Source organism: Glycine max, chromosome 9 (assembly GCF_000004515.6).
Source record: "Glycine max cultivar Williams 82 chromosome 9, Glycine_max_v4.0, whole genome shotgun sequence".
Lineage (NCBI taxonomy): Eukaryota > Viridiplantae > Streptophyta > Magnoliopsida > Fabales > Fabaceae > Glycine > Glycine max.
In genome coordinates, this window is record NC_038245.2 from 38,546,047 (window position 1) to 38,618,135 (window position 72,089).

The 72,089-nt window shown below is 32.3% G+C and overlaps 5 protein-coding genes and 1 pseudogene across 5 annotated transcripts in view; 5 read left to right on the top strand and 1 right to left on the bottom strand.

Annotated features, from left to right (window-relative positions):
* The window catches only part of LOC100814072 (65-kDa microtubule-associated protein 3-like), a 6,934-nt pseudogene extending 5,654 nt beyond the window's left edge, over window positions 1-1,280 (top strand).
* A 479-nt stretch (window positions 1,281-1,759) lies between these two features.
* Window positions 1,760-8,378, top strand: LOC102667678 (AT-hook motif nuclear-localized protein 6). The gene is made up of 5 exons (XM_006587320.4): window positions 1,760-3,392; window positions 5,193-5,260; window positions 5,788-5,919; window positions 7,023-7,184; window positions 7,645-8,378. Exons 1-5 carry the CDS (start codon window positions 3,011-3,013, stop codon window positions 7,933-7,935), a joined length of 1,035 nt encoding a protein of 344 aa, XP_006587383.1. The 5' UTR covers window positions 1,760-3,010; the 3' UTR covers window positions 7,936-8,378.
* Window positions 8,379-11,606: 3,228 nt separating this feature from the next.
* On the bottom strand, window positions 11,607-12,649 carry LOC100803387 (nucleolin). The gene has a single exon (XM_003533994.5). The coding sequence runs from the start codon at window positions 12,563-12,565 to the stop codon at window positions 12,098-12,100; it is 468 nt and encodes a 155-aa protein (XP_003534042.1). The 5' UTR covers window positions 12,566-12,649; the 3' UTR covers window positions 11,607-12,097.
* Window positions 12,650-26,911: 14,262 nt separating this feature from the next.
* On the top strand, window positions 26,912-31,250 carry LOC100803925 (enolase). Its single transcript, XM_003533995.5, has 17 exons — window positions 26,912-27,252; window positions 27,764-27,827; window positions 28,089-28,153; window positions 28,248-28,295; window positions 28,395-28,481; window positions 28,596-28,676; window positions 28,760-28,861; window positions 28,945-29,025; window positions 29,110-29,184; window positions 29,421-29,483; window positions 29,558-29,638; window positions 29,750-29,944; window positions 30,028-30,078; window positions 30,218-30,306; window positions 30,378-30,429; window positions 30,595-30,651; window positions 30,903-31,250. Exons 1-17 carry the CDS (start codon window positions 27,187-27,189, stop codon window positions 30,981-30,983), a joined length of 1,338 nt encoding a protein of 445 aa, XP_003534043.1. The 5' UTR covers window positions 26,912-27,186; the 3' UTR covers window positions 30,984-31,250.
* Window positions 31,251-40,293: 9,043 nt separating this feature from the next.
* Window positions 40,294-46,892, top strand: LOC100804454 (uncharacterized). Its single transcript, NM_001255359.2, is given in 12 exon segments — window positions 40,294-40,636; window positions 41,983-42,048; window positions 42,142-42,208; window positions 42,362-42,430; window positions 42,757-42,897; window positions 43,524-43,652; window positions 43,766-43,852; window positions 44,420-44,494; window positions 44,579-44,656; window positions 44,779-44,856; window positions 46,480-46,542; window positions 46,632-46,892. Coding segments are annotated over 12 exon segments (1,104 nt in total). The 5' UTR covers window positions 40,294-40,466; the 3' UTR covers window positions 46,713-46,892.
* A 24,349-nt stretch (window positions 46,893-71,241) lies between these two features.
* LOC100814598 (uncharacterized) overlaps window positions 71,242-72,089 on the top strand; it is a 2,779-nt gene continuing 1,931 nt past the window's right edge. The window contains exon 1 of the mRNA XM_014762192.3: window positions 71,242-72,089. This exon is cut by the window's right edge and continues 1,931 nt beyond it. Coding sequence (XP_014617678.1) covers window positions 71,410-72,089 — 680 coding nt within the window. The 5' untranslated portion in view covers window positions 71,242-71,409.

The window sequence follows — 72,089 nt, forward strand, 5'->3', positions numbered from 1 at the left end:
CCTGCCTGTTTGATTGAAAGGAAAGAACAGGAACAAATTCAAAATCTCTTACGAATTTGCTTCCCTTAATTTTGGCTAAAATGGTAAGGGGGATGTTTGGAACGTGGTAGGTTCTCTATAGGTCCAGATCCTGCTAAACAAAAATATAAATATTGGTAAAGCCAAATTTTCTGTCTTGGTTTTTTTTTTCCTTTCATTCATTTATGGAAGCAGGAAATTTTATTAATGTTAGATTCCATTAGCAATTAGCATGGCATTTTTCTTTCTGTTATTTTTCTTCTCAAAATGAATGACTTGAGCGACCTCCATCAATGTAGTTATGTGCCAACTTGCCATCTAAACATAATAGATTTTGGATACCTGTTTATGTTTTCTTTTGTTTTAGAAGAAGATTCTCCACCGGATTCTCCCAACTACTCTTCTTGATGGCTTTTTGATAAGGCTGTATGTGGCACCAAGGAATGGTTTAGACATTTTTATTTGTTTGATGTTGAAGGTGGAGGCCAAAGCCACATCTCAGCTGCTTGATTTTCCCCTAATTTCTAGCCGGTATATCAAGTATTCCTTTGATGTCTGTGTTTCATATAATCTGCACAAACAGCATATATGTGAATGGTTTATACAGATGATTTTTTTCTTGTCACATTCATGCATTTAGAACTCTTAACTTATTTTTGTTTTTCTCATGTTATAGCCAGAAGAGGACTTGATATTGCTGGTGTTCCTTTGAGAAAATACTCTACCGGTGCTGGAAGTGTTCTTGACATGGTATCTCCTTTGACACGACAACCTTTTTCTCCCATCTCTTTAACATTATCATCGAAAGCCAATGTCGCAAATGCTGCAAATGATACACAGAATGAGAAGTTGCAGAAAACATTAGTAGTTAGGCAATTTTCCATCTATCACTACCTCAAAGACAACCACAGTGGCCAATGAAGAGAACAAAACTCCAAAGGCAGTACCTATTCCTGACCCCACTACACCTTTGAAATTGTTGAATCCTATGAATATGTCCATGACTCCAGGTCCTGCATCAGTTCCTTATGGAGTCTCGGCTCAAGAGATTGAATATTCCTTTGAGGAAAGAAGGCTCGGTTTTGTGTTAGCATAATTTGTTTGTTTGGTTTTCCAGATTACATAGTTACATTGTTATAGTAGTTACCTGTGATGATGATCACAAGTCAAATGTAATTGTTTTTCCAGATGTACATAGTCAGAGAAATGGATGTGAACTATGGTGTGGAAAGAGCGTCTTAATGCAAAATTTTGCAATCTAATGTAATGTTTTTTTTTCTTCACAAATAGAAGTTTAATCTCAAAACTGTTTTACCTGGCCTATATTTCCCAGCAGTACTCTTCTATTGCTGGTTTGATCTCCACTTTAAATATAAAAAAAAGTTATATTAAGAGTAATAATGAGTCACACGTGTGACTCAGTACCTACATACAACCAAATCTATGTTTGTTTAGCTTTCTCACCAGTAGATTGTGGGAGATCTCATGCACCTCAATCCTACCGAAAACAAAGTCAACTTGTTTTAGTTAGCAAAAGAAAAATTCTTTATTTGCTTTATAGCTACCAATACTGACAACTGTCTACAGCTTGTAGTGTCAAGTCAACAACTAGCAAAAAAAAAAGTTTATTTTTTAATACACAATTTAGCTGTGAAATAATATTGCTCTATTTGGATTTGTTCCCTTTTCCTTATGTTCATCAGTTAAGTTTCCACGTTTGGGAAGTTGCTGCAAAAAAAAATAGCACTGTATCTTCTTAGTCTCCAAGCCTAATAGTATCTGTGTATGGATACCCTATTAAAATAGCACTGTATCTATTAAGTGACTAGTAGCCCCTTCTGATTACGAGATTTTTCTGTGTTTAATTTTTTGTCCTTTTTTCTTCTCAAAGAAGAAAAGGTTTTAAGAAATGGCCCCTTTAGTCAACACAAGCTGTGAAAGAGAAGAAAGGGAAAAAGAGAGAATAGAAGGTCAAAAATAATGGGAGAAAAGATAGAAGAGCAGTGCATGCGTTCTAATGACATCTTAGAGTAGATTCACCAAACCAATAGGACATTTCAATTAATTAATTTTCTTTTTGCTTGTGAAAACATCCATTTATTATGTGTCTTAGTCAACTTTAATTTAACTTAGAAGACAAAGAACTTGTCAGTAAGGAAATGGAATGGCTCCAAACTTTGCTTTACAGCTTCGAATTAAATTTTTTTCTCTTGTTTTCAAAAAGCAGTAAATAAATAAATGCCAATTTTTATAAAAGGTTTTTTTTCTCCTTCTTTTCCAAAAACAACACCTATTTTTTTATGCATTCAAATTAATAAGTATCTGTATCCAGAGTCATTTATTAAATCACCTTTATTAAATTTCCAAGACGGACGTGAACCAATTTCTTAACCAAAATTCATACTTTGAGTTTTGAAATTAAAATATTAATTAATAATTAAATTCCCATTATTTAATTACTTTATTACTTTATCATTTTACATTTTGATATATTTTCCCCATTTTTTCAACTTTATTTATTTACTCCTCCTTTTCCTGCAAAACCCTAATTTCATATTTCACTCTGGAGAATTTGTGAACCAGAATTTTTGTTTTTCTCTGTAATTGTAGAATTTTTATTTTCAAAAATTTTGTGTTATTATTTTTTTTTGAAGCTCTTTCCGCTCTCTGCAATGGTGGAGATTTGAGTTACTGTGTCGCGTCTTTCTCGGAGTTCAAAATTCTGCTTCTGGGTTTTCGTCATTTCAGACAAAAGTTTCTATTTTTGAAGTTTTTTCTGTGCAGTTACAACTTTTTCTGTGCTCAAACATCACTGTACTGTTTCTGGGTACGTCAGTTCTGCATTCAAGTACATTTGTCTCCACTGAGTTAAAAAAAAATCAATATTTTCCGCTGTTTTTGAGTTTGTTAATGCTTGAATCTTCAATGGGTAGGGTTTAAGCGAGTTTTAAGGTTTTGGGGTGTCCTAATTTTTCTTTGATTCGCACAAAAAATGGAGGAAAGAGAGATTTTTAGTTCTGGGCATGCTGTTAAGGTTGTTGAGGCCCCCCAGAGCTTCCACGTAGCACTAAACTCCGTGCAGTTTTCCGGGCCCACAGTGGAGTCACCGGTGCCTTCTCCAGTTCCGGCATCGGCACCGGCACCGGCGCCGGTGAGTGCTTCGGTGATGAATTCAGGTAGTACGGAAGGGAAGAAGAAGAGGGGCAGGCCTAGGAAGTATGGACCGGACGGCAAGGTGGCGCTGTCGCCGATGCCGATATCGGCGTCGATTCCGTTGACCGGAGACTTCTCAGCCTGGAAAAGGGGAAGAGGGAAGCCACTTGAATCAATCAAGAAGTCTTTTAAGTTTTATGAAGCTGGAGGTGCAGGACCAGGTAGCAAAAGGATTGGTCATTGATTCCTACGTTTTTTAGCCTTTAATCTTTTATTAGTTACTGCTTGTATGTTTTTATGTTTTACTGTTGCATTAGCAGTAAATAACAGTAGATTTTTTTTTCCCTTTCAAATTGAGTAGGGTTCTTATTTGCTATGTAAATTGTAAACTATGGATTTTTTTTTTTTTTGAGTTGTATTTGATTTAAACTTTTGGTTTTCAATATGTGTGTTTTGTTTTGTGGATTTGATTTATGTTTTTGAAGTGGATTTTATATGTGGTGGTACAAGTGGACCCTTGTCTGAGATTCCCTTCAGATCTGGAAATGAAGATTTGTGGTCAAAGTGAGGTGAGGTCGGTTTTCAGTTAAGGTAGCATATGATACTCCTTTTTTTTTCTTTATGAGGGGAAGGTGACATAATCTGACCACAGAAACTCAGTTGGAATAACTGAAGGCACCGCACCAGCATATTCAATAGGTTTAGTCCAGTACTTATTAGGCTGATGTGACAAGGCTTGGAATGGTCTAAAGTCTATACTATTGATTTGGACTTTGGACCATGCCATGCTGCAAAATAGGAACTTAAAATTGAATAATCTGACAAGTTGATTGTTGAAGTTGCATATTTGAAAAATGGGTAGTGTTTACGGGAAAATAGACTGGAAAATTTTGTAGAAGATTTTAAGATGAATTCTTCCATGTAGCATGTTAATAGTGGCTTCATAAAGTGATAGTTTTAATTTATTAGCCATTCAAATTTAATTAAGTCTCTCAATGTGCGTTTTTCCACATCATGAAGAGGTTGGAATGGACGTGGAAATTGATTTTAACCCCCTTTTTTTAAAATGCAGCTCATGCTTAGGCTACAATAGTTGTGAGTGTAACATGCATACTTTTATATCTGAAGATATTCCTGGTTCATAACATTTTTTTATATGAGATTTAGCTCTAGGCCTTTTGAAAGTTCTGGAGGAGGTTCTGGAACAGATGAAGCATAGCATAGCTGTTTCATTACATTATGCATTTGATTAATGATTGATGAAGCAGGGTAAATCTGGTTTACTGATGTATTTGGAATCAGGCTAACAACGTATTTTTTGTGGCTCTAATTGCACCAAGTGTCAATTTGTAAACGAGACCTTGAAATAATTTTCTGTGAAAACAAGTTTTATCAATGAAATTGTTGAATCATGTTATTTTATCGTGATGATTATATTCATGTATATCAAATTTTAGGCTAGTTATGACATGTATGGTTTAGCTTTTGGAACTACAACTATGTTTTTGGTAAAAGCTAGACCTAATGTGTTCTTAAGACATTTGTAAAAGTGTAACCTAATGATAGATATTTACATATATTTTAAGTAGCACATTGTCTGTAAAAATAAAGTGGTGCAATGAAATCTATTAGTTTTTAAATTGCATGAACATCTGTAGATTTTTTCTACTTTACAGTTGATCTTGTCACACAGACAAACACAAACACATACATATGTACAGATAGGATATGATTTAAAGGATGTAGCTCCTGTTGCAGCTTACAATGTCAAAACCCCTTTCGCTGTTGAATTCTCTTGAAAATGATCTATTGGTCAATATAGTTTATTTCACTGAACGTATATCATGTCTGGTTAAAAGTGGTTCTAATTAAATTATTTATTTCATGGATTGCTTTTCAATGGAATGAAAGTGGATTTTTTTTTTTTTTGTGTGAATTAGATAGTAACTTTCACTTTGAACTTTATGTTCTCTTCTCTTACTATGTCTATCAATTAATCTACCTGCCTACTTATTTTATAGGTGATGGAATTGCATACTCAGTTGGTGCCAATTTCACACCTCACATCCTTACAGTAAATGAAGGCGAGGTATTCTGTTCATTTCCTTTTAAGTCTATATTTTAAAAATAGTCAGATTATATTTAGCCAACTTGTGTGATGCCTTATTCAGAAGAAATGTGAAGGCCATTCATTTTGTCTATTTGTTGAAATTCCATACATTTCTTTTAAATGTAATAGTATCTTACCTCTTAAATTTCTTAATTCCTTTTAGCATGTATCATATTTTACTTTCTTTATTTGGTTTAGTAATCACTCTTTATGCTTTTAATAAAGTAATATTGGTGTATATAATCAAATACCTAAAATATTTGTTTAATTATGCTTGTGTTATCCCAACTCTCAAAGTTGTGAGCATTACCCATGTGTACTAACCTCAGGATTGGTGGTTCTTAGGAAATTGAACAAAATTTGAAATTAGCTTTCTGGAATCCATTTGTTTCTGAACAGGTTTATAATTTGAGAAGTCAGAAAGTTGTAGAAGCTTTTAGTCAAGAGGAGGAGAATAGATGAACTGATTTGTGAATGTATTTGTGATTTTCTGTGCCCTGTTTCAGGATGTTACTATGAAGATTATGTCCTTCTCTCAACAAGGATGTCAAGCAATTTGCATTCTGTCTGCAAATGGCACAATTTCAAATGTTACACTACGCCAACCAACTTCTTCTGGTGGTACTTTAACATATGAGGTTAGTTCAGTCTTCAGTCCTAAATTTCTCTATCAGCTGATGTATATGTAACATTAACCTGGCTTCTAATTCCTGATTTATCTCAGCACTATCTGTCTACAGTCTACCATTTAAGGCATCAAGTACCAAATGTCGTTTTTTTTTCTGTTTTTTTTAGAGGGGGGTGTTGCTGTGTTGGTAAATCAAGTGTTTGTTTTTTTAATATGTTATCAAGTATATGATATTAAGTGAAGAATGGATGCATCTACACTAAACTGTTAGCAAAAATAAGGGTCTTCATTTAGAGTTTTTTAAAAGTTGATTCTGGCAATTGGGTGAGAATAGTTATCTTTGTTATGTGATTGGCTTCTCTTGCAATATTTTCTCTGACTGTATCAGCAGATGTTGGTAGTTGCACTAATTAGGTCATCAACTAAGATGATATTAATGTTGATAATTATGCATTAAGCCTTTGATTCGGACATGTAGAAAAAGTTGGTTCTTATCCACAAATTCAAGATCTAATATGCTTTCTTCCTTTCTTGTGTTCATAATTTTGTGTTGAATATTCTCAGTGAAAACTGAGAACTATCCCCATTGCTCGGTTTTAATAGTGTTCAGTATCTTTTAGTTTTGAACACTATAAGTGAATATCCCTTTGCTTTTCACACTTTCCACCGTTGCCTCTCATAGATGTCTTATTGTGACCTTGTTTTGTGCTTTTTGACAGTTCATGTCTTCTTGCATTCCAAATTTCTTTGGAAACTAAATATACTATCACAATAAAAAAATTTCATGTATGGAATTAGAAATTTTATAGCCATTTAATTCACCTTAACATCACATGGAATTGATTCACATTTCACAGTTATCTTTCTATAGAGAAATGCAATCAACACTCCTTTGACACTCAAATGAAATCCCACATTGGTTCCACTAATGATGGTGGACCCAAGTTATTGAGCGGGTCCGGCATGGGATTTTATCCAAATCAGTGTTAGAAAGAGATTTTCAAATATTGTGTTGTTGCTAGCGTTCCTACCTTTATATATTGCACTTGGTTACAGCACTAGATAAATACATAAAAAATAAATATGCTGGCACTTATTTTGGTGTTTCTACAGGGGCGGTTTGAAATTCTCTCCTTGTCTGGTTCATATATAACAACTGAGAATGGATTAACAAAGAGCAGATCTGGTGGGATGAGCATCTCTTTGGCCGCTCCAGATGGTCGAGTAATGGGGGGTGGATTGGCTGGTTTGCTGGTAGCTGCAGGTCCTGTGCAGGTAATTTCTGCTATAGAGGAGGATATTTGATAGGGTTTAAAAAAGAAAAAGAAATACCTTGTAAAATTGTTTATCAAGATTTTTTAACCTTTATTAAATAGGAAACAAGAGTAAATAGTCTATCAGTTGACAGGGTAATGGCAATGAATTTTTACAGTCATCTAATCACAAACCGTCAGGTATGATGAGTTTGTTAACTTTTACAATAAATTACCTTAAAAGTTATAACAATGATTCTTTTATTGGTTGACTGTGTAAAAAAATTGCATAGAAAGTGAACTTATAGGATACTATTGGTCCAAATGATGGTTGTCCAAATTACTCTCATCATAAAGCAATTGTATTAAATTATAAACATTTTAGGCTACTCAAATAAGAGTTATGATGGACTTTCTTGTTTAATATCAACTACTTAAAAGAAAAATGAAGAAGCTCCTTCTCATGCCATCTTCTGCATCAGGTTGTTGTGGCTAGTTTTGTTCCTGGTCATCAGCTGGAGCAACAGAAACCAAAGAAGCCGAGAGTGGAGCATATATCAATGGCTGCTCCGACGTATGTCAACCCTACTTCTGCTGAAGAAATAAGAATTGGTCTTGGTGGAGTAAAGCCAATCATGACACCGGCTGCTTTTCAAGTGCACCACATTTTTGGCAATGGTCAAAGCTCTGGGAACTCAGCTTCTGATGATTCAGCTCCTTTCCCTGAAAACGAGTCCAACCCTAGCCATGCAGATGCTGGAGTTGCATGCTAAACATTGTTTCCTGTCAAGTATTTGGTGTTCTACAGAGTCAAACCCCATTTAGGCTCATGCTTGACTGATGCTGACAATTAACATGACAAATGTCTTATAGTGGGATGGATGAGTATCAGGTTGGTTTTGACTTGAGAAATTGTTCTCTTTGGTGCTAGGTATTATTAGTGTTAGGAAATCTACTTTTTAGCTTTCCATGTTTCTCTTTGGTGTTATCTAATATTGTTTATTGAGTTGTAGCAGTTAGATGTAGGATATATGTTATGCCACGTTCTTATTAGATTTTATAGATTGTTTGAAATGAGTGCATGTGGGTGCTTTCTAAACTGTAACCTAACGATATTATTTCTTGTGAAGGAGGAAATTGCATTTTAGCACTTATTTGTTATTTTCTCCTTATTTTCCGTTACCTAAATACAATGATATCTGGTTGATTTTAGTAATGTTTATTGGAGAGCCATTTTATATTTTATGCCCGATGGCCAAATTATGCTTTTGAGCATTTTTTACATGTTATCCATCAAGAATCTATCAGGAGTAATTGAGTAAATATGGTTGTACACTTTTACATGTGTCAACACTTGCAATGGCTACTAGTATTAAGAGTGGAAGTGGACTTTGTAGAAATCAATCTCTGGGAATTCATTTGCAAGTCACTGCAATTGCTCAAGGTCACCTAGAATTGCTTTGAATTAACTGTATGCAGAGAAATTTTCTGGCGAAGACATTTATACGAGCCACTTAGAATTGCTTTGAATTAACTACACAGTTAAAGCATCAGTTTGTTAATTTCTCAAGGTAAATCTGAAGCAAAAGCCTTTAAAGCCATGCCAGATTAAAGGTGATATAGACTTGAAACCCAAGATATTTGGAGTTTTTTGGCTCAATTTATTTGATTTCCTTCTTATGTTTTGATGTTTTTTTTAATCTACCCTTTAAGTAAAAGCTTTTTTTTCTTTTATGTATTGTTGGTATACAAAATTTTTACATTGTTAAAGAATCAGGAATCATTTTAGTATGGCTGTTAAGAACTAAGATGATTATTTTTAAATTTAACAAACTAATTATGTATAAAGGTTTGTAAGTAAATTTTATACTATCAACATATACACTATTTACTCTAAATGAATAATAGACAATCAATTAGGTTAATTGTCATATTTTCATCAACCCTATTAATGGACAAAGGTCCTATGGTGTTATGGTTATAAAGTGACTTGTATATAAAAGGGGAGACAAAAACAATGTTGTTAAAGGGCTTGTTGAATTTTTATTTGGTCTCTTAACTTTGTTTCTTTTTAATTGAGTCCCTACCTATGCCTAACAACCACATAACTAGTGAGTTGTGAGTGACCACAACCATAATTCCAACACAAATTGCCACCAATTTATCTGTAGAAAGGGGAGGCAGATCAGAAGCAAAAGGATATGGACTCAAATGTGAATGGTAGCACTGTGGGAAGCAATGGTGATTGAGAAGGTGGTGTTGGAGTTTGTGGTGGTTCAACAATTTGTGTCATTGGTAGCATAGGTTGGTGAATGGTGGTGATGCTAGAAGTTAGGGGGGCTAGAGTTAAGGATAAGAAAGTAAACAAGAAAGGGACTAAATAAAAAAATATTCAATTTCTTTATTTCTTTTTTACTTAATTATTTTTTAAAGAAAAATATATATTTTTATTTATCTGTTTGTTTACGTGTTTAAAGTGATATTAGTTATTAACTCTTTAATCATTTTCTTTTTTTTTTACTTAATTTTGAAGTGTTTTACAGACTTATCATAAATAATAAAAAATAATAATAAAAGTCATATTAGAGAATTAAAAAAATATAAAAACAAGATAATTACATTTTTTTAAACTTATATGTTAACTTTTAAAATGGATAAAAAAAAACTAATCAACCAAATTAAAATATTACCAATTCTGAAGTGGTGTCTGTCTTCATTGCATCCCTTTACCCAATTAAGCCACTGAATCGCCATGTCAACATCAACATTCGGTAAACTATTATTATCATGACAGAATGCATTGATTAATCATTTTTTACTTAACGAACATTGAAAAAAAACATGCAACCAAATTTAAAGTAAAAATTGAGTAAGATTAGTAGGGGCAGGGTCACCGAATGAGGAAGTAACAACAAGGATACTTCACACTCTAATTTACATTATCAAAGACTATCAAATTAAGATTTTTTTACTGCAAAGAGAAATGACACAAGATAAAATTTTACATAGAAGAGAAGAGGAAAATAAAAAGGTAGGAATTGAGTAGCAAAGCTATTTTAAAAGGTTAATCAAACATGTCTTAATCGGTTAGAAATTTCGTTTGGAATTTGCTTTTGAGCTTTTTCCATAATCTTACCGTCGTTGTTTCATCAAGAACCTCAAACAGGACCTCATTAGGCAAACTCAAAAAAATCAAACTATTTGCCTTATCTAAAATCTCCTTGTTCTCCAGCTTCAATTTTGGAGGTAGTATATCTTTTCGTTTAAGTTGTCTTGCAACTTTTCCATTAACAAAATTTAAGACATATCAACAGATTTAATGTGTGTGCCGCCAAAGGCAACTTTCTACAAAGGGAGAATGAACAAACTTGAATAGCAGGCTCATTGGAGTAGTAATTACACACATACACCATCATACTAACCTTTTTTTTATATAAATATCATACTAACCTTGGTTAGCCAACAAATGTTTTCTATGAATAATCTATCCATATACAGTAAAATAGGATCTTCATTTTATTGAGGGAGATTTTTGTTGCACCTTTTAAATAAAATGTAGAATTCATCATTATTTAGCATCTTTCATATTTCAAAATTATTAATGACTTTCAATTTTTTTACGTTAATCCTTTTCCATCTTAAATTCTATTTATTTATATTCTCAAATTAATTTCTTTATGTCTTTTACTTTATAATTGTTACAATTCCTTTCATTGTCATAGTCGTTTTTGTTGTGTATTTTTTTAGTACCAAGAAAAAAAGAAGCAACTAGGCGAAAACAAAACCAGCCAATCAGCAAGCAATAAATAAAGTGCAAGAATTCTTGTTCTGTGAATTTGAGAAATATATTTGTATATAATTTTTCTGATATAAATAAACTTTACACTTTTTAATTTTATAAAAATTGATGGAATTACTACATAATAAACTCTCACATGTGTGGATCTTACACAAAAATAACCGGTTGTTCCTATATTACAAAGTAATGTAAAATGTAATGACAAAATAAAGTACACGAATCATTTCAGTTAATTAGGCATAAAGTGATGGGTGACACAAAAATCTAAAATTATTGATTTTTTAAACTATTATAATTAGAGTATTTGATTTCTCATAACACTTCAAAATATACCTACAAGTTAGTTTTTTAAGTCAATTATGAGAATCTTCTTAATCATATTTCCTCTTTTCTTAAATATTATGTTTTGTGAGAATTGAAGTCAGTTTTGCGACATAAGCCATATTTTTTCCATATCTACAATTTTGCCACATCTTTCAGTGTACAATCCATCTTGGGCTTTAGGATGTTGCCTTAATTACACTCCACAACCCTTTTGCTGTGCTTCATCTCAATTCCCAGAAAGAAAATATGCTATGTTTCATCCCAATTCCCAAAAAGAAAAAATAGATGTCCTTTCGTGGCTAGTGCCTAGAGCATCCAATATGAGCAAAAAGAAAAGGAATATATAAATAAAGAAATTCCCACAAAATGTTTCTTTACAAGAAAAGAAAAGAAGAGAAAAAAAGAAGAAAGGAATCCCTACATATGCTGCTTCCAAGCATGCTCTTTATGCACATAACTTTTTCCCCTTATCCATGTGATGTGAGCAATTAGAATAAAGTTCTATACATTGAAAATTCTTATCTTCTATTCTATCTTTCAGGGAAACTGACTCAATCACTCAACTTTCATTCATTTTCTGGTTTGATTTACCAAGGCACTATGGTTGACGTGTTGGAACAATTGCATCCAAAACACAAGCAAGAGGAATTGATTTCTATTCCGAACCAAAGAGATTTTATGTATGCACATATAAACAACTATTTCTATATTATTTTCTTGAATGCTACAATACAACAAAATTCAACACAAGACTCAAATGTTTCAAGCCTGAGTTTAATAACCCAAAGTTAAGGCCTAACTTTCCTTATCATTTATTTGAGTCCTATGCATGTGCTCAACAGTTCTTCCTTCCACCCTTTGTTAACTTTCTCTATAAACTCTTCCACTCTTCTCTTCAGCTCATCCTCATCGTTGTCGTCGTCGTCGTCGTTGTTGTCGTCGTCGTCATCCTCCTCTTCCACTTTTTCCTCATCTTCGTTGTTGCAATAATCATTGCCTTCAATTCCAATGCTCTCAACTGTTTCTGCTTCCTGATCATGTGACACTTCCACTGCTTGTGGCAATGATGCTGTCTCTTTTTCCACAAGAGAATTAGAGTATTTTGCTTTTTGTTTCTCATTCTCGTCACCTTTGGAAGGAGGGATTTCACTTTCTTGATGAATGCTGAGGCTAGGCTTCAAGTCCACTAGGATAATGACTATGATCAAATTGCAGAAGCAGAAAATGAATGTTGAGCTGGAAGCAGCTTGAGTGATGAACTCCAACACAGAATCCAACATAGCTGGGAACAATTAGGAAACAAACACAAAGAGAGAGTGAGATAGGGTGGAAACAAGAGAGCAACTGTATATGCAATTTTGAGGACTTTTAAGGCATATTTAAAGCCCTTTTGAGATATAGATGCAAACGTGGAAAGAGTCCTTTATTATAATATTATTATAGGATGCAATCGCGTGGAAAGAGTTTGAAGAGAAAGAGAACAAAATAAATAAATAAAAATGAGATGTGACTTATATTTTTATATTCTATTTTAATTTTAAATTTTTATCTCAATTTATTTTTATTTTATTTCTTTCTACTCTGTTGAATGGATCCTTTAAGGAGATGTTGGTGCTTGTGCTGTTGTGAAAGCTATCATGGGAATGTAGCAAATATAATATACATTCGTGTATGTGAAAGCTAAGGAATATAACAATATAATACACATTTGTATAATAATAATAATTGATCGATTCATGTATTGATATAATGTGTGTGGGAAGGTTCCAACTGTATGTGGGGCGTATTTTATTTCATTGATTAATCAAAAGTCTTTTGAACTATACAAGGAACATCACATGGAGCTTTCTTGGCTAGCACAGCCCTATGTCATAACTCGACATCACCCACCAAAACTTTTTACGAGTGTTTGGTTTCTCTGTTTATTATTTTCTCTACCCCTTGTTGTTTCTCGGTTTAATTTTATAATCATGGGCAATTAAGTAAACTAAAAAAACAATAAATGGATTAAGATTTTGTATGTGTTGTTGAAGATCTTGGGATTTTTGACTATGACTAAGTGAAAATGACCATTGACCTAACTCTCTGTAACCAAACACTGTTGAATGTTAGAAAAATGTGTTGATATTAAGCTTTGAAAATGTCACCCCCGATGTTCACAGCTCATCCCTCAATAGATATTTTATTGAATGTGACCCAAACAGAGGAACAGGGCCTAGAATTTCTGAGAGCGAAATTTATATTCCAAATTTAATTTAATATAACTGGTTAGTTCTCAGTTTCTTCTTATAAATATTTTTTTGATAATTTTATCTAAATTGTATTAAAGTTGTTTCTCCCTGCAGTAATAGCATATTGTCATGTACTTTACTATTTAAAGAGTGTAGACACCCTTATTCCTTTTTTAATATGATGCTGAAATTCAAACAAAAAGATTTTGCCCAGCTAAGCCACTGATAAATATAGGAAAATGTCTATGATTTGTAATTCAAAATTCTGGACGACAGAATACAGTAGCATATACTATTAAATAATCATATTCATTATTCTCTCCATATATAAATTTTATGCTCCTCACTTGTTATCTTTGTCATAGTTTTCTCTTCAAATTAATTAATTTTGATGGATTGCTTACTCGTCCATTGAGGGTTGAGAAAATAGTTCAGGTTCAAAGTTCTAATGTTATATATATAGTATATGTGTGTGTGGACGAATCAACTAAGAAAATCAGTGAACGATCAATGTATTGAAGTTTCTTAAAATAAAATAAAAAAAATTAAAGTTGGTGCAAGTTCCTGTTGTTTTCCCTAATTATTATTACAACAGAAACGGTAAAGTCATCCCGTTTTAAAGTTGATAATTGAAGCACATCCATCAACAATTATTGTTTATTTACCTTGGTTGACTTTCAATTCCATTAGATTTAAGAGTCAAACTGTTCTTTTGATTGCTTTCCCACTGCTTCTTGGCTCTTTGTTTATAGTTTTCCAATCGGTTTCATTAAAATAATTTTCAGTTGACATATATGAATTAAGCATAGAGTCAGTCAATATTATTCATGTATTTCAATTTTGATGGTTTATTCTATAAAAATTGTTCAATGCACTTCTATGTAGTTATTAGTATATCATATAGCACTTCTAAAAAAATATTATATAGCAAGTTAAGAAAGGTTTAAACCTAATAAATTGTTATTTGCTAGTTTTTTTTTTTACAAGTATGTTTTCATACGTTCAAAGTATTTAAACTCATTTTGTATAAAGCAACTAGGAACAATGTTAAGGATGGAAAGGGAATTATGACCAAGCCAACATTAGGCTTAAGTCAAAGTATAGGACTATTTAGTAAATATAAGTCAAGATATTTTTTAAAGGATTTAAAAAAAAATGTTAAACTTTGGGTCACTTGAAAAGTTTTTCAAACCTAACATGTGAGTTTGTTTTAGTAAATAATAATGATAACAATAATAATATTAATAATAATAAGAAATTTTAATTTTTATATATACTATAAGAATAAGGATTTTTATATTGTCAAATTATCGGATCATATATATATATATATATATATATATATATATATATATATATATATATATATATATATATATATATATATATAAAAGTAATTATTATAAAAATAAAAATTGTATTATATATAATAATTTATTATTAGATGATAATGTAAAAAAAATCATTATGTAGGCCTATATTATTATTGTATTAGGATTATAATATTATGATTTAAGATTAATTATTTGTTCTATTTAAAGGCTTAAACTGGCCATCAACTTATATATTAGTTGAGTTGAGGTCCATTAGTGTATATATAGGTAGTTTTTTTTATATTATTTCAAAGTTGATTTTTATTTAAGTTTTCAGGACATATCAAGTCTCAATTAAAAAATGGATCATATTAAGTAAACACGTCAATTTCAAATCTTATATCCAAGAATCAAGTTAGTTTCAAGTCTTACAAAACCTAATCTAACTCAGCCTATGACAATCGCTAAATAGTGCATTCCTATAGTGGTTTGATATTATGGTACATGCAGCAATTATTTACCTCAACAATAGAAATGACGTACACACTCCTTTTCATGTTTAATTTAAGATTAAGAAAATTTCAAGCTTAAAAGTTATTTTCAAGTTTAAAATTTTCTGTGTTTCTTGAATTTTGAGGTTTTAATTTCAAAAGAGAAGGAAAATAGAAGACAAAAACTCTTAAAATTAGCCTTTTATTTCTTTTGTTTAATTAAGAATTACTTTTTAAAAACATTCTTTTCAAAATTTAAGTTATTTTCTTCTTCTAAGAAATAAATATTAATTTCCTATAAAAAAATAAATATTAAATAAGTTAAATCAAATACTACTTTTAGTACTTTAAGTTATGAAATAACCTATAGATAAAAAAAATGTCAATATATAACATTCGCATAAAGCTAAATATAATATAACGATATGAAAAAGAGTGAAATTTCTCTTCACGTTCGTTAAACATGTAAATTCCAAACCAAGAATATTAATTGTTGACAAATTAGCCCAGTGGAGCACATGGGTATCTGGTTTCAATTTGAGTATTAAGATTTATATTACCTATAAGTAAGTAGGTAACTCCTAGCCCATTATGACGAGATCATATGCCTAATAACATATTATTAGTGGATTGGAAATCTTTTTATGGAAAACAATCTTTCCCGGTTAGAGATCACGGAAGTAAATGCCATCGATCATCATCACAAATTCATAATAGCAAACCACATCCTAGTCATCCATTTCGCTTGCTTCTCTCACACTTACTAATATCATACTCTTGTAAATAAATAACAAAAAATAAAGTAATATTCCAAGGATCAAAATTCATGGTATTAGAGAATATTTGAATAATACCTAATACACGTGAAGGTTACATTACATTAAAACTTTGTCTTTATTCGAAAACCAATTACATGAAAGGAGATTTATGACAAAGTGGCTATATAGGAGATTTATGGCCCAAGACAAAGTTTCTCCTTTTTTTTTTAATAGTAAGAAAAAAGTTTCTGATTACAACAATAATCACCACCCTCTTAAGTCTTAATGTTGCTGAAGAAGCTAACCAAAACAATATGATACGTACGGAAGCCAATTCAGGAAGTCATAATAAAGAAAATATGGCTGGAAGCTCAAAAAACTCAGTGCCTCTTGTGTTGTATGTATGGGATAGTAATCTCAGCTTCTTACAAGTAAAAAATTTACTTTGAAAGAAAGTACATGATATATTTTTGCACGTATATATAAGTTCAATTTGCATTATTAACCAAGCGGATCCTACGTTACATTAGTGGTGCATTAAAGGGAAAACCATGATGAATAATCTTCCAAAGAGAGAGGATAAAAAACTATTGTTTTAGAAATTTAAGAAAACTAAGCATGCTACTAAAATTCCTATAAATCCACAACTAACTTATGAAAGACTCTCAAGCAAGAACAATGGTATTGGAAGGAATTAGATAGACCCAAGATTAAACAACAAATCCACACCATCAACCAGCCATTTCTAGAATATACATATATGTATACCAGAAATTAGCGGAAAGGGACCAAACGGACAAATAGGAAGTAAGAATGCAATGATAAATGAAACTCGAAATGTAAACTTTTAAAAACAGGTATCAAGGGCACCTCAAACTCGCTACCTGACTACCTTACCCGTGAATTCTTACAGAAAAGCGGTAATGCCTCCTAAGGCATCGGGAGTCTCCCTGCGAGGAGGTCGAGGTACAGGAAAAGTATCTAGGTTGGCTCTTCCAGAGTTGTCCACTAAAAAATCATCCTCAGCTTCTTCTGGGTCACCAACCTAGGCTGGGTCATCTACCCAGAAAACCAATTTAAAAGGGTCATCGACCCAGATTATCTCAATCAAACCTGAGCCATCCACTCAGGAATCTCCCAAACCGGCAACCGCCAAACAAACATCGGCCGACTATGTCTGACCAATTGAAACCCTTCAGGCCCTCTAAGACATGAGTCTAACCAAATTTCCAAAAATAATCAAAAAATCTTGGACATATATTGCCTCAGAATCTAACGATGATTCTGAATCAAATTTACAAACAATGATCCAAAATGCATCAATGATCAAAACAACTACCAATCCTAAAGGGAAACTACCACTAGCCAAAGTACAAACACCACCTACCAAACAAACTAACAATCATATTTATAAAAATAAATTTTTAACTGTTTTGCAGATGGAACCTGAATTTTGGGACAAAAATCCCTTCAAGGCAACGACCAAGGCTTTCCCATCAGGATTTCACTACAAACCAACTACCATCCTGAAGTCAAGAACTTTTTATGAATTGATTTTGGTAGATTCAAATTTAGTATCTATCAAACATTTCAAAGACCCAAAAGACCAAACATTAAACACCCACTCCACAATCCAAATACTAAAAGTTCTTCAACCAAGACACTTTGGTTCGGACTTAAACAAAGGAAAGAGATTTTCAGTACCATTTGACCTGGTAGGTTATACCTATTGGGATTATGTTGATGCTTGGACTAAGGTGTTTTGGCACCAAAATACCCGCTTCAAGCATTCATGGTTGATATATTTCAAGACCAACACAATTTACAATTTTCCAAATTGTTTTTTACAATGGTGGGATTTCTTTGGTCCAATTCCAGAGATATTCCCGGAAACAATCCAACAAGGATTTGCTCAATTTGAAAGACAATACAATTTGCAGGAATCACGAATTCTAGTAGATCTTAAATATTTCTCAAGTTTTTCTCTGTCATGGATTTTCTCATGGCAATATCGTTACAGCAAGACTGAAAAAACAAACCAATATCCATCACTACAAAGACATGCATTTGTAAAATGGTGGACACAATTTGACTCATCCAAAGCAGATCCAGAACAAGTAAAACTCTGGTTCCAATCCCATCCAGAATTCCTCAAAGCAGTTGATCCAGAAACTTCTGTGTTTTTAAACCAAAAGTCACATCTGGCAGCATTTTTAGCAGGATCAAAATCAAAAGAGATCCTAACTAAAAATCTAAAGGAAGTTCTGCAAATGTTACAGCAGGAGGAAGAAGGTTCATCCTCAAAGAAGGAAGAAACAAGCTCTGCTGAAGAAGAAGAAGAATACCCCTTTTACCAAAATGAAGATGCATGTTTTGGTATCTGTTTAGATTAAATTTAATTTCGGTCACAAAACCGTCTATATGTAATTAATTTGTAATTTTGGACAATACTACCTGTCTTGTAGCAAATAAGGTCCCGGTCAAAACTACTTGTCTTGTAACAAACAGTCAAATAGTTCTGGTCAAAACTACCGGCAACTACCGGTCTTAGAATTTTGGCTATATAAGGAGTCATCAACCATGTTGTGGGGCACCCTTTCATTTGGCCATTTTTCAGGTTTCTGAGACGAGGTGCTCTGAAAGAAAAAATTTTGTAAGCGCTTCTTTCAAGTTTTAATAAATTTCTATTTCTCATACGTCTCCCCTCTCCCTCTTGTATCGATCCTGTGCGGCTCTGCCGCCGCTTCGGTTTTCTTTGTTTATGAAAACCTGGGATTTGTAAGCCGGTCTCCGGTGTGCCCTTGATACTTGTTTTTAAAAGTTTACATTTTGAATTCCATTTATCACTGCATTCATACTTTCTATTTGTCCATTTGGTCCCTTTCCGCTGATCTCTGTCCATTCATGTTGCCCGAAAGGTACAATAAACATTGTTTTGTACCTATCTGATTCTTGGATTTGGATTTGCCAAAATCCAGATTTCATATCAAAATTTGAAAATATCTTTGCAGAATTTAATCTGTTAAGTAAATCTTTTTTGTTTGGAATAGGATACCTAATCCATTGTAATGCTTGATTCAGTGGTTTGTAATTTATGACTAAGCGGGGTGTTCCTCGCTCAAGCTCAGATTGTTTATTGACATAAAAAGCCACACAAGACCATGGGCTTTTGCTTTTTCAGATTAGGCCTTTATCAAGCAAATCCTTGATTTCTTTTTGGCAGTATTGAAAGAGTTCTTCGTTCATTTGAATTGGTCTGGCTTTTGTGGGAATTTGTTTTTTCCTAAAGTCTTTCTCATAAGGGAGATCAACAATATGTTTCTTTCTATCTCAAAATGCATGTGGCAAATCAGAACAAACAATTGATTCGATATGACTTAATAAAGATTGAATTTTCTCTTTTACTTGGGGCTTTCCCAATTGTATCTGAATATTATTAAAAGATACTTCTTCCTTTAAGAAGTTAATTTGGTTAATCTTATTTTCTATAAGATTTATATTTAATTTTTCTTCCTAAATAATATGTAGTTATTCCTTCATTAGATATTTGAATGGGAAACAAGGCTCTAATGAAGGGAGTTCCTAAGATTACTTCGTTCTTAAGGTTTTTTACCAGAAGAAAGTTTGTGTTAATCCTAAGACCTTGGTTTTCGATGATTGCATTTGATAACTTAAAATTAATCTTTAATTTTGAGCCATTTGTTGTGCTTAATTTTTCTGAGGTTTTTTCAAAGAATTTTGTAGGAATTAATCTTTCTAAAATACAGTTTGAATCAGCCCATGTGTCAAATAGGGCCATTGTATCTAAAACAAAATCATTAATAATTTTTATTTTTATGTAAAATTTTTGGATTTTAATCTTGTTGATTAATCCCATAAACATATCATCTTCTAGATTATTTGGTTGGTTTTCTTCGCTGTTGTTAACACTTTCAGAATCACTATCTTCCTCAAGCTGAGAAAGAATGACCTGATGAATTTCTTGTTGTTGACGAAGTTCTTTCACTTCCTTTTTTAGATTGTTTATCTCTGTTTGAAGATCTTGAATTGTTGTTGGTTTGGCTGAAGAGTTTTCTAATCTTTTGAATGTGTTACTTACATCAAATTTATTATTTGTAATAAAATCCTTTTGTCTGGGTTTTACCTCTAATGTTTTCTTGAGTTTTTCCAGAAAAACCTTCTTTTCCTGGGGTCAGGTATGAAATTGATTGCTTCAAACAAGAGATTTTGTTCTCTCGTTAGAGTATTGATTTGCCCATCATCATCTGTTGATGATAGGTGGTCATCTTGTTGGATTAGGTTTAGGTCTTCATCGGAGAGTACTGAGGATAAAGTTTCTGTTTCTTCTTCCTCTGAGGTTTCGATAAGCAAATTGTTTATTTGCTCTTCAATTGCAGGTTCTAAATTAAGGTTTCTTAACTTCTTTTTTAGTCTACAATATTTACTAATGTGGCCTTGTTTTCCACAATTGTAACATGTTATTTTTTATTTTATTTTTTGTTTAGGATTTTCCATTTCTTTACTGGTTAAGGGTTTGTATGAATATCTCCTTCTTGGAAATCTCTTTTTATTGACCAGTTTATTCTCATGGATTTCTTTCTTAGAGGATTGTTTCTTCTATTTTGGACAGGCCGGTAGACCAAATTGTTTGCAGAAAGAACCTAAATCTTTCTTTGTTTGGGCCTTTTCTTTGGCTAATTGCCTCTGAATTTTGTCATCCTGACAAATTTTTAAGACTACCTTTTGGACATAAGAAATTAATTGACCATAGCTTAAGCTTTCATATGGAATGTCTCCATTGGCAGATTGACTACGAATTTTATCCCTAACCTTGTCTCCTAATGATCTGGGAAGACCGACTAGAAATTTCTCTTTCCAAAAAGGTTGTTGACTATTTTCTCTTGTGTAAACCCTAGTTAGGAAGGTATCTCTGTACCACCTAAAGTCTGCTAAGGTTCTACACTTAAGGTTTGACAACAATTCTGCAGACCTATCTTTCCACATAGATGGGTCTCCAATGAAGTGTTGAGCTATTGTAAAAATTAATGTATTAACAGCGTCAGGAATCTCCTTATCTTCATCATTAGTAATGACTTTTCCATTGAGATCCGTCTTAACTGCGCTGTAAATTTTTTATTTTTCTTCATTCGTGAGATAATTATCCCACCAACCTTTTAATTGTTCGGAAAATCCTGCCACTAAAATGTCTATAATGGTTTCTTCCGAACATTCATGGGAGGTTTGGTAGGCTGTAGCTACCATGGTCATATGTTGGAGTGTATTCATGATGTTATACTCCATTTGTGCATCTATGTTCCATTCATAGATGTTATTTGCACTAAAACTTTTAAAATTGTTTTCACCTCTTTCTTCTAATAGAAGGTCAGGGACAGTTGGACGTTGATAATATAATTTAGAGGGTGTTTTCCAGTGTTTGAAATTAATTGGATTTATATTCTTTTCTGATACTAATCCTATCTCAATTGCATTATCTGAGTTTTGGTCACTATCTTCATTAATAACATTAATTAATTTGGAGGTACTTCTTGTTACCATTTTGGAAGTATTTTTCGAAGTTTGGGGAGTTTCTGGGATGACCTTAAGTAAACTACCAATTTTGTTTAGTAATTCACTATGATTGTCACCTACTCCTTCAATTAAGGATTTAGTTTTTCTAAGTTCCCTAATTTTTCGTTTAGCTTTATCACTCACTTTGAAAGGTTTGAATAATGGTTTTTCAATGGGAATACTTGGTGAAGCTTCCTCAACTAATTTTTGTTTAGGAACTACCTTAGTTTTAATGGTTTCTCCTAAAACTTGTAAATATTTATTGGTATAATTTGCCTGTTCCATTAGGCTCTTAATATCTTTGGAGGTTACTTCCTCGTTGGCATCTTTTGTCTTGAATGGAATCGCCATGACATGTTTATTGTTACTGTCTTTGACATTTGGTAGTTGATATTGTGTTGTGGGAGGTAATTTCGATTGGATTAACTCACCGTCCTTCATTTGCCAATTTGTTATGACATTTGTTGTTGGATCACCTATGATATCTTGTTTCCAAGGCTAATCTATATCCTTTCTGATGGTATAAGCATGAAACCAATCAAAGAAAAGGACATTAATTTTGACTCTTTCGACAAATTCATAGAACTTGTCTTGGATCTGTTTTCTGTTTATACCCGTGTAATGTTGGAAAAATCATCTCCTTTGAAGTTCATTCTTTGGAGAATAAAAGTCTTTCCTAAGGGTTTCCTTATCAATGCTAAAGTTGTCAGATAACATCATAAGGTTCCATAGAAGAATAAGTTGGGGATTGGATCGACATTTGGTCGTCCTCCTGTTCTTGGTTGTACGTTGTTCTAGGTATACTAGAGGTAGTGTCTAATCCTTGGAGGTTTACAGTAGGGAACTGGTTATGTACTCAGATCTGGTTAGTCCTACTGGAATTGAATGGGTTCTAACCGAAAACAGATCCAAGACAAGTTCTATGAATTTGTCGAAAGAGTCAAAATTAATGTCCTTTTCTTTGATTGGTTTCATGCTTATACCATTAGAAAATATATAGATTACCCTTGGAAACAAGATATCATAGGTGATCCAACAACAAATGTCATAACAAATTGGCAAATGAAGGACGGTGAGTTAATCCAATCGGAATTACCTTCCGCAACACAATATCAACTACCAAATGTCAAAGACAGTAACAATAAACATGTCATGACGATTCCATTCAAGACAGAAGATGTCAACGAGGAAGTAACCTCCAAAGATATTAAGAGCTTAATGGAACAGACAAATTATACCAATAAATATTTACAAGTTTTAGGAGAAACCATTAAAACTAAGGTAGTTCCTAAACAAAAATCAGTTGAGGAAGCTTTACCAAGTATTCCCATTGAAAAACCATTATTCAAACCTTTCAAAATGAGTGATAAAGCTAAACAAAAAATTAGGGAACTTAAAAAAACTAAATCTTTAATTGAAGGAGTAGGTGACAATCATAGTGAATTACTAAACAAAATTGGTAGTTTACTTAAGATCATCCCAAAAAATCCTCAAATTTCAGAAAATACTGTTCATATATATATATATATGGACACTAAATTCTCTACTTAATTTCCTGGTCTACGACAATTTTAGAGATTCCCATTTTCTATCAAGAACATCATACTATGCCTTTGGTATAGAAAAGTTCTGTAAAAAATAAGTTGCCTTAATAATGTTTAATTATTTGCGAGAGTTTTGTATGCAAATTGATTTTTCCTTAATATATATAAAGTATATCAAATATTTTATAATTTTGATCTTAACACGGTAAATTAAAATCTATGGGTAGTTTTTATATTTTTTGATAAATAATAAATATTGAGTGTTATGTATAATCCATGAAAAAATATATGAACGTTAAAACAACTTTAGAAATTCTAATATTTTACTTGGGAATTGGGATGCATAACGTTAATTTCTGTAGTGGTAATTATTATTGTAGACTCTGTAAGAAAAAAATCATTAATTGTAGACTGAAGCTTAATTCCTTCATGTTAGTTAATGATTTCTAAACATAGATGTTTGAAAGAAAGAAAAAAAATCAAACACAGCCCAAAGCTTTAGAATGATAGAATCAGAACGCAAAACTGTTGGCTGCATTTGCCGAGGACCTTGAATCTTACAAATCAACCAAGTCCATGTGAGAAAACCATCAACAAAATCCATTAGTGGCAAAACAATTAACTGCTTTTTCCAAAACAAAGATCTCTTTATCAGAAACTCTAGGTGCTCTCAAATTACTCCTTTTCACATACTTTTTTGCTGGTAAGACATGTCAAGACAAATATATATCGTGATCTAGCTTTGGTGTGGAATTAATTGACGAAGATTAAGGATGGATGTGTATAAGAAACTTCTGTAGCGCAAAAGGTTAAACGAAAGAAGATTTATTTGCTACTATAATTATGCATTTCAACTTTTTAATAACTGTGAAGGAGAGGAATTGAAAGAGGGTCCCTTCTAGAACCATTTTTTTGGTTGATGTGACTCCTTCAAGAACAATGATTCAATGAAATGTACCATTTGCCCATTTGACTTCCACAAATTAAAATTTATACAATGCCATTTCTTTTTATGAGAAAAAAGTTACCTAAAAAGTTTTATATAATTATTTAATTATAATTTATTATATAGGGTAAGTTTATTGATATTTTAAATAATTATGTTAAAATAATGGATAAATAGTCATTTTTATCTTTAAATATGTAATTCGCTGATAAATGTGTCTCTAAAAAATAAAAATACAAAATTTAGTTCCTAAAAGTGTAAAAAATGTGACAAATATATCTGATTGTTAACTTTCATCCCGTTAATAAGATAACCTACGTGACACAAATGAATGAATTTGTCACTCAAATGATAGTTAACGTGGTTATCTCTAATTGTCAGCATAGAGACATATTTGTCATATAATATATTTTTTTTACTTTTTGTCTTGAGACTCTGCTGACAAATATGTCCCTTAAAGATGAAAAAAACAAAATTTAGTCACCGAAAGTGTAAAAAGTGTAACAAATATATCCGGACAACAAAATTTTGGGAGAGCCATACCACACCGGTAAGTGTCTGTTTCCGTTATATAATTTTTAAGTTTCACCAACGGTTGAGACATGCATAAAATATTACCAATGAAAGTGAATTTTTGTTGCTTTGGTGAATTCTTCTTACTTTTCTTCAACTACAAACAAAAAAAAATCAATCATTTGATTGTTAACTCTTGAATAAATGCTATCAACACATTAGTTTTTTTTACCGTAAAACGACAAGAAAATTATTGTTTATATTTAATCAAATACTATTTATTTAATTATTTTTTTATAAATTTTCATAATAAAATATGAATGTCTATTAGTATATGCAATGACATTAAATTACAAATTATAATACAAGTTTGTTGATTTTTATTTTTTTAAATCATACACAATTACTTTTTATTGACTAATCATTTAAAAAATCACAACCTTAAAAAAAATTATTTCAAAGGAGGTGAGTGTTTTTTACAAATTAAAAGTGTCATTGCAATTACAATTTTTTCTAAAAATTATTCATGGATCTAATTTAATTATAATATTTTACAATAATTTTTTTTACTTGAACCTTTCATCAAGCATGAGAGTGTAAAAAAATTATTTATAGTTTATAAAACGAGTATTTTTTTTCTTTTAGACTCAATTTAATTTACAAATTTGTTAAAAAAAATTTGTAACAATCATTATAATTTTTTTCAAATTATAATAATTAGTCATAATTTAGTATGAAGGATATATTTATCGCACTTTTTATAATTTTGGAAACTAAATTTTGTATTTATATATTCAGAGACTAAAGTGATTATTTATCCTAAAATAATTTAAATCATGATTTGTGATTGAATAATAATATAAAATTATTTTATATTATCTATATATATATATTAAATTCTTTTTTTATTGGATATATTAGACCATCATTTTTTTTTGGCAAAATATGATTTTATTAATTAGAACAAACAACTTGGTACAAGTACAATACGAAGGAAAACAAGGCCGCAATACTAATCACATAGGAAGCATAACCGTAACATTTTTTTTGATTATGGTATTAACGTGAACTTGTCTCAGGTGACTCTCCGTATTCAAATCTCAACTACTTCATTAACATATATAAGTTATTATATATCACTTATTTGTATCATCCGTTGTTGATCCATCTTTATTCTTGTACTAATGACAAGTGAATAATAATATAATTTTAATTCATTTCAAACTCTTTCATTCTCTCCCGCACACGCATATATATATATATATATATATATATATATATATATATATATATATATATATATATATATATATATATATATATATATATATATATATATGTATAAACAATTTTTTAATATAATTCTCTCTTTTATATTAACCATTTTAATCTTGTAATGTATTCAGAAAAAAACTTAGTAATGTAATTTATTATAAAATACTTTCATTAAAAATGTTTTCAGAAAAATCATTGTTATATCTACTTAAGAGATTAAATGAAGAAAAAAAAAAGAGAGGAAGAGACAGAGAAAATAAAAAAAATAATACCAGAAAAAAATTGAAATAGAAGAAATATGAAGATGTTTCATAAGAATATAAATATTATTATTTTCATATAATATAATAATAACATATATTTGACGGATAAATTATATTTAGACAATTAACAGTTAATTTGTTGGAAAAGAAACAATAAAAATATGAAATAAGATGTGTGATGTGATAAAAATAAATAAAGAAAAAAAATATTATATATCATATCTCTATTTGATAATAATAGTATAAATTAATTCTACTTTAACACGAGAGCAAAACTATATTCACTAACTACTCTATATTATCCCCTAAAAAAACTACTCATAGTATAATATATAAATAAAAAATGATTGATTACAATAATTACTTGAAGCATTAAAACTTTTCAATAATGTATTAATAACTTATATTTTTTTAAAAATTAAAATATAATGTAATTTCAACATGTTTGAAAGTGAAGTTCATAATTCATCTCATTTTTATTAAAAATAACTTATTAGCAAAAACATCTTCAAATTGAACACATTTGTTTTTCCAAATTTAACAAAGTATCGATTAAGAATTAAAATAAGAAATTGTTAAAAATACTATCAATGCAGCATATTATAATTTTTAATATATTTTTAAATAACTTTTTGATAAAAAAAAAAACCTTTTTTTTATTATTCACTCTTTTAAATTTAACATTCTTTTGTTGAAAAGTACATATTTTCAAGTTTTCAAAGGCAGTTTGCTACTTTGCTTTTTCATTGATTGAACGTGGTTTCGAGAGGCGCGGCACCTAGAAAGAGAGCATATAAGCATATTCTTCTCTGCGTGCTTAGTGGGTCCAGATTCATCGACCTTCCGTGATGGCCACGTACCAACCCTCTCTATAAAATGAACCAATCGAATGCGCGCAATACCATTACTAGTTTAGTCACTACACTTTTTTCACTTTCTCGGGAAAATCACAGCGACGCTCAGGAAAAACTCTAAACTGTGAAAAAACCACTGCGATCAATGGCAACGATCAAGGCCGTGAAAGCTCGCCAGATCTTCGACAGCCGTGGAAATCCAACCGTCGAAGTGAGTCTTGCTCTTTCACCATTTCCTCTTGTCGTTTTCTGTTTGGATACTGAGAAAATGTGCGAGACAAAAAATAAGTTCACGTTCTATTTTCGGTGTTTGTTGGAAAATGTTGATTCGTTTGATTCTATTGTTTTATGGAACTAGTTTATGTGAAGCTGTGATTTCTCGTTTTACTGTTTGGACGTTATGAAAATGTGCCGGAAAATGAGAGAAAAATGTATTCGCGTTCTATTTTCAGTGTTTGATAGAAAATTTTGAATCGTTTGATTCTATTTTTATTACGTAACTGGTTTATGCGAAGGTCTGATTTCTCTATATTCTGAATGTGGTTTGTTAGTGTTTGGACGTTGAGAAAATGTGCGGGAAAATGAGAGAAAAATGGATTCACGTTCTAGTTTTGCTGTTAGGTAGAAAATGTTGGTTCGTTTGATTCTATTGTTTTTATGGAACTGGTTCATGCGAAGCTATGATTGATTTCTGGATTCTGAATGCGGTTTGTTTATGTCAGGTTGACGTTATTCTCAGCGATGGAAGCTTCCACAGAGCCGCCGTGCCTAGCGGTGCTTCAACAGGTAAATGATTGCTGTTTGTTTGAGAGAGAAAAAGAAATGTGTTTAGTGAGTTGTTAGTGTTATGCTGCTTGAAGTGTCATTATCCTGCAAAACAGAGATTGTTGTGTTTGAAGTGTGGTAGTTGATTGTCTATGAGTGGAAATGTGGAATGCGTAGGTTTTGCGTGTTATATTGATGTTCATTGGCTGCAAAGTTTGATTTCATCTGGTTATGGCATGGGTTGGTAGTTCTGAAAATGGACTCGTTTTACTTTCTATAAAGGTGTTTATGAGGCTTTGGAATTAAGGGATGGAGGCTCAGACTACCTCGGGAAAGGTGTTCTCAAGGTGCTTGATGTTCCCTTTACCATTTTAGTTTTCGTTTGTTTTCGATTTTTTTTATTGTGTTGGAGCTGATGATAAGATTTCATATTTGCCTTAGGCTGTGGAGAATGTTAATTCAATTATAGCACCTGCTCTGCTTGGCAAGGTATTATGCAGCTGTAAAATTGGATTATGGCATATTTTTTGAAACATGTTAGTAGTGGATAATTGATTTCATGTGTTATTTTGTTTGTTGCCTTTACAGGACCCAACGAAGCAGACTGAAATTGACAATTTTATGGTACAGCAGCTTGATGGAACTGTTAATGAATGGGGGTGGTGCAAGCAGAAGGTATCACTATATGATTCCTTTATGCCTTGTTGAGTTCAGTGGCTGCATCTTTTGTTGTTGTATTGGCCATTTCTTTTATGCTAATTTGGTGGTTTTTACTTTTGAAATTTTCAGCTTGGAGCCAATGCTATTTTGGCAGTGTCACTTGCTGTCTGCAAGGCTGGTGCTGCAGTGAAGAAAATTCCTCTGTACAAGGTATGTGAGGTTTCAGTAATAAAAGTATTTATAAGTGAAACTTGTATTCTCATGGTCCGCTTTTGTATTGTTTTAATTTTTAGCACATTGCCAATCTGGCTGGAAACAAGACTTTGGTACTGCCTGTACCTTCATTCAATGTTATCAATGGAGGCTCACATGCTGGAAATAAGCTAGCAATGCAGGTAATGTCTATTTAATATAACAATTGAACAGGACAATTCTTTATTGAAAATTTGAAATGCTTACCCTGGGTCCTCCTCTGTAGGAATTTATGATTCTCCCTGTTGGGGCATCTTCCTTCAAAGAAGCAATGAAAATGGGCGTAGAAGTATACCATCATCTAAAGGTTATAGTTCTTTTCGCATAACTCTCTTTAAAATCATTATTATTTAGTGGTCATAAATTGAGATGTTGCCTGTTTATCTTACAGGCTGTTATTAAAAAGAAATACGGTCAGGATGCTACTAACGTTGGTGATGAAGGTGGCTTTGCTCCTAATATCCAGGTCCTTAGCAGCTACAATTTTGGTTTTAGTGATCTAAGCATTATTTTAAAGTAATCCATGATTTTTTTTTGCTTGCATTGAGCTGAATTATTTATGTAATGTAATAATCCTAATATGTTTTTCTTTATAAAAAAAAAAGTCTTTCTGCTGTTATTGTATACTGAACATTTATCTTTATATGCTGGTCCAATACAATTTTATTTTTCTAATCTATATGTTTGTTGTTTAATTTATAGGAAAACCAAGAAGGTCTTGAGCTTCTGAAGACTGCCATTGCCAAAGCTGGTTACACTGGAAAGGTTGAGTTTTCGTCTACTGAGTCTAATTTATCATCTTAATATATTATATTGCTGATTAATTTCTATTCTTACAGGTTGTAATTGGGATGGATGTTGCTGCTTCAGAATTTTATGATAACAAGGACAAAACCTATGACTTGAATTTTAAGGAAGAGGTTGACAACTTAGAAACATTTTCCCAATTTTTCTTAAATTTTCATTTTGCTCCGTTGAGATATATTTCTTTTTCAAATGCTTTAACTAGATAACTGACTACATTATTGCAGAATAATGATGGATCACAGAAAATCTCAGGAGACAGCTTAAAGAATGTGTACAAATCATATGTGACAGATTATCCAATTGTGTCCATTGAGGATCCATTTGATCAGGATGACTGGGAGCACTATGCAAAATTAACAGCTGAAGTTGGCCAGCAGGTGCAGATTGTTGGTGATGATCTCCTTGTCACCAACCCAAAGGTATGCTATATTAACTTAAAATCTGTGACCTATGTTCTGCAAATATGTATCATTGACAATGTTCTGTCTATTATTAACTCTAGCGGGTGGAGAAAGCAATCAAGGAGAAGGCTTGCAATGCCCTTCTGTTGAAGGTAAATTAACTTTTGCCTTCTTTTCATCTGCTAGAAGATCGAAAGTTAAAGTTCCCTGTTTATTAGCTATTTTTTATATCTGAAAAATTCTCTATCAACTCTAACAAGGAAAGTTTTATTTATTTATCATCATTGTTAGGTGAATCAAATTGGTAGTGTAACTGAAAGTATTGAAGCTGTGAGAATGTCTAAACAAGCTGGTTGGGGTGTCATGGCTAGCCACAGGAGGTATTTGTTCTGTTTTGTGACATTGTATTATTCTTTGTGCACACTAATGTGTTTCATCTTGTTTATTGTAGTGGTGAAACTGAGGATACCTTCATTGCTGACCTCTCAGTTGGATTAGCAACTGTAAGTTGCCAGAATCAGAAGCTTTTTTTTTTCAATCATATCATGTTCTTTTTCATTGTTCCAGTGGTGCATTTTGGGACAAATTTTGTTTAAATTTTGAAAAATGATTTTTTTTTACCTTAAGCTGAAGCTGATATAAGATATTGCTATGTCATTATTTAACAGGGTCAGATCAAGACTGGAGCTCCCTGCCGATCTGAAAGGCTTGCCAAGTACAACCAGGTAAAAATCGTCAAAGCTTATCATTGTTTTTTTTACATGAGCTGTATACTAGAATACCCTTTGAAAACTGGATTTTTTAAAGGCTTTGATTTAGAACCAATGTTTTTATTTGTTGTAATTTTTGTTCTCTCCCATACTATATTACATGCCGCAGCAGGACCAATAAAAAAATTAGTGTAAAATTAAATTGGGATGTCCATTGCTTATATTATTGACCGTTGTCACTTCTTACCCTTTGGTCTGTGGTGCAGCTCCTGAGGATTGAGGAGGAACTTGGTTCTGCTGCTGTGTATGCTGGTGCCAAATTCAGAGCCCCCGTGGAGCCCTACTGATTGTTTAGCCCAAGATTACTAAGCATCATTTAAATAAGATTCTATTGATGACTGCATAGGACATGTATTTTTTGCGAAAAATAAACTTGTCTACTACTTCAGAGAATATAGGTTTTCCGGGCGTGGAATTTTGAAGCGAGAAAATAAGGCAGTAGATGTATGCCTGATGCCTAGTTTATTTGAAATCTAGCTTTAGGGGGTGTTTGGTGCGACAAATTGTTTTCCAGAATCATAATTTTTGGGAATTAAAAAATTTTGGTCGTAAAATATTTTTTGAAATATTTAGATAGGTTTTCTGAAAATTAAAGAATTATGTGATATTTTTATCTGTTTACTTAATTATTTATCATAATAATAACAATTGATCTAATAGAAGTATTATGATATTTTATTGTAGTAAACGAAAATTTTAATTCGAAAAAATAAGATTCTCCTTTCTTCCATAAAAAGGTTTTCCTGGAAACTAGCCAAAAAATATTCATAGAAAACTTTCTTTCTCGTGAATGTATATTGTTTGCGTAGTTTTTTTCTTTTTTAAAATTGATATCAAACATGGGAAATCAAGATGCTCAATTTGAAATCAAGATGCTCAATTTAACATTCATAGGAAACTGAAAAATTCTCTTATGTCAAATGTTAGCTTAATTCTATCATAATCCTCGCTTTAATAGTAATATTTGTTGAATTAGCCTTAAACAACCCAACTATAGCCTTTTAAATTAAGGCAAAAGTGTCATAGAGGAATAGATCATAGATACTTTTTTTTTTTTTACGCTCATAATCAACTTGCCAAAATTAGGGTTTTCAACAAACATAGGGTTTTAAATTCATAACAACTATTTTTCATTTACTTGTGCAATAGTATGAGGACACAACATAAGAAGTGCCTACACCACTCCAGACAAATACATAATCAACATTACTCAAAATTAGTATTTCCTCTTGATTGGTATCAAAACCATCACCATTGAAATCAAGATGTATCTAATGGAGAGGGATCCAGACTCTAGTGACATATGGACAAGATCTATATGATGGGGTTGAACTTCGTCCTTAGAGCTCTTATTACAAGTAATAGTTCCATCAACTACTTCTAATAAGTGTTTTGATGACAAAGTCTGTCCCTTTTTATACCAGAACCTTGTATTGGAAAATAAAGGAGATCGGAGAAAGGGACTAATGAGAAGTTGAGGAAGAAATGGGGTGATGTGTGGCCTAAATGAAACATCAAAGAACCCTAAGAAATACAAGGATTATTAATATGTTAAATTTTCCATTCTAGAAGTTTCTTGTGTTTAGGATTGTTCCACGTGTAAGGAAGTTGGTCTACCTATCTAGGAAGGATTAGGGTTCATTAGCAAACCCTTAGGATTATGGTAACTAAAATCAATTGTATTCACAATTACACATGTCTATACTTTAGTCACGTAGGGTATGTATGGTTGTGAGGAGAGAAAATAAGGAAATAGAAGAGAAAAGAAGATAAATATATAAGAAATAAGAGAAATATTTAAATTAAAGTAATTTAATAGGTTAAAAAAGAAAAAAATAATTAATATTGAATGAAAATACAATTTTATCCTTTGTTAAAACTTTTTGTAGGTTGCAACTCATGAAAGAGTGTTAGAAGGACCACTCTTTTTATTGAACATTGTCAGTTTCTCCTTCAATCTGCACAACAAAGAGAAGATAAAAAAACATGTGGGTGCCATAGCTTCTTTTAAAATATTCTGCACAATTCTTTGTAACCAATTCACCACATTGTGCCAATTTCTTCATACTCTTGCGTTAATCCTTCCTTTCCTCACATATTTGATCACTACCAAATGAAGGCTTAAGGGTTGTTTGGTTGTGAGGACTGAGGAGGGAAGAGGAAAGAAGAAAAATATGTAAGAAATAAAGATGATTTGGTTGAAAAGAAATAGAGAAGAAATAGAATGATATGATTTATGAAAATACTCATTTACCCTCATAAGATTAATATATTATATATTTTTTTTCCTTTTAACTGTAAATTGGAAGGCTATTTTTTTATTATCCCATTGACGCCACCCTGGATGATAGACTCCATTGTGAGGTATGATCTTTTGCTTTCTTTGCTTTTCACTTTTTGCTATAATAATGGTGTTAAAAAATAGAGGTGTTGGGTAAGTGCAAATTCATTCTAGTAGTTGGGTGAGTGCGTGGAGCATGAACAAATAGGAGTAAGTACACCGAAGTTTGTTTCTACCAACAAATAGATCGGGGCCATGCACACAAAGTGCAGATTCCATCATGACATTTGTCGCCACAACATATCTTGACGAGGAGGAGGAGTTGCACAATTTGAAGTCGACGACAATCAAAGTCACAACATCATGACCGCGGTGGATCTCGACGACGACGAGGAGTTGCGCATTTGGAAGGTGTCTAACAACAGGAAGGATGGTTCCAACGACGGAATGACAAACCTCGCGGAGGAGAACTTGCACGAATGAAAGAAGGAAGAGAAAGAACAAGGACAATAAAGTAAAATATTGTATTTCTTCAAAAATCTTCTCATTTGAGAGAGGAAAATGAAACCAATGGGTCTTGCATGATTTTCAAAAATTTCTCCACTACCTCTGCGCAACCAAATTGATGAAGTTTGTTGAATTCTTCGCTCTTTTGCGCCTCTCCTCCTTTATTTGAGCACAACCAAACATATCCTTAAGGTGTGTTTGATAGAAGGAGAAGAAATAAATGGAGGGAAAATAGGTAGGTGAGAAAAGAAAAGAAGAGAAATAAGTAAGAAATACAAGTTATTTGATAGAAGAGAAATATATGAGAAATGAATAGGTTGTTTGGTTGTAAGGAGAGAAAATGAGAGAATGAAAGATAATAGGTGAAAAAAGAAAAGAAATAAGTAAGAAATAGAGTGCAGAGAGATGTGATTTGGTTGAAGAGAAATAAGGAAGAATAAAACATAAATATTTTTAATTAAATTTGTTTAGTTAGTAAAATATAAAAATAAAAGAAATTGGTTTGTGGAGTAAATTACCATTTTAACCTTATTATTAAGGTTTATTTATAATTTAATTTTTTTAGGGAAGATAGAAGTAGCAAATAGAGATGGCTAAGAGGAATAAAAATACAAAGGTTTAATTTGTGAGTTATGTTTCATGATTTCGATCAGAAAGATGACATCTACCACAGCGAGATCAAAATTCCAACAGACCTCTCTCGCAATACCAATCCACTTTTAGCGTTTCAAATACAATATCAACCACCCCCACCCCCACCCCCCTCCAATGGTCGCACACCCACCTTCCATCATTCGTTAATGCCCCCCAAATCCAACAAATAATAAACACATAAGAACTTCTCTCATCATTTTCGCCTGCCATAATCATCACCTAAAACCCCAATTACGACGTAGAGCACCACCAAAAGCCCTAACGAAACCGCCACTACCAGTGATGACAAGACGTTCAACGACCTCTAGTTGGAGAAATGGGCGGTGAAGACATACTAGGAGCTCGAAATATGGAGCGCGCAAACAATGGGATGAATGAGCTCTTTTCTCTCCTCCAGCACCAGTGCTTTTTGTATGTGACGCAACAAGTAAAGGGCATGGTGGTAAAAACATTTACACATTGAAAAATTCTTCCTTAATCTTCTCATGTGAGAGAGGAAAATAAAACTTGTGGGTCTCACAATTTTCTAAAAAATTTCTCTGCACCACTATGCAACCAAACCAATATGATCAACACACTTCTTCACTCTTCTTCGTCTCTCCTATCTCTTCTAATTCATTTGATTGCAACCAAACTGATCTGAAGAAAAATATTTAAATTAAAGTTAGTTGGCAGATAAAAAAAAGAGAGAGAATTGATTTATTATTATTTGGTTAAAAAAATTATAAAAAATTGACACACCAGTCACATATCTATTGTCTACACAACACCAGACACTCATCGAGGTAGCACATATCTACAACGACTTAATATTGTGGAGATCATAAAAAAGCGTAAAAAAGTAATGGACATCATAATTTTACACATCCCAATAAAAATATTTTTCCTTTTAGTTCTTTAATCAATTATCTCTTTTTTCTTAAATTTGCAATTCTAGTTTCTCAATTTTTCCTTTTAGCTCTTTAATCAATTATCTTTTCTTTTTTCTTAAATTTGCAATTCTAGTTTCTCAATTTTTTAATTTAGACGTTTTGTCCACTACTTTAAAAAACTATGATTTTAATCCCCTTAATCGATTTCAAACTTGACTTTGTGTTTTTTTTAATGTTTTTTATTAATAAATTAAGCTTGTTACAATAGCAATTAAATAATAATTTAAAAAATTTGTTATGTGAATAATAAATAGACACTTGTAAATTAGAAACAAAAATTGAAATTGCATATTTTTTAAAAAAGAGACAAAATATCTTAATTAAAAAATGGGGATTAAAATCATAATATTTTTTAAAGTGAAATCAAATTTTTGAAAAATAAAAAATAAAATGTTTTATTTAAAAAATTAAAAAAATTAAAATCGCTAATTTATGAAAATAGGAAGTTTGAAATTACATTTCAGTAAAAAGAATAATGATAAAGTTAAGTTTGAGGCTTGGTTGTTGCTAGTGCACCCAACATTATTGCTGGTGCACCCAACACTTAATGCAAAAAGTCACAAATGCTCCTTGTTATTTAAAAAAAAAAAAAATAGTGCACCCAGCAAGCCATTTCTTCTTCCTTTCCGCGAGGCTTTTCTTCTTCCTCCTTCTTTCGCGAGCCATTTCTTCTTCTTGGTGATTCTTCTTCCGTGCGAGTTGCTGTTTCTCCCTCGCGAGGTGGTTGTTCTTCTTCCGTGCGAGCTGCTGCTTCTCCCTCCTTTGAGTGCCTCTTCTTCTTCCATTCTTCCGCGAGGTGCTGCTCTTCCGTTCTTCATCGAGGTAAGGCCTATTGTCCCTTTTCTTGTTTGTTATTGCTTCCATTATTGCTTCCAATCATCCTTATTGCTTCCATTGGAGATTGCTTAAGTATTTAGGTCATCCGTAGTAGACACAAGTTAGGACCTAGTTGATCTGCAATAGGGTAGATGATCCGTAGGCTGTGTATTTAGGCTGTGTTGAACTTGCGGATCAAGTTGATCCACAAGCTTTATGTGGATCAACTTGATCCGCACATATAAATTTAAAATTTTAAAGCTTAAATTAGGCAATAAATTATGCAAAATGGTTGTTAAATTATATGAACACCTAAACTAATATAATGGTAAACCAAAGCTAATAAATAAACACCAAAGCGAATATAAAAAGTATTGGTAACAGTGTTCAATATGTACTAGTTGCAACAACATTGCTTTGCTGATTTTGTTTAGCGTTTTGTCAAGTTGTCCATTCATTACTTTCTTCTGTGTTTGAGGTCATATCACTAGATTTATTAATAAGGACAAGAATCTTGCCTTTGAAGAAAAGGTGTTGTTTTTCTCTCCATTCTCAATATTAGATATCGTGATTAATAGATCTAAACTTTCATCAGTCCCTACTACAAACAAAAAGTCTCTTTATAAGTATCATTGTGTCAACGTGGGCCATAGAGTGCAACGTGCTTGCAATGTAGCTCTAATTCTTTCTCCCTCACTGACTCGAGTGATTGCTCAAACTTGGATTTCTCAAGTGCCTGCAGGAAAAATTAAGTTATTAGATTAAAAAGTAGAAGTAAACCAACAACAAATCACAAGTCACTAAAAAACACCAAATCCATTACTATTTGTCATTGAGCAACTGAAACCACATCTGCTAAATGTCCCAATTCAACTATTTGTACAAAGATGAACTATTTTTGTAGAAGCTCTCTCGTATTAGCTTCTCTAAAAACTAATTTTTAACATATGCATAAGTTAATTTTAACTTATGGAGAGGAGACCTTATTTTATTTTTTCTTCTGACTTTTTCCTATTTTTAACTTGTGCACAAGAAATTTTCTTCTCCTAAATATCTAAAAAGAATTTTCTGAAAACAATAAGTGAACCAAATAATGGTGCAGTGACCTTTAAATTGAGGCTAGTAAATGCAAAGCAACTATGTTGATTATAGCTTGACTGCTAACCGAAATATTAGAACATCTATAACAAATAAACAATTTCTAAATGGTCCGAAATGAATTTATAGAGAAATGTAAATGCCCATCATAAGAAAACAATTTTGAATGGACGATACATGTGTTAGTGCAATTACATGGGTTCAATATAATGAAGGATTTGGGTCCTCTAATGTGAGGGGTTTGTACTTCTAAAAATAAAGCGCTCTAACTAACAACTGTTGAATAGAAAATCAATGATTGAGATTGTAGTTAATTACAAATATTGTTATGCATGTATTTGATTTTATCACAATTCTCAATCATTAATTTTCTAATCACTAGTTGTAAGTGCACTTTATAGTTTATCCTAAAACAAGAATAGTGCATTCAAAAGTTAATGCTTATTAACACAACTTTTAGACACATTCAAAATCATAACCTACACTGGAAGATTATGTGATCTCTTTAAGAAAATGAGATAAAGAAAAATTGCTTTGGCTATTGAGATAAGAACAAAAATTTGCTTGCATCTAATAGCACAACATTTGCAGATCATGGTTAAAACTAGAGGGTTAGATCGTGCCTTAGGTAGGGTTGTTGGCAGAGGTTTGGGAAGAGGGGATGGTGATGATTCTAACAGTGCTCCCTAGCACTGAAGGCTGACCGCATCGGCACGCAGGTGACAGGTACCTGTCACTGTTGCCGATGATGTGCCTACGGTACCTGCGGACTTGCCTGCGGTACCTACGAATTTGCATGTGGTACTAGAGGCTGAGCCTGTTGTAGCTGGTGATGAGCCCATGGTAGATGCTGCACAGGACATCGGTGCAGAGACTGACGCATAGGATACCGGTGCAGAGGATGCTGCAGATGAGACTGAGGGATTTCCTGGTGGACCCAGGGACCCATCTGTGCTTACGGAGTATGCTGAGCATGTTGCAGCCATCGTATGGTCCGGAGAGGTATTTATAATATTCAATTTAAGTTATCTGTTAAGTATTCTTTTTTATTGAGGTTTTGATTACTTTAAAATATTATTTTAATAAATTGTATGTTCCTTTATACTTCATCAGGAACGACCTAAGTTGAAGTTATCCTCCCATGGGAGGAAGGTGCATAAATTAGGCAGACCTGCTCCTGCAATTGAGGATATGATTGTTGGGATAGGATTAAGTCCTCTGATCGCATTTTCAGTAGACATCGACGATCGGGGACTTATATCCTCGTTTGTCGAGAAGTGGCACTGAGAGACAAGTACTTTTCATCTTCCAGTGGGGGAGGTATCCATCACGCTGGATGACGTCGCATCTCTTCTTCATCTGTCGATCATTGGCGACTTCCATGCTTTTCAGCCTCTGCACATCGACAAGGTGGTGCTGATGCTGGTTGAGTTACTGATGGTCTCACCAGAGGTAGCCATGGCCGAGACAGGACATTGTACTGGACCATACGTACGCCTGTCTTGGCTACGAGACATTTATCAGCGCAGATGTCAGACCCAGCACTGGACAGCTACAACTCGTGCTTATCTTCTGCATCTTCTGGGTTGCACTCTTTTTGCTAATAAGAGTGCAACCCATGTTCATGTTGTGTTCTTAGACGCCATGCGTGACCTCACTCAGACTAGGAGGTATGCATGGGGAGCTGTTGACCTCGTCCATATGTACGATCAGCTTAATGATGTCAGTATCAGCACCAGCCGATAGGTTGCTGGTTACATCACATTGTTTCAGGTAATTAACATGTTTTTCATAATTTAATTACAAAAATGTTTTAATGAGGGTATTTTATTTTAGACGTTCATTTGAAATTTGTATAATTTTCATGTAACCTCTGTAGTGTTGGATATATGAGCACTTTCCGTCAGTTGCGGAGTGCAATGCTGATCCAGAGGATGACGAGGTGTCACTACGTGCGTGTCGGTGGATTGCCACAAAGAAGACTGCCAAGAAGATATCTACAACGACGTACATGCAGTGCCTGGATCGTCTCAGGATTCCAGATGTCTGCTAGATGCCATATGCGAAGCACCGACCGGTCTAGGACTTTCATCTGATTTCATGTTTCTTAGGACAACTCCACTGGGGGCCTGTTGTTGTCAGATACAGACCGGAGAGGGTTATGCGCCAGTTTGGATACGTCCAGTGCATTCCTGCACACCCTTCTGATTCATGGGGGTCATTTGATGATGTAGACGATAGGTGGACGCACTACTCAGACCATTTGGCACCAGTAGGTGACATATGTGTTGTGCTAGGTCAGTGTGCGACTTACTACATCGACTGATTCTTCGTGATATCGCATCCATTCATGACTGTGCCACAGACATCAGATCCTCCTCGATATGCATATGCGACGTAGCCAGACATATCCCTCAGGTGCCAGAGTCACGTATCCCTCAGGAGCCAACACCAGCATCGACACATGCGGATTCTGATGCGGACGAGCCCAGACATGGAGTGGTAAGTGTTACTATTTGGTTACATGTATGTCATTTACTTGAATTATTTTAATATTAATTTGTATAATTCGTTTGTTTTCAATTTAACAGGAGACTTGCCATGCCATCGTAGAGACGTTGGAGCATCATCTCAGCCTAAATAAAGTCACGCCAGACACATCACACATGAGGTCATCCAAAAATGCCTCAGGATTGCCAGGGGTGTCGCAGAAGACAACAATGTGTATGTGAGGTCTCGACGTAGGCGGCGTACGAATCAACCATAGTTTATTCACACCTTTGATATTATTAGTTTTGGATGATGTATTTGACTGAACATTTTGTATATTTTAAGTTATTTTGGTTAATAATATTAGTTTATAATATTAGTGTTAACGTTTACATGTTATTTATGTTTAAATTACTTGATTCCAAATTCATTCAAAATTCATCGAAATATTATGAATGGAAGTAACTAAATTAAAAATGTTATATTATTATTGCCTTAGTAAATTAGAAATGTCATTTAAAAATTAAAACATATCTACATTATTTATTACTAATTAATTAATTTAATGAAAATTTGTTTAAATAAAGCTTAAATTTTCAAAAAATACAGTCTTTTACGGATCAATTTGATTCGTAAGTCCTTTACGGATCAACTTAATCTGTAAAAGACTTGCAGATCAAGTTGATCTGTAAAAAACTTACGGATCAAGTTGATCTGCAAAAGCAAATAACACAGGGGCAATTTTGACATTTGTTAATGATGCTAGGTGCACCTTGCAAACACCCTTGAGCCTTTAAGCAGAGAAAGCAAAAGAAGGCAAGAAGCTGAGAGTTTTGAGTTTTGAGATTTGACTCACGAGAGGAGAGTAATGTGTGGGAAGTAGAAGTAGAAGTAGAAGGAGAGAAGCACCACTACGTCAGCGATTCCTTTGCCTTTTTCTTCTTTCTTAGACTCGAAGACAAGTTTGATCCTATTTTGAGAATCGCATTCAGATGGAAAGCGCATCAGAGCTTGTGGAATTCCCGTTGTTGCTGACACCAATCGATTCCAACTACAGAGCTTGCACCATTCCTTACAGATTCCCCTCCGATAACCCTCGCAAGCCCACTCCCACCGAAATCTCTTGGATTGATCTCTTCCTCAACTCAATCCCCTCTTTCAAGTGCGTTTCCCACTTCTCTTTTCTTCTTTTCACTTCTAAAAAAATTGATTTTTTGGTGCCTGATTCCCAGTTTTTCATCGTTTGTAGCATACCCTTTTGCTCGTTTTTCCCAGCAATTTCGTGGTTTGCTCTTTTTCTTGATAGAAATTGTGGGTTTTTTTTTCTCTTTTTTAAATTGATGCAACAAATGGGTCGTTTTATTTTTCCTCCCCTTGTGAGTTTTTGCTTAGGATACTTAATTCGTGATATTTGATTATGCAACTTTTTATGATGATCAGAACTGTTACCGGCAGAACTTAGGAGCAGTTGTTTAGGTATTTTAGTGTTGTTCTCCAGCAACCAAAATTAGAGTTCCAATCAATGCTGACTTTCATTGCGTGGTAATCGTGGTTTAACGAGATGAAATTTCAATTTAATTGGATATTAACACTATAAATACCTAAGAAAATGCATCTAACTTTTGTTCATTTGTTATTACTGCTGTTATAGTTACCACTTGTATTTGTATATTTGTATGTCTGTGTATGATATAATGATATATGTATACTAATTTATTATTTCATTTGTTTTTTTAAACTATGATTTTCAATTTTAGCTAATATATATGTGTTTGTAATGGTGGTATATATATGCTGGTGAGGGATGAACAACATATGCAGGTGGTGTTATCATTACTATTTGCTATTTGTTTATCTTTCTATAGCACCTTGAACGTATTTACAAATTTTAATTTCTGTGGGAGTTACTGCCAAAGTGGTTGGTTTGATTGGGGCTTCCATTGTCTTGACTCCTGATTATATTTAATACTGGGTTAGGGTTATTTATGTTATTATTGTTGCTTTTTAGAGGTTGCAACCAAAAGTCCAAAGCTTAAATCTAAAGGGTGATTTAAGAGTCATTTTAATATAAGTGATAGTAAAGCTGCTTTAGGAGAAGTTGAGTGTTTGGTAAACATATACTATAAGCATCATTAATATTAACAAAGCACCAAAATCATGATCATAGTAACATCTATAACAAATGAATGTTTAAATTGTTTTAATAATAATTTGTAATTTGTTGTTGTACTTTTCTAATGTTCTGAATCAACCTAAAAGCACCAGATGATCAACCGATTTGGCTGTCTCCTAACCTAGATTTTAGGAGCCATCTTTGCTCAATTTACAAACTTCCTAGAATTGCTTTTTCTTAATTAAGGTGAGTAGAAGCAACAAATTGATGGCAATATTAAAACAATCATTACTGGTTTTAGTGAAATATGTGAATTTTTATATTATTGCAAGGATTTCATTATTTGTGTGTTTCATGTTTACACTTTACCTCATCATTTAGCTTTTATTTAACAGGAAGCGTGCAGAGAGTGATACTTCTGTTCCTGATGCTGCAGCTAAAGCTGAAAAATTTGCTCAAAGGTTATTTCTTACTTCTTATTTTTACTATACATAATAACTTGTAGTATGGGATTTACTAATTTTATGTTTTGTTTATGTTTTTTCCTGCAAAAGATATGCTGATATACTTGAAGATTTGAAGAAAGATCCTGAAAGTCATGGTGGGCCTCCTGATTGCATTGTATGTTCTATACTATAGCTAAAACTATACCGTAATCTCCCCTTCCCCAAAATAGGAATTAGAAAAAAAAAGAAGTTTGGTGATGTGTCTAATTTCCTTCAATGTTTTTCTATTTTTCTCTCTTTCTGGTGGGTGGTTGGGGGGATTTTCCAGCTTCTCTGCAGACTTCGTGAACTTGTGCTTAGAGAATTGGGATTCAGAGATATCTTCAAAAAAGTCAAGGTAAGTTTAACTGTTATTTGGGATGCCATTTGTTACTGCTATGCAACTATGGACAATAAAAGGTGGAAGAAAAGTGTTATCTGATTGTAGTTGATTAAATGTAACATCTTGCATGAATTATGGAGGAAAAATAATGGAATTGTTTTCAGATGTAGTTGGTTGAGAAGCTCTACTGTTCATTAGCCGAAGTTGAGTTGAGAAGAATTTAAACATATGTTGTTATCAATTTTAATAAAGGAGAGCTGGGGTGGTACATGACATTATTAATGCACAATATAGTTTTATTTCACCCAAGTTATGTTACTCTTTTCTGTTCACTTCAATAGGATGAAGAAAATGCAAAAGCCATCTCACTGTTTGAGAATGTTGTTCATCTTAATGATGCCATTGAAGATGAAGGCAAGCGACTTGAGAATCTAGTTAGAGGAATTTTTGCTGGAAACATATTTGATCTTGGTTCTGCACAGGTAGGATGATTTACTATGCATTCTTTTGATAACTTGGCAAAACTAACTAACATTCTTTGCCAAACCAGACTGCACCTACTTGTTCATTCAAACACTAATTTTACTTGGTTAAGCTGCAATATGTATCTATAAATATTCTTTTATGTACCATGTTTCAGTAACAATCCCTTTATCCATTCTTTCCGCTTTCCTATTTTTTTGGTTTAGTTCCTCTGTTCTGTGAAGAATAAGGACACATGTGTCTAATTATCCTTAAAATACAATATTCCTTAACTTTCCGTAGTTGATTGCTGTTAGTACTATTGTCTATTTGTCACTGGTGTTATCCCATTTTCTGATATCATTTGGATTAGTTCCTCATTGCTGTGCGAAGAATAAGGACACATTCAGTGGCTAATTATCCTTAAAATACAATGTTTATATCTTGCCTCGGTTGCTGAAATTTTGCATGGGTAATTAGATATTCTTAAAACTTTACCTAGGTATGAATTTAGTTTCCTACTAGAAGAAAACTGTTTTTCTTTTTCTTTTTTAATTATCACAATCATACAGTAGTGTGTAAAGCTATATCTATTTGTACTTTATGTATATGTATATTACCTTATTCTTTTCACAATTTCTTGAAGCTTGCAGAGGTTTTCTCTAAGGATGGAATGTCCTTTTTGGCTAGTTGTCAAAATCTCGTTCCTCGACCTTGGGTCATTGATGATCTTGACACTTTCAAATTGAAATGGAGCAAGAACCCATGGAAGAAGGCAAGTTTGACATGTATAAAGAGATACAATTTTATCATTGATAATTGAATTTTTGTCTTCTGGCATATTTTATGCCGTGGTACTGTTCTAATCTGTGCCTTTTATCATGGCAGGTTATCATATTTGTTGATAACTCTGGTGCAGATATCATTTTGGGTATTATGCCATTTGCAAGAGAACTACTTCGGCGTGGGAGTCAGGTTTGCTGAATCTTTTATTTATTTATAAAAGAAAAAATCATTAAAATGAAAATAAATATTGCAAAAGAGATGGATGAAAAGGAACCCTTTTTTAGCATAATAATAAAACATATAAAACAAAGAAAAAAGAGAAAATCATTGTAGCAAAGCCGTCCAATCCTAACAAGGGTTACCCCATTTATAAAGTCATGTGATTTACATCAAATAGAACCCAAACACATAAAATTTTACCAAATCAAGTGCTGTGCCATTGAATTCTCTTTAAAAATACAGGAGTTATTGTTCAACCAAATGCACCAAAGTGGAGCATAGGTAGCACATTGCCACAGATATTTTGCATCTTTATTTCTACCAAAAGCCTTGAAAGCAAAATTTTCAGATATTTTAATTCTATATCAATCATCTGAACTCTAATTTCTGGATAAAACATGTAAATGATTGTCTTGTTGTACATGTTCATTAGTATTTTTCCATTTTAATTATATGTTTAAATAGAAACTGCTTTTGAAATTCTGTTCTTACAGCTGACATCTTTAACGTATTTAATGTGATTCTGTATGAACGCAGGTTGTATTGGCTGCTAATGACTTACCATCCATCAATGATGTGACTTGTTCTGAGCTAGTTGAAATTATATCAAAGGTAATGAAAATAAGTTTTTATATAAAGTTTTTGTAATTGCCATATTCTTTGCTAACTCCATCATTTTGGCTTCCACTTATCCAGTTAAAGGATGAAGATGGACAGCTTGTGGGTGTCAGTACTTCAAATCTCTTAATTGCGAACTCTGGCAATGATTTACCTGTAAGAAAATGAGCAATGCTTTCTGTCGATTAGGAAAATTATGGTATTCAAACCTGTGATATCAGATCTTTAACCTGTATGATGATGATTACATCTTTTGTGCTTTGTTGAATTGATTACAGGTCATTGATCTTACAAGAGTGTCACAGGAGCTTGCTTACCTTGCCAGCGATGCAGATCTTGTCATCTTAGAAGGGATGGTAAGTTCTTTCTTGTACTCCCTTTGTCCCTAATTATAAGACCATTTTTAGAAATTTGTTTGTCGCTTTTTATAAGATCATTTTCTAATTTTTAGATGTATTAATTATTTTTTTTCATACATACCCTTACTTAATTATTCTCTCCAAACATTAATGAGAAACAATTGAGTGGTTCGAGAGATAAGAAAAGGGTAATTTTGGAATGATAGGACAATTAATTGACAAATTTAATGTGATTAACTCATCTAACTACATTTTTTATGGGGTATAAATCAATTGAAAGGGTCTTATAATTAGGGACGGAGAGAGTATGTTGCTGGAAACTTCTATTTCACTGATGGATCAATTTATAGATGCATTGTTGGGCTTTGGTACTTGGAGTGAAGTAGGGTAGCAAAGGGAATAGTATTAGCAGCAACGTGATGTCACTGGTTAGTGCTGGCCGTGGATTAAAAAATTGCCTGTGGAAAGTTAGAACAAGACAGTTCTTGGACTTTGAGCAACACCTTTGGATATTGACTTTAAAATATTATAAAACTGAGGAAAATTTAGAAAAAATGAGTTTGGGTTTTGTTGGTATGAATCATCTAACGTATCTTGTAGAAAATGTTAAAACTTAAAAGCTATGGAAAATCAGAATAGTTGATTTGCTCAATAGAAACATCCAATTAGAATCGGAGAAGTTTATTTTGATATGTAACATCTTGGATTTGTTAGGGCATCAAATCACATAATGTTTTTGCACTGCACAATCCACATAAAGCAAGTTTCATTCCTTTAAGGATTTAGAACCTTTTTGCTAAGAGTATAGAAGCAGGAAAAAGTGATGCCTTATTAGCCTGAGATAACCGTTAAATATTTTTCTTCTTAGTACTTAATAGTGTTATACTAGAAAGATCTTTGTATAAGCAATAAAATCCATCATCGGGTCAAACTAATTTTCATAAATTGTTTAGTTTTTAGACTATTAGGAGTGTCAAGTGTTGTGAGTAAAAGTCTAATATTGAATGAGGGGAACGTATGGATGGACGTTCTCATACTTGAAATGGGAGATTGTTGGGAGTGTCAAGTTGAACAATATAATTGGCCAAGACTTGCACACTTAATGCCATAAAGTTTTTGGCTCCCATATGAACCAACACAGACACCCTTTTCTTTTGTTTAGTATGTATGTAATTTCATCTTGATTCTGACATTATTCTTTCTCATAGCTTGGCACCACCTAGGCTATTCTAGTATTTTTTACTTAGAGTTGCAAAAATGTTATCTTACCACCAAGTGAGTGGATCAACTGGCGAGGGTGTGATAGTTCCAGCCTAACCAGATGTCTCGGGTTCGAGTTTTGGGTATATAATTGTGCTAAATACTTGAAGGGAGAGTTTTGTCACATATAATGATCCTACCCGGTATGGACAGGATTGTCTCCAATGGAGTTGTGGTCTAAACCAAAAAAAAAATAAAAAATACAAGTCTCTGAAAACAGAAAATAAAGTGAAAATAAGATAACATTGTAGTTTCCTCATATTGGATTCTGCAGTTGCATTATAAGCCCATAATACAACAAATTACAAAGATGGGTTTTTCAAATCCAAATATTCTATACTAATCTATTTCTTTTGACAGGGTCGTGGAATAGAAACAAATCTCTATGCTCAATTTAAATGTGATTCTCTTAAGATTGGAATGGTAATACACCTTACAATTATTTTACCTGCCTTAACTAATGAAAAATTGAGCTCTAATGATCCCTTATTTCTTTCTTGGCATTTTGTTAGGTGAAACATCCCGAGGTAGCACAATTTCTCGGTGGACGTTTGTATGACTGTGTATTCAAATACAATGAAGTTTCAAGTTAGCTATGAAGTTATATTCTTTTCCTACTAATGCTGCAGACCTGCAATTTTTCTACTGTTAATCCTTCATCTTGATACACCATTACATGCCTGTAGTTTGGATACTCTTTAAAATGTCATTTTAGTATTATAAAGGTGATAAAACCAAAACATCTTACTTGTAATAAGAAGTTATTCTACATACATGACTTGGTCTCACTCTAACGAAAAGGTAATATGCAGAAAGAAAAATGTCTCCAATATCTTATTTAATACATTTTTAGTGCATATTTTTACTATTAGGTGAAATTCACATAAAACTAACTAAAAAGCCAATAAGGACTGCTAGTAATGAACCTCATGAATTTTAACTAACAATAATGAATGTAGCGTTTCTTTCTAAGGAAAATTACATTAACTTTCTTTGAGGAGTTCTAATACTTTGTTTGGAATTTGGATAGTTTTTTTATAAATATTTTTTTATAGACGTACAAAAAAATGAAATAAAATGAATTCTTTCTATAAGTTAAAATTTAAATTTATGTATTTTAATGTTTATAAAAATTATTTTTTTAAGGACATAATAATTCTTTCATTTAACTTTTTAATATGTTAAAATATATAAGTTGATCTTAAGAAGTTTATTTTTTGTTTTCTTTTTCTCGTATGACCGACTCCTGTTACTCTGCATGGTGGATAATTTTTTCATGAAATCCGGAGATGAGCTAAGTTCTATTGAAGGAAGTAAATATGCACTTTTTATCCCTAAGTGCATGAATATATAGAAGTTGACAAATACTTATTTAAAACTTTAAACTGATAAATTATGAGTTTAAAGTTTTGAATAAATATTTGTCAACATCTATATATTCATACACTTAGGAAAAAAAGAAATAAATATAATAAAAAAGAAGAAATAAATATAATAAATGATAAGGCGACGAAAAAGAAGAAAAAAAATAAAAGTAATAAATATAATTAAGTATTTATATATTAGTAGTCTAAGATTGTTGACACGTGGGATTTACTTCATTTGTGCTATTTGAAAGTGTTACACGTGACGTGAGGCATTTTCCTAAAGTGTCACAATTGAGAGGTGGTTACTTAGTAGGACAGGACAAATGTTGTGTATATTTGATGGGCGCAACAAACATGAAATCGTCACATGTCGCATATGTTTCTCTTTGTGTGATCGAGGCACCTTGATATGGCTCAACATGATCAATGTTGTGCATGTTTGATGGCTGCAATAAATAAAACATTGACATGCATGCGCTTGTGATATACAAATTCTCTTTGTGTGATCGAGGCACCTTGCTATGCATGATTTTTTTTATCCTCCAACTGGTTACTAAGTATTAAATAAAATATCTCCATTAAATACCTAATAACCAGCCCCTACATCGACTATATCCTACTAGTGCTGGAAAAAAATCCTACACGTAAATGTATAGACAAAATCATAGCGAAAGAAAGAGCGAGCCATTTTCACGATCCCTAAATATACAAATTAAGAACTAATTAGCTCATTCAATCTATTCATTTTATCAAGAGGAATGCATATATTACGAGGAGAGTATAATATAGGTAGCTTTCATGGAAGAGGAATGTAATTTACTATTCTTTTTTATTTACTACTAGGAGATAAATGTGGCCATTTATTTTAAATGAAATTTATCTGTAAGGAGGTAACTTCAATGACAAAAAGTAAATAAGTAAAGAAGAACAATAAAAATCTATACAATTAGGAGAGTGGGAACTTTTGTCTCCCTTACTTTCTCTCAGTTGAATATATTCTCAATATTATCTCTTTTTTCTCTTTTGGACGTTACATTTTACATATTACTTGTACAACTAATCAAAAACTATGCATATCAAACTACTATTCATTTATCTTTATATGCATACTTAATATTTTTAAATGTCTATCCCATTATTTCAATTTATCCATATTGTATCTCTATCTTTAAATTTCAACATTATGTTTTTTTAAGATTGTCAATGATATAAGATTATTTTTAGTCATTGACAATTTTTTATATTCAAAAGTATTTAATTAGTATGAGTTTTAATTATAATACAATTTACATATTTAAAAATGTTTATTTATTATAATTATAATTTTCTTTTTAAAAAATGGGGTAACATGTATCATCGGCGTGACACTACTAGAAAAATGTTTTTCTACAACGGTTATTTCGAATATTCTACGTCGATTATTAATCATCGTTGTAAGCAACGTCGTAGAAAATTTTTACTTAACTTTCTACGACAGTTTCCTAAAAAATCATCTAAGAAAATGTATCATTCTAAAACGATTTTTAACAAAAAGTCATCTTAGAATTCTTCTAAGACGGTTCTTAGTTGAAAATTGTCTTAGAAGAATAAATTTTCTAAGACGTTTTTTTAGAAAACTGTCTTAAAAAAAAATTTAAAAAATATATTGAAGAGTATAAAATGGTTTTTTCAAAAAATCGTCTAGACATTCTAAAATGATTATTCAAAGAACTGTCTTAGAATGTAGACGATTGTTCTTAGTTGCAATGGCCCGTTGACTAGCTCAAGCTAATGTTGCAATGTCAAAGTCACCACTCGTCGCTTGTTTTTATTTGACAACTATAATGAATAGCTCTAATAGTAATACCAGTTGATAAAAACCTTTAGAGAACTAGACCACAAAAACGAGTTGTTGTAGTTAGAGAACCAAAGGGATTATAAAACTCACACTAGAATCTCATATTTCCAATGTAGGACTCAAGTCTTGTACTTTATAATTAGATTCTAACACAGAAGAACCTATCCTTCGGCTAAAGTTTTTTGTTTTTATTTTCAAAGAAGAGATTAAGATAAAAAAAAACTATATGTCAGTTTAATTATCCTAATTTATATCACTGGTTAAATAGATTGAACTTTTTACTTAACCAGTCATGCTATGAAAATCATACCTTTTATCATTTATGCTAAATGTATGGCTTTACACTATATTTGGCTAATTATATCCACTCTAATGTGATGTAATAGCCCCCCACCCCCATCAAAGTACTTACTACTTAACATTGAACAAAATAGCAAAGTTATAAAAGGAAGCATAAAATGTAGCATACCAGACCCATATGATACCATAATTCATGAACATCTTGGAAAGGTGTCCAAGTACTTCATAGCATCATGAGGAATGAGACCTTCAAGAAAAAAACTTCAACAACCGATTGTGTGTTCCTTGCATCACTTCAAAACACTGCTCAAGTGCACTCACTTCTTGCTCTTTGCTCAACTCCAACACCTTCCACCTCCTCTTCTGCAAAATGTTGTTTAAATTGCCCCTAAAAACAAATTAACAACAAAATCAAGCCCCCAATAAAAAAAAACACACAGAATAACAAGCTTAAACAAAGCTTGCTTGATTGTTTCTAGTCCCCCAATAGAGTTGAACTCCACATCAATGTCATCAAGATTTATAACGTCACAGGCTATTACATCCTGGTACACAATAAAACATAATACTTAACTACGGTCCAATATTTTTAACTGTTAAAATATAGTAAGGCCATATATGTCTATAGAGGATATGTAAATGGATCTAGTCCTTCATTTGTATGATTATTTGGATAGAATTCTGGGTTTAAATTAATTTCATAGTTAAACAAAGAAATTGGCCAAAATTAGGAAATCATAATAGATTAACCATAAGGAATTGAACAATCTCTTTCAAGAATACAATTGACCAAAATTCCATTGATTACAAAGTATGAGAGAAACATGATAATATGAGCACATTAGTACACAATGTACATAAAAAACAACCAAACTTTATCTTTCACGAAGAGTGAAAGACAATAACAAAAGCAAAAGATAAATTGAAGGTCAACATTAGAGCTTAGCTAATCAAAAGCACATTATTCCACCAATTAAAGAATCATTCGAATTCGAACCTAAAAATTAAAAAAGAACAGAGCAATGGATTAAAACCTTGTAAGGGTTAGTCTGAATGAGGGGGACCGAGATGCTTTGCAATCTCTTTCTTGTGCTCAAGAGCCTTCTTCGATGCTTTGCGATTAGGGTCCAGGTGTCTTAGTCCACGTGCCACAACATGCTAGTGTGGTGCACCCGTGTAAAGGTCGCCAGCAACGGCGTCGTTTCGTCCTCCCTCCCGCAAAGGCTCGAAACAACCATAAAAACGTCGATGAATCGTAGTAGCGTTTCGCGTGAGCCCAAAACAACCTCCGATCCCACCTAGAGCGTAACAGCACCACCACCACCCTCTACCATGTGTTAGAGTGGTTGAACCTTCGTGCATGCTTTTTCTGTTGTAGAACAATCCTGTCGCAGTGACGATGGTGGAGGTTGAGGCGGAAGCGGAGGCGGAGGCTTCATCGAATGAGTCTCTACTGTTGCGGTGGTACCCGAGGGGTAGGTCAACTGCATCGTGGTGGAGAAGCTCTCAATCTCAAAAAGATCAAAGCTCGCGTCACTCATGGCATTACCAATAGAAGTTGTCAATCTTGAAGAGATCAAAGATCGTAGTGTGTGTGGTGGTTGTTACCAATAGAAGCACAGGCCACTTTGAGGAGGTAGTGGATGGGACCGAGGAATGTTGGCCATTGTTGAGGCATTTGAGGAAGGAAAGTCGAGGAGTGTAAGGAGACATTTTAGGGTTTCCAACAAGTGCGCTTATGTGTGAGTGAGAGGCTGAACACGTTTGTTTTTATTTAATTAAAAATAGTGAAAAATATTTTAAGACGGTTTAGAATGACAGTCTTCTAAGACGGTTTTAGTAAAATTGTTTTTGTTGAGAAATTTTATATTTACAAAACTATCACCGCCTTACATACTAAGACGATTCTTAAGGAACCATCGTCATTTTGCTGTGATAGAAAATACTTTTTCTAATAATGTGAATTTCTCTAAATATAATATTTCCACACAATGTTCGTTTCCTTCGTAACTACACAATTATCTCAAGATTAACTCTTTAAAGTTTGTATTGTACTCCTTGAATATGTGGGAGATATCAAACTTTTTTTTTCTTCTACGCAAATGATATGTACATCTTACAATGATATTTATCTTTTACGTCTTACAGACATAATTTCACTAATGATATTAGCTTTGTCCTTGATCATTATAGGACTTTTCCTCACAAATATTTAACTTGTTCACTATGACAATATTTTGGTGGGGTCAGTAATTGACTGGTTATTAGTTAGTGTAGATCTTATGTAAATTTTGTGTAAGAACGAAAAACATAATTCCTCTATAATTTCTATTCTCATACTCGTTTTAAAGTGACCCCAATTGATATCCATTATTACGAACACGTGATTCAAACCCTTTGTATTTATAATAGTTTCGCAGTGCATATATTGTTTAATAAGGCATTAGAAGGCGTATTTTACAAGGAGTGGATTTCGTATAAATGAATATGATTAAAGAAAGATTCGTTGAATCTTTAACTTGCCAAATTTCTTTCGTAAGTATAGTATAATGGAAGTAGGTCTTAACTTAAGTCTTAGATTTATTGCTGCCATGATGGGATAATACAATTGTTTAATTCACCAACTAAAACCTGTCACAACCAATAAAAGGAAACTAGAAAGGGGACTTGAGAATTTAATTTCATAATGCTCTAAGTCGCATAATTATAAAGTATATATTACCGAATCTTCTATAAATAACCATAAAGTTTTTATAATTTGAACTCAGCTTATCATGTGAGACATAAACTAGTTCTTCGATTTTTTGTTTTTACTATTATTAATTTCAATTTTTGAGATAATAATTATAATAAGATACCTTCATTATACATAGTACTCTAGTGGTTAACTGGTTAATAAAATTACCTGTGCATCGGTACTATCATATATACAACTAATATAAAATTATTATATTTATATGAATAATTTAATTTTTATTCAAGCGCGTGAGAAAACAAAGCATTTTTTTCTTTCCGCCTTACTTTTCCTTTGCGGATATACATACCCTACCGTATCAAGCTTTTGTTTGGTTCCCTATGCAATTATTATATTTTCTTTTTTCTTACTACTAGAGTCTTGAGCATATATGAATAGTAGTTCCACATTCACCCATAATTGCTTCTTCAATCCTAGGTAAATTCGAATAATAAACTAGTTATGAACTGTTCTTAATTTGTCAACTCTCGTTACAAGTTATTATATTTAAAAATGACTCCTAATTTGAAGTTTGCGAAGCTAGTACTGTTCCTAATTATTATATTTCATTTCTGTTTTTTTAGAAGAATTAAATTTCATTTCATTCACTATCATTTTGAATTTTTTCATAACGCTATTAACTATTCAGTAATGCATTACTCAATAAACGGAAATATTTAACCATCATAACCACTATTTAAGAATTGAAATTAATTAATTAATCATGTAGAAAAAGAATTAAAATTAATTTTTAATCACAAATATCATAATATTGTAAGTGAATAACATTATTTTCTCAATTTTTTCATTATTTGTATATATAGTATTTCTCATCTAGTAAGCTATATATATAACATTGGTCTAATTTCAACTATTTTCAATGACCATCATGATGCAATTTTATACCACTATATTATGAACTAAAATAATTCTATTTTACAATAGCAAATTTTATAGTACCTGGTGTCTAATTTCAACACGAGTTGTGTCATTTTCATTGATTGCGACATGTAATTTTTATATTGCTAGCTAGATTTTCACATCCTCTTCTCTGCTTGTGAACTTGCTATGATAGGAATAATAACGGTGAAATAATTCTCAATTGCACTTCCGACTCTAGCTAAGTTTTCAAACAACAAACATAATTTGAAATAAAGGCTATCATATAAATTTTAAAGTTAGCTATTAGATCTACATATGCAATACACCTTGAGAGGGGGAAATTATCACTAAAAACCTTGAAATGTGATAGTATGTTTCTACAAAATTTATGACGAAATATGATGACACCGCAACGATTATATGAAACGATATGATATTATCTGGAAAAATTTTACAATATTACAAATTAAGTGTCATTATTGGTATGGATGCTATATGTTTTTGCCCGTTGATAAGTAAGCTGCTAGGGCTATCGTAGAATTAAAGACACTGATTATTACACTGCAAAGCCGAACATAGTGACAAGAAAGAAAAGAGAGATTATTATTGATTGTGTGTTTGAACTTTTTCTGTACCCTACTTGTTGATAACAAATATAAGGCCAATATTTGAAAGACACATGTGGTAATATGTATTATGTAATGATTAATCATAATGATAATTAATGATAGCTCAATATAATACGCTCTAGACAGATCGATCGAGAGAGGTTTTACCTTTTGTTGTCACATGGATGAATGGATGTTGTTTATTTGTTCTCCCTCAGTCATTATTAGTGCAAAGCCCAAAAGTTGAAATATGAATTTCAAAATGTTTGCGTTTGGTAAAACTTCAGATATCTCCAAAAATAGCTAGCCCAAAATTCACAGAAGGTAGTAACTTTTTTTATCATGTAATGATGAAAATAAAAATGTTTCCGTCTCTAATCAGCTTTTTAACATTTTTTTTATTATTAAAAACTGCTAGTATAAAATTATGAGTTAAACACACTAGAGTAAACGTTACCAGCACATCTGAAAATATTTTTTTTTCCAAACTATATATATCTTTCAAGAAAATAATTATGTTTGAGTTCGATAAAATAGTTATGAATAACAAATTATTTTTTAAATTGTTATATACCTAAGATTCAAATTCAATCGAGATCTCTAAAATTAAGGTTAGACAATTATATGCTAGTTGGTTCACATGTGTTGGAAAAGCAACGCTTTTATAAATAAAATTATTCACACCCACAAAAAATCATGAGAACACACATAAAAATTATACCACAAGGAAAATAATAACAAACACAAGAATTTAACATGGTTCGAGATCTCTTGCTTACGTCCATGAAACAGTTTCAAAAATTATTTCATTATCACAAGAACGATTACATGATTATAACCCACCACAAACAGTGTATTACTCTATAAACCTAAGCACTTCACTCAATAGTTACAAAAAATGATAACACTTTCACACAAAGACATTTTTCTCTCAACAAAATGACTTTGGTTCACAATCTCTTTTCTCACACATTCCCTCTTCATGTGTTATGTTTCTTCACTAATTCTATTCTCTATTTATAGTGAATATTGCTACTAATTATAATAAATAAGTTCTCTTGAAAGTTGAAACAAAAACAACTTTCAATGTATCCATTCAACTAAGAATCATCTAGTAAAGTGTAATTTTTTACTTTACTATTAAGCCACCTAAACCTTAATGATAAAAATTCAATTCTCAATATATATACATACATCTTATCTTTTGGCTTGAAACTCTATAACATGCTTTATGATACTCCATTCATAACCCTAATAGATGATACCACTGGAAAACTGTAGAACCGCTATCATTGTTTCTGCATTCAGCAAATAGTTGCAATTAGCAATAAGATCTCATTCCTCAGTTATTTTCTGATAGTAGATCTCCACACGGGCTACCTAAATTATGTTGCCTTTTTATGATAAACCAAACATGACAGTGCGGTATATAGTAGCCTTGTAACATTGATTCAAGACTGCATGGTGAAAACGAATTCTAGCTATTTTTTTTTAAGAATTGGGGAACGATATAATAAAGTTTTTTTTTCTTCCCCATTAATTGTACCAAACAAATTCACTATTTTTATTAACATTTTCCAGATTCGGAATTTTTTATAGCATCGTCTTGGGAAAATTTATAGCACGAGTCTTAAGTTCTACTCAACTAATTAATAATAAGTGACGAAAAGGTCATCTCTAACTGAAGGAAAAAATAAAACGAAAACGCATCCAATTATTTTGGTTGCTTCTCTGAGTACACATAGCTGAGCATAATTTGCAAAGTATCAGCTATTATATGACATAAAATACTGTCCATATATGTTTACAAAAAAAAATCTCTCCCCCCAACCCCCCTTCCCTTTTTTCTCTTTTAAAAGGTGAATAAGACATAACACCTGATAATACATGTAAAGTCTATGCTTAACAACCACATGCTTTAGGTGAAATTATTTCATCACCCTCTCCTCACCAAAACCAAGTATAATGTATTAGCTTTGACATTTCGTCCCAATCTTATATTGCTGTTTGTTCTCCCTCCCTCTACCACCAATCCCCTCCCCAAAAAAAAAAAAAAAGATATGATATATGTCAGAAGACACGTTGATCGAAGATTAGTAATTAGTAATAAAAATAACAGGATAAATTCAAAATTGCTTGTTCATTTAATTTAAGTAAATAAAAAGAAAACATATTAGTTGGATGTTTAATTAATGATCAATGGCAGGAAGGCGATAGCTATCCTTGTTTCTCATATTGCATCTATAATGATACAATATATTGCAGTAATGATAAGAAGAGGCTGCTGGTAGTTGTGACACATGCCTATATATGTTTTTATTATTATTAAATAATTAATCTTGAAGACTATATTAGTTAATAAACATGTGTTACAGATTTATTGAAAATTCGTAACGAAAGTTCGTTTGTTTATTTTTCAGTCACGAGTAAGGAGGGTAATCTTACTAGTTATATATAGACGGAGCCATGGAGGTAAAAAAACAAAATCATATAAACCTTGTATGATTTTATACCTGACAAGATTAGAAAATAAATACTAGCATAATTTATACATGACAAGATTTTATAAAACCTTGTATAATTCATGTAGTTGATCTCATTATATGAAAACAAATATGAATAAACTAATAAGCATATAATCACAAGCAGCCACCATATATGATAAATTTCATTAACTTATTTCAGAATAAATATTCCTTAAAAGTTATATTAAAAATTATTTTTAATTAGTGTAAAATGTTTTCCACTGATAATGAATACCTATTAAACTAAAAAAATAGTGTAATGAAGATTATTTTAACTTGATTAGAATGTGTAATAATCTAATTAATCTTACATGTGCGGCAATGTGAAAATAACAGTACGTATTTCGATTAACAGTGATTAATAAGATAAATATCACGCAGGCCAAAAAAAATGTAATCTCACCATTAACTCGATATTAATTTCTTTTAGCATTATCTTTAATTAACACCAAAAACTATATACGAGTATAGAAAAGAAAAAAACAATCTTAAAAAGATGATACGCTTGTATTTGGGAAAATAAGTTATATCTTACATGTTTTCATCTTCCTGAATATACAATTTATAAACTGTATGCTTGTATCTAACTAATGCATATTTTGAATGTAAAATTAACTTTGCTAAAATTGATTACCTTAATGACATCTGGAGTCAAAGGTAACGAGAGAGATTATCTCCGGCAATGCTTAATTAATTTTCAATTCAAAAGTTGATTTTTTTCCTCTCTTTTCTTTTACCAGTTTCTTTTTTTTTAAATGATTCTTATTTAATTTGAGGTACGGTACTTAAAAAAATAGAAAAAAAATCTTGAATAAAATAAAAACTATATTTCAAAGAGATAGATAATAGTTCGGTTGAGAATATGTTCATATTCAACCATGTGGAATTCATAATATAGGTGATGCTTTGCAAATCACAGGTAAAATATTTTTTTAAGTTTTAAAATTATATTTTAAAAAATTTTTAGTTATTAATAAATGAGTACTCATCGAATAAAGTAGTTTAAAAATATTTTTTAATTATACTTTTTCATATTTTCTTATAGGCAAAATTGCAAATTTGATTCCCCTATCTGTCTCAGAATTCGATTTTGGTCCTCCTATAATTTAATTCACGAATTTAATTCTTCCAATTTTTTGCAATTTAGTTATTTCAGTCTTCAACCCCGAAACTGTACATGATGCAATCCTACCCCCCCCCCCAAGGACATTGAATAGAAGACTCCAAGAAGATTGAGTCAGAGAGGCAAGAGAAGACCCTAGGGTTCTCATGAGCCTTAGGGTAGATTTTGAGCCCATGGACTAAATATGAGCTCACTTATCTTTGTACATATTAGATTAAGATTTCATTATTTTTGAGTTTTGTATTTAGGGCTCCATAGTGTAGGTAAGGTACTCTTGTAATGTAGAATTTTTTAGCCTTTGTATTTTAGGACACCTAGACTAGTTTTTGTATTAGGGATAGTTTTGTAATTTCATATGCATTAAGTGAATATTTGATGTGTGTGTTGAGAGATAAATTTAATTGAATTGGGAGAAGCTCAATCCAATTAAATTTTAGAGGGGGATGTGAGCATTTGCTTGCTACACCCCATTGTCACATCATATAGTCACACTTTATGGATGTCCTTCATGTTTTACATGTCTCATGACACCTAAATACACTTAGTAGAGAATCTTGGACTTAATCTTAGATTAGTGGGCTGAATCATAACTAAAATTCACTAATAATAATTAGTGAAATTTTGGCTCCAAATTTGGCTCCACAAATTCAAATTCAAAGTGAAATTTGAATTTCAATTCAAATTTTCTTCCAATTTTGTGTGACACTTAAAGCTATAAACAGAGGCCTTGTGTGTGTATTTTTTCAACTTTAATTATTTGAGAATTATACTTCAAAGTTTAGACCTCATTAGAGGCACAAAATTTCGTGCTCCTTTTGTCCCTCTCCCTCCACTCATCTTCTCCTACCTTCTAGCTCTTATCCATGGCTTCCTATGGTGGTGAGCTTCTTCTTGACTCATCCTCCTTGAAGTGGCGTCTCCAATCATCTTCCTTCTCCATTCTGCTGCCATTGATCTTCAAGAAGTAAAGGACTCCATTGATGAAGAAGATCCAAGACCTACAAGCTCCACATGGAGCTTCATCAGTACCTTGGCTATTAATTGCTTACCTTGACTGCCACGTGTTGCGTTTTTATTGTACATTAACTGTCATGTTGTGCGATTTTATTGAAAGTTGAAATTAATTAGGTATACAAAATTAACGTTTAATAAATGTGTGACACGTGACGATCAACGTATAATAAAAGCGTCATATATAACGGTCAATGTTGGCAAGTAACATACAACATCCAGTTTCGGGGTTGGGGGACTGAAATAATGAGATTCTAAAAAACTGTGAGACTAAATTTGTGAATTAAATTATAAGAGGATCAAAATCGAATTCTAAAACAAACAGAAGGACCAAATTTACAATTTTACCTTTCTTATGTTACAAAATAAAATGATTGTTAGATCGAGTACAAGAACTTTTTGTGCTCAACAGCTCAAATACTATGTATACAAATTTAACAGCCTATTCTTGAATATAAAGTCAACTTGGGATCTTACAAAATAATTAATATTATTGTGAGTAAATTTTTGTGTAAAACGGAGAATTCTCTGATAAAACTGACCAAGAAAGAAATAATTATTGTAATGATCAAGATGCGAAAAAATAAATCCTATGATGGATTAACAATGTATCATTCAGATTAAAGAGCCATCCTCTGAAAAATTGATTGTCGTTGAAAAATACAATTTACTACTAAAATTTCCTTTTTAATATAATATTTTTTAGCAAAGACGACTTAGCATCATTTTTCATCTTGTATCAAATGGGAAAATTTTATATATTGGAAAACCAACGTCAGAACCAATCTTTTTGTTATCATGAATATAAAAATGTTCGAAATTTATTATTGTAAAATTTTTAGTAATTTTTTTGTCTTCATAAAATTAAAATATCATTTTTAGGTCCAATACAATATTCAAATATCCAATGTAAAAAATGATGCTAAGTATTGCTCTTTTTACATGGGTTATATGCTTCATTGATATAATAAATGTGACATTTTAATGATGCAAATTATCGATGTAAAAAAACAAATATATGTAAGTTCAAATGTTCAAATCTTGTTTTAGACAAAAAATGAAAAAAAATATAATTTAATGAAAAAGAAAATATACTAAAAATTTTATAAAAATAAATTCTGAATATTTTTATATTTAGCAAATACAAACATATTTTAGCCAAAATTTTATATGCATTAGTCAAAGTAAAAAACCTAAAATGCTAATGTATACTATACAGGGAAGCATTCAAGGTATTCACTATGAAAAAGTCCCCACGTGGCCAAACCTCAATAACAAACTTTGGTGTCATAATTGTGCACACAAGCACCTCAAGACATTCTAGGGTTTAGGGATGAGGAGGTAGGGTTTCAAGTATATTTTTTGTCATATAGACTTTCTTTTCATTTAACTGAACTCTTAGAGAATGCTTTATTTTTAGCATTGATTTTAATTTATAGGATTCTCTTTAAACTCAAAAAAGTTGACTTCCTCTTTATTTTTGAATAACAAGTAAATAAAGCTTAAATTACATAAAAGTTCAACTATTTATGAATTAGGCCAACAAAATATTGTATCTACAAACTTCACAAACAATTAGAGAGTTTAAGTGACTATTTATTATTTTAATGTAAATAATTATTCTTATCTTACTGTTTTTGTTTATGATTCTCGATTTTATATTCCAATAAATGAAATGAGAATGATGACATCTTTTGTAGAATATTTCCACAAAAGTATAAGTTTGATTTCAACATGTTGAGTGACCTTATTAAGAACTATATATTTGTTATTGGAGCTAAACATAATCATGTCTTCCGCGTTTGTAAATTAGCATTCTTTAGCTAATAATTTATTAGGGAATGTATATTTGCATAATTGTTGGAGGTCAACAATACTCAAATAATTTGAATTAGGAATTAATGGCTATTTTGTTGAAAACTAATAACCAATATTCTTTATAGAAGGAAAGTGATATCATAAGGTGAGCAAAATGTTGTGTAATAAATATTTTTTTTTATTTTTTTTGTCAACACACAAATATTTTGATGTTTTGAGACCATTATGTTTTGATTCTTAACATGTTATGTCAATTCTTGTATGGACTAAATAGTGTATGGTGTCATCTTCTTGTGCATAATTTATTTTCTTACTGGATTAATGCATCTCTTTGCATTATTAAAATTGTACACGAAAAATGATTACGATGAAGCTTTGGTAATGCAACACTCTAGTAGGTATTGCTTTAATTTTGTATAAAGATTAACATTTTAAAATAAAAATTATTATTTTAATGTCTTTTCTTAATGTTGTAATTTCTATTCCTGTACACTACATCCCTATGATTTGTTTAATTTTTTTTTATTGTTGGTTTAACAACATAATGATTCATGTTATGTACACGCACTTGTGTTCTTTTTTTTGTCACTATATTTGTAATGTATAATTTTTTTTGGAAGAGTTGTACATGTACATGCAAAATGATTATCTACTAGGTACATGCACATGTGTTTAACAACATATGATTCATCATTTGATTATCTCTTAACTAAAAAATTAGGCGAACAAAATCTTGTACCTACAAAGTAACAGTAAGATCTTGTGGAGTGGGTAGGTTTTTTAGGTTTCGTTTACAACATATGTATGTTTTCTACATTCATATCTTTAAAAATCTAATGTTACATAGTCAAGCTTCAAGTATGTTTTGTTAGTTTTCTCAGGTAAACTATATTTCTATTGACCAAACTACATGTGTCCAAACTCCAAATACAACTCATTACTAGAAAATATGATTTTAACATCGGTTATTAAGGACTTTCAACATCGGTTAATAATCGATGTTGAAAGTAACGACGTTGAAAATATTATCGTTAACATCAGTTTTTCAAAACCAATGTTAATGTAAAAATACAACATCGGTTATTTAAATAACCGATGTTATATAATAAGAATTATAAAAAAAAAGTTATATATCTTCATATCAACAACGATTTTAGTAAAAATCGATGTTGCTGGTAATAAGTTAACATCGGTTTTTTAAAACACCGATGTTGTTGGTGACATTTAACATCGGTTGTTTAAAAAATCGATGTTGCTGGTAATAAGTTAACATCGGATTTTTAAGAAACCGATGTTGTTAGTGGAAGTTAACATCGATTTTTTACCGATGTTGTTTTTAAGGATTTTTTTTAATATGGTGTCTGTTTTTTCAATAACCTCAAAATTAACCTGCAAATTTTAAAAGCAGACCACACAATATATAATTTTCATTCTGTTTTGAAACAGTTTTTACCAGAAATTCCATGAGAAATTTATTAATTACTATAAATTAAAAGAATATTTAATGTTAAGGAGATATGAATTGTAAAAAATGTAAAGTAAGTAAACTACAATTACAAAATTTCCTAAGCAACCTAGGTTTCATTTTTAACTTTCAAATAATATTTTGTCCACTAGATGCGAAGCGCCTTCAATCTCTCTGGTTCCAATGGTCTAGCATCATTGAAATACTACATGATATAATAAAATATAAGTTAATAATATAATACCATTCATAAGAAAATGAAATTTGTTTGAATTAAACAATTATCGTTTCCCAATTATTCTTAAAACTTCCTAAAATTATAGTTGACATCTAGTGCATGACATAATACTCACACTCAGTGCTTCCTTTTTGTCTATTACACTAAAAACATTATGAAATTTAGAAATTCAACGTTAAGTACAAATTAGTCTACACAGTACTAAAATATAACTAGAAACATTGTTTAAATGACTTACTTTAACAATAATCCACCTAGCACCAGCCTTGGATTTACTTTGTTGAGTATCGTCAAGTTCTTTCAAAGCATTGTTGAATACAAACATGGATGCTTATTGTACAATTAAAATATTGATGTTCCCGACTAATGCTAATGCAAATGTATTGAAAAACAACACTGACCTGTTAATTATTCCTTTGAGGTAGTTGTTTGGCCTATTATGCAACGAACAAAACCAGATGACAACATTTTCCTTAGGCAAAATGACGACCATTTGTCAATGTGCACTGCAGTGGAGACCAATATATATAGGTTATTATACTATTATACATTATTTATATTCATTTATTCAGTTTAACTTACCCATTCAAGTAGGCTCCTAGGTATACATCCCGTTTTAAATTTTGCATCCGGTTCTTAATGTAACTTTCTGATTCAAATTGTGATTGCCTAGATCTCTGGATGAACTGTGGCTCGAGAAATCCATACACATCGGCATTCCCCACTCACATACTTGTCTCAGTCATATATCTATTGTTGTTAACATAAAGTAAATTATGTATGACTTAAAAGCAATAAGTTGGGTAATAAACAATAATGTAAACTGACTTACAAAATCCACAATTGTATAACAGAGATGCTGAGACATTGACCACCGTGTGCTATTTCAGACAGACCTTCATGCTTTATGTACAAGGGAAAGTTCTCATTAAACACCCCAAACACGGTAGCATCCCACATAACTTGCAACGGCTTAAGAAAAAGTTGTGGGATGGTCAATGTCATTAGATATAGGGGATCATCGACATCATGATCCGACCTATCTATAGGTTTCGCCAATTCTACAGCTCCCTATTTATCCAACATAGTTAAATAACGTAATTTAATTACAGTAAACACTTTAATTGAAAAAAATATATTTAATGACACTGAAATACCTGTTCTGATAAAAGTTTGATAAGATGTGTTAGCCAAGCAAGGAAGGTGTTAAGTGTCTGCCCCACTAACTTAACCTCTTCAGTGGGTACAGGAATGAGAGCATCTGCATCTCTACCCTCCTCAACACCAACCTTGACCTGATCATGCAACAAAGGAATGTTGTGAACGGTTGTGGACCCCTCATCAAGTCTTCCTAAGGCAACCAGGCGGGGAGGATTTTCTTCGACGTACAACCTGTATTTGTTTGAGTCACCCGTATTTGGATCATTCCCTTAGGGATCAACACAACTCTCCTTTGTGCTGACACGAGCAACTGAAGGACCAACCTCAGGCTCAACAGGCAGTGCGAGTCCCTGTGATTGCATTTGCGACTGAAATTGGGACTGTATCTGGCTGAAGGATAACATTAGTTGTTGAGTCACTTTTTTATGATCGACTCCTCCAACTGGTCCTTGATTTGTTGCGTCAGTTGCTCCAGGTCTTCGGGAACCATGGAGGAAGACGTGCGGGAGGTCCTTGGAGTTGGTCCAAAGTATTGCTTGATTGTGACACTGACTCCAGCAGCACGCACACGACCAGGGTGTTCTGGTCGCCCAATGGCAGCAGTCAGTACATCCTAACGTCCATGGGCGACAAAGGAACCCTGTGAGGTCTGCTTCTCCAACGAATCCTATAAGGAACACATTTATTGGTTTACTCAATCACACAATAAACATAAATAATTACAATTATCAATTGAAAGTGACTTACAATTTTGTCAGCAATTTCCTTTGTTGCCTCAGATGTCATTTGGCCAGTTTTCTTGGTGCGGGTCATCTTCCACTTCACGTGTCGTCTGATGGGAGATGGAGGATCAATCACGGTGTCAGTGCTTCCGGGTTGAGCAGCTTCCTCTAGTTTTTTCTTTTTCTTATCCTATATCAACTTGTTTTCTAGATATTCATAACTCCCACGAGACAACACGTGAGGGACAATGTTTTGTTTCTGGATGACCTGTGTCTTTTTTCACACATCCTGTAAAAATACAACATTATTGAAAGTTATGATTACAATGTATAATAGTAAGTGAATTTAAAGTTTAAAACAATGAAAATCACAAACTTACCTCCCATGAAGGGTCTCTACGGGTCTGACAAAATTGGGCTCACTTCTCTTTGCCAATGTCGTACTTTTTGCATACAGTGTCATCGACACTTTCCTTGCCGGTTGCAAGTGCCCATTTGGAGGTCAAGTCAAACATAAATTGTCTCCACCGCTCCCCCACAGTCTGAAGTATTTTCTTTTTTGTCCTTAGATCTGATGCTTTAGGGATATCAAATTCAGCCTGACAAACGGAAAGTTACATTTTATTGTTACTAAATTACAATTTGATTGCTAATTAACAATATGCAAAATTTAACTAAAATACCTGAATATTTTCCCATATAAAATCCTTCTGAGTACCAGGGACTTGTTTCCAATTCTCGTATGTGACATCGACCTTATCACGAGCGACGATTCCCAAATATGTTCTTAACTTCTTTCTGTGGGGACCATTGGCTTTCCCGATTGCAGGATACACATAGACTAGAGGTCTCTCTGCCCCAACTGGTCTAGTCGCCAATGATCATAGCCGTGTGGCTTTTCTTGCCCGCTTTGTGAGATTACAAAAAGTTTCCAATCACATTATTACATGTATGTGTGTATGAGAGAAAGAGAGAGAGAGAAAGAAAATGTTTGGTGAAAGTGAGACTCAGAAAGAGGAGAAAGAGAGGGGGGAACACGATGAGGAAGGAGAAATCAAGGACGAAAGGTGGGAGATAATGAGGCACAAGAGATTTGTTAAGAAATACATTGTGTCTTTCTCCTTTACAAATTTTCCAGACAACTTTGGGCAAAGAGAATTCTAGCAAATATTCTAAAGGTATTGATACGTCAAAGAAGTGTTCATTGTAGAAAGGATAAATTGATGGTGATGGAGGTATGGTTTCGTTCGATTCATAAATGTCAAGAATCCAAGAGCGATGGAAATGGAGTTGGTATCAGAAAACCCCTAACAAGCGAGTGAAGCAAACAGACGCCACAATTACTAAAGACAAAACATACCTTTTGAGCATCGCAAGAGACAACATAAAGTGCACGATCAACCCCTATGGTGACATAAGCTTGGACCAAATAAGGTATGGAGACAAAAGTAGACAACAAATAAGATAAAGAAGAGGTAGACTGGAAATGAATGATGATCAATAGAAAAGTGGAAGATAAAAGTTGGCTCCAATAGAACTGAGTGGGCACACTAAATGGTCTAGAGATGTTTGATCGATTAAAGGACATTTATGTGATGAATGGTTGTGAGCTAGAAATTCAAAATGAGTTATCTGGGTGGAGATCTGGTACTCATAACAAGTCTGAACAAGGAGAAAGCTAATGAATTCGCCAAATTTGAAGATGACAACTTTCTCTCTATTTTCACATCTATAGAGATATTGAGAGATAATATGGTTACGACAAATAGACTAATGTGGCTCAAATGTATTGGGATACCTCTTAGTGCTTGGGGGAGGATTGCTTTACACAATTAGTGAATAGATTTGGAAAATTTGTAGACATGGCTGAAGAGACAAAATCATTGTCCAAGGTAGATGCAGCTTGGGTATGGGTGTTCATTTTGTGCTCCCAATCAATGAAAACTAAAGTCACTGTCAAGATTAATGGGCTTCTGTGTAATGTGAGATTGATGGAGGAAAACATTCTTCTTTACCTCAAAGTAGATGCAATCGTGGGGTGGAATTTGAAGGAGTGAGTCATTGCACGATAATAAGACGGGTATATACGGGTTCATCCATGTCGATTGTTCTCTGAATGAGTTGGTAGAATACAAACCAAGGAAGGAAGCATGTGGATAGTGTCGTTGTGCTCATAAAATGAATCAGAGCCACACAATGGAGAACATGACATTCCAAAACACATTGGGTAGAAACCAAGCATGTGAGGATACATGCTCTTTGTCACCTATAAGGTCTACCAATGTCAAAAAATCCCCAAGAGTTGATTTAGAGCAAGACATACATGAAGGTACTGGGGTTCAGTACGAATTTCAAATTACTCATGAAAATAGTAAGGGGGTGGAGTGGGCGTGTGAAAGCAACCTTGTTGAACCCTCTTTGGCTAACTCAGATGACCGTGATTGGGTGAACACAAGGCTTAAGGAGTCTTTTGCAAGTACACATGAATAAGGGATTGATAAGGCCACTAATATGATTGTTACATTGGGTTACAAAAGAACAAGGGTATTAGGCCTACTGACCTTTTGGCCTAAATGGAAATTAAAGGCAGCGACAAAAATATTGAGAAGGCCCAAGTTGGTCATTATTCGTCCAAGATCATTTAGGATGACCACAATCAATATACTAATAGATTTGGAGTGCTTCTTAAATATTACCATGTGTATTGTATTTGTGGATATAATTTAGATGGAGGTTGGGGCCAAAAGGAATTAATAGAGAATAAGGCCGACACTAGTGATTGCAAGGAGCACGTGAGGTCAAAAAGCAACAAGACTCTTGCAAAGAAAGGTATGCCTTTTGGAGGTTCAAAGCAAGGAGTTACTAGAGGGCCTATTTTGAATGTTGTCTCCAATGGCTCCTCTAGAACTTCATCTTTGAAGGGTCACAATAAGAAAAGTAAAAGTGTCATTAGAAAAAGAAGGAATACCAAACAAGGGTGTCTATCCCTGAGCAACTCTACCCCTGATTGCAGCAATAGGAATTACAATGATATTTTTTAGATGAAGAATGATGTTATGGAGGCAAAGAAAATTTAGGACTTGGGGCAGACCTTGGGTGTTTCATTGAATGGCAAAGAGGAGAATTTGGTGCAAAGATTGGTATTAATGGAGTAGAGGGATTCTCAACAAAAAAAATGGTATGAATGCTTCAAATGAAGGAAATCATGATATTTTTTATGAAGATATTGACTTACAATATTAGAGGTCTTGGGGGGAGGTTGAAGGTGAAGTTTGTTAAGGAATTGGAGAGAAAAAAGGAAGGGCAATTTTTATTCTTACAAGAAACAAAGAGGGAAGTCATTGATAAGGAATTATGCTTTTCTTTGTGGGAGGACATGTGGTGTCATGGAAGATGAATCCATTCATTAATTCAGCTGGTGGGTTGTTGTGTTTATGGAGTAGTGATGCATTTCAATTGAATAATGTATTTAGGGGTCAAGGTTTTCTAGGTTTGGAAAGAGTTTGGAAGGAGAGAAATAGGGATGCGGTAATTGTCAATGTGTATTCACCTTGTGATTTGGAAGGAAAGCAAAGGTTATGGAAGGACTTGCTCCATCATAAAGCTAGTTCTACCATAAGTAAATGGTGTGTTATAGGTGATTTCAATTGCATCACGAAGATAGGCAAAATAATTGGAGAGAACATTTATTCATAAGTCGAGAAATATAAGAGTTTAACAAGTTTATTGAAGACATAAAATTAATTGATATTTCTCTTGTGGAGAGGAACTTCACTTATTGACTTGATTTATGTTTAGTTTTGTTGGATAATCATTTTTTAATTAAAAAAGCTAGCTAATGAAAAATGATAAATGCAGTCTGATTTTAGTAAATCAATAGATATTGTTATTGTGTATAGTAAAATATGCTTATGCATTGTGTTAAAAATGTGATTATTTTATTTGAAAACATTAGATTATCGAAATCTAATCAAATCAAAATAAATATTTGAGTAAAATAAGTTTAGAGTTCTATTAATTTCATTTTCATAAAATTTTTCGTAATAATTTGGTCCCTGTGAAAATAAAATGTATTTTTGTTAATCCTTATTTGTAACTCCGTTAAACAGTTTCTTGATGTGACTAACAAATTTAATTACTTTCTCTCTCTACCTTCTCAAATACACTCAAAAAACACCCGAATCCATTATTGTTTCATCTTCCCCCCTAATCTCCCATCACAAAGTGCAAGAAAATCATCCTAGAAGTGACCAAAAATTATAATTTTTGGAGATTTTTAGCCGCTAGAAATTGTTTAATTCATTTTTGGGGATTAAAATCTCCATAAATTGTTTAATTTATTTGTAATCAAATTATACGTGTAATGATTTAAGTTTGTGAGTCATGACTGATGATCATCCAACATAGTTATCATTGAGGACCAACAAAAATATGTTTTATTTTTACAAGAATTAAATTAATATGAAAAATTTTATGAGGATAAAATTAATACTTTTTAAATTTTAGAGGGACCTCAAATATATTTTACTTAAATATTTTTAATATAAAAAGCCATAATATTCTTTTTTGAAACATTATTATTGTATTTTAAACTAGATTAAAAGGTTAATCAATCTAATACAGTGGATTGAGTAAAGCGTGAGTTATTGAAGAAAAAAAACGTAAGTTATTGAAAACTTCTTGACAATGTCTTTGATTTTTACCCATAAAAAAGAAACTCGATTAAAATAAGGTGAGAAAAATGATATTTTAATTGAAACAAAATTTTGTTATATATCCTTTTTGCAAAAGTTTAATTAAGTAATTGATAGTGGATCAAACGCAATTAGAGTGGCAATAGGGGGAATAAAACAAATAAGAAGACGACAAGAGCACACAAGTAGCTTAATAATTGAAGTTAACCCTCAAAATTTTAAGAGCTTTTCTTTTTGTTAGGGAGAAAGTGATTTGAGAAAAGCTATCAACCATAAAATCTTCTTCGGACATTACTCAGGGATCCTGTTGAAATGGAGACTAAGGGCCTCCTTCATTTATAAAACCTATCAAAATCAACATATCAATGCCATCAACCTCTTGCTCTTTCTTGGATTTTAGTTAATTCTTCATTTATGATGAAAGCGTTTGAGCCATTTGTTTGTATTTTTCTTGAAATAAGAATTGCATTTTTCAATTTAAAATTATATTTATTCTAATATATACAATAATGCATTTTTTTGGTGAAAATAATATTATAAATTGTGTTAATATTTTTTAAAAGCAGAAAATAATAGTTGTTGTAAAAAAATTAAAAGTATATAATGAAAAACAACAATAGTTAAAAAATTATAGGACAAATATTTATTAAAAGTTATAAAAACGTCTCAAGAATTTTTTGTTGAAAAAAAAATTTGTTTAAATCTTGAAAGTGTAAAACTCTTTTTTACATTGTCTGAGCATCTTCATTAAATTCAATTTTTTAAGTAGATGATAAATATATTTAAAATTTCATTTTACCTTTTAAAATGCTAAAACTAATAATATGATGTTTAATTAGTTTTGGTTTATTATTTGATAAATGGTTTCAATTAAAGAATTAACACTTCACTTTAATTAAAAATTTAAAAAATGAAATGAAATAGAAAATGTGAAGAAAGAAGTAGGATGACTAGTTATTGTAAAAAATAAATTTTATTTCCATAAAAATTCAAGATACTTACGTCTTAACATGAGAATAAGAAGAAATATAAATATGTTTATTTTATATTCTTGGGAACCAACTATTTCTGTAAAATGTTTTTACAATTACAGTAAACATGAGAAACATGAGAAAGTGATATTTTCAAGTTCACATTCCATAAAATCTTTTTTGTTATCTTGAAATAAATGACTTCTGATAATCAATTCTGTAACCTTTAGAAACTAAATTAAAGATTTTAAATAAAAGTTATATTATAATTAAAACTATTTTAGGTTGACGGTACATAAGATTAAACTCAAATTTTAAAATAGATAATAAATAAATTTAAAACTCCACTTTTATCTTTAAAATGATAAAACTAATAATAGAATGTTTATATTTTTTATCGTAGAAATCTGAGACAAAATTTATATCAACTCACACATAAATATAACAACCAAACTCTTACTTGTAGGTACCATCCTTGCCCGGACCCGGATTTTGACTTACTTTCTATTTCTGTTCTTTCTAATACATGTATTCCCACGACTAAAAATCAAGATATTAGTCCTTTAATCATTTGAGAAAATATACAATAGGCATTGTTTTATTTGCAAATATTAGAAATTGAATCCTAATTATACACTTAAATCACACCTTCACTGGTTTGTATCTATCTTTGTGTATAAGATATCAAACATTGTATTAGAAAAAAATGCAACTTAACTCATTTATTTCTCATAGCAAAAAATGTATCTTTTCATATAAAAATTAATAATGTAACTAAAGCAAGTATAAAAAAATATTAATCTTAATTTCAAATTTTTAAAAGCACTCCTAAATTTCTGTTAATCCAAACTACTAAAATAAATTTCTTCATAATGCTTCCTAATTTCTTCCTTTCGAGTAAAAAAAAAAAGTATTCATATGGAGATAATAAATTATTACTCCTAGTTATGTTAGACTCAATTCTCTTAATAATCAATTTGTGCAAGGAAGATGATTTGATTGGAAGCAAAAGACTCCATTAAAAGTGGTGAGTAAAATTTATTGATAAAGATTAATTATCGATAAAGTTGATGGATGATATTTCATATCAAGGTCATATCATTGATAATATTTTTTAAAAAATTTACTGTTGGATTCAAATTTTTTTACATAAATTATATATGTAAAATTTTATATTAATCCAAAATCATTTGTTATCTCTTTTATATAAATTAAAATCAACGTAATATAAACATTTTAAAATATACTAAAATATGAATTATTTCATTACCTTTTTATTGTTGTTCAATTTTGACAAAAACGATATTGATAATATATAGACATATTTCAACGATTGTATTAATAAAAATAAAAATCTATATCAAGTTAAAAATAATACAATGATCATCAAAGTTACACCAGTCTAATTTAATACTTGTTTTATATATATAATAAAACAAGTAACTCAAAATAATTGACACCAAGATCACATTTTCTTCACATGAGTAAAAAACAATTTATTTAACATAAATATTTGTGTTGGATTTTTAATTTATATAAAAAGTTTTAGACACAACCAGAATCATACACCCAGTTAATGGAATTGGTCAAACAGTAAATTGGGGTATGTGGTGATGACTGAGAAAAAAATATAATAAAACAAGTTTTAGTTTATTTGTTTTATTGAAAAAACACTAGCCCTTTTGGTTGACTGATGAGTCTCCTGTTCTGAGGAGTGTGTATCCTGTTGAGTAGCTCCACTCTATATGCACCTCCCACTCCTTTTTCACATCACTCTTCCTTCCACTCTCCTATTCTATATTCCATCAGCGTCGTCCAACCCCTTTATGGCTAAATGCCCCAAAACGACACCCACTCCCACCAAAACGGTGAAACCACCGTCACCACCTCCTCCTCCCCCCACCACCACCACCCCGTTCTAACCCTCCAGCTCCAAGCAATGACCTCCACCACCTCCACCTCCACCGACCCCCTCCCCTCCTCCGACGACGCCGCCGCCGCCGTCCGTGCCGTCAACAAGCGCTTCGAGGGCCTCCTCACTGTCCGCACAAAGGCCATCAAGGGCAAAGGCGCCTGGTACTGGGCCCACCTCGAGCCCATTCTCGTCCCTCACCCCGACACCGGCCTCCCCAAATCCGTCAAACTCAAATGCTCCCTCTGCGATTCCCTCTTCTCCGCTTCCAACCCTTCTCGAACCGCTTCTGAACACTTGAAACGCGGAACCTGCTCCAACTTCAGCTCCGGTCTAAGGCCCGGTTCACTCCCTTCTCCTCTCCCCATTTCCTCCATCACCCCCGGTTCGAACCGGAAACGCCCCTCCCCCGCCACGTCACCCCCTTCCTATCAAAATCACTCCTCTGCAATGGTCGAGTCTTCCCGCTTCGAAATCGGTTACAATAATAATAACAACAATAATTCTCTACACAACCAGCACCACCAGCAGCAGCATTTAATGTTGTCTGGTGGGAAAGATGACTTGTGTGCCTTGGCAATGTTTGAGGACAGTGTCAAGAA

Excerpts from the sequence above, each read along its gene's own strand:
- LOC100803925 (XM_003533995.5), top strand. The coding sequence starts at position 27,187 with ATGGCAACGATCAAGGCCGTGAAAGCTCGCCAGATCTTCGACAGCCGT. Across the intron at positions 29,026-29,109 it reads AAGTATACCATCATCTAAAG|GCTGTTATTAAAAAGAAATA; the intron begins GTTATAGTTCTT and ends TTTATCTTACAG. Across the intron at positions 29,185-29,420 it reads GCTTTGCTCCTAATATCCAG|GAAAACCAAGAAGGTCTTGA; the intron begins GTCCTTAGCAGC and ends TTTAATTTATAG.
- LOC100803387 (XM_003533994.5), bottom strand. The coding sequence starts at position 12,565 with ATGTTGGATTCTGTGTTGGAGTTCATCACTCAAGCTGCTTCCAGCTCA.
- LOC102667678 (XM_006587320.4), top strand. The coding sequence starts at position 3,011 with ATGGAGGAAAGAGAGATTTTTAGTTCTGGGCATGCTGTTAAGGTTGTT. Across the intron at positions 5,261-5,787 it reads TTACAGTAAATGAAGGCGAG|GATGTTACTATGAAGATTAT; the intron begins GTATTCTGTTCA and ends GCCCTGTTTCAG. Across the intron at positions 5,920-7,022 it reads GTGGTACTTTAACATATGAG|GGGCGGTTTGAAATTCTCTC; the intron begins GTTAGTTCAGTC and ends GTGTTTCTACAG.